Source organism: Hoplias malabaricus, chromosome 13 (genome assembly GCF_029633855.1).
Source record: "Hoplias malabaricus isolate fHopMal1 chromosome 13, fHopMal1.hap1, whole genome shotgun sequence".
Taxonomy (NCBI): Eukaryota; Metazoa; Chordata; class Actinopteri; order Characiformes; family Erythrinidae; genus Hoplias; species Hoplias malabaricus.
The window spans coordinates 6,460,023-6,520,970 of NC_089812.1; the positions used below are offsets into that span (position 1 = coordinate 6,460,023).

At 39.1% G+C, this 60,948-nt stretch overlaps 2 protein-coding genes and 1 pseudogene across 2 annotated transcripts; 1 reads left to right on the forward strand and 2 right to left on the reverse strand.

Moving 5' to 3' along the window:
- Nucleotides 1-10,691: 10,691 nt before the first annotated feature.
- LOC136665200 (apolipoprotein L6-like) lies at nucleotides 10,692-11,594 on the reverse strand. The gene has a single exon (XM_066642791.1). The coding sequence runs from the start codon at nucleotides 11,592-11,594 to the stop codon at nucleotides 10,692-10,694; it is 903 nt and encodes a 300-aa protein (XP_066498888.1).
- Nucleotides 11,595-46,485: 34,891 nt separating this feature from the next.
- On the forward strand, nucleotides 46,486-47,773 carry LOC136665201 (GTPase IMAP family member 4-like; annotated as a pseudogene).
- A 9,278-nt stretch (nucleotides 47,774-57,051) lies between these two features.
- Nucleotides 57,052-60,588, reverse strand: LOC136665214 (apolipoprotein L6-like). Its single transcript, XM_066642803.1, has 5 exons — nucleotides 60,522-60,588; nucleotides 59,356-59,841; nucleotides 59,212-59,247; nucleotides 58,103-58,174; nucleotides 57,052-58,020 (listed from the first exon to the last, which is right to left on the reverse strand). The coding sequence occupies exons 2-5, from the start codon at nucleotides 59,727-59,729 to the stop codon at nucleotides 57,186-57,188; spliced, it is 1,317 nt and encodes a 438-aa protein (XP_066498900.1). The 5' UTR covers nucleotides 59,730-59,841; nucleotides 60,522-60,588; the 3' UTR covers nucleotides 57,052-57,185.
- Nucleotides 60,589-60,948: the final 360 nt, after the last annotated feature.

Sequence of the window (60,948 nt, forward strand, 5' to 3'; positions counted from 1 at the left end):
AACAGTTTCTTACTCTTTTTTGGGAGGCTTTCTATCAGTGGTTTGAAGAAATTTGCAGCCTCACCTTCATAGTTCAGTCTTGAAAGTTGATTGCATTTGTAGCACGAATTTCAACATCAAAAAAATCATTCATACAGCCGGTAGAAGTTGCTGGGGTCCAGTTCAGAATGAATTCCTGCCTTGTTCCCAATAATTTTAAACTGATCAGGATGAAGCACTTACAGAACATGAATGAACGCATGCATGAATAACAAGCTAAAGCGTCAATCTCAATCACAAATCAGGACATCAACCAAACACTTTATGAAAACATCACCACATTAAACTCAGAAAAGGAACTGGTGACTAATAACAGCTCCTGGTGTGTACACTCACTGTCTACGTTGTTCTACAGTTATTCACTATTGTTATTCAGTTACCCCGCCCCCTGTTCAAAATTCAGGACCACCACAGAGCTGGTATTATTTGGGTAGTGGGTATTTAGAGTTGGTAGATTACTCACAGTCCAGCAGAGACACTGAGATGTTTAAAAACTCCAGCAACACTGCTGTGTCTGATCCACTCGTACCAGAACAACACATACCAGCACCATATCAGTGTCACTGCAACGTGGAAAATGAGCCACCACTAACACCATTGAAGAACATGGAGAAATGTTGGCAACAAAGTATGCAGAGCAACAGGTGGACATTCTGCCAGTCTGCCATTGTAGAACTATAACATGCTCTTGTACGGTCAATAGAGCTGATAGAGTGAACAGTGTATGTGGAATCAAGAAGGTGGTCGTAATGTTATGGCTGACCTACACTATGGCTGAGTGTTCGCCAGCAGAAGTAAAAGTCTCTGAGTTATTGATTTTTCTCGTTTTCAGTGTGTGCTTAACCAAATGGTGAATCTATTTGAAAATGTATTCAATTAAACTAGGCATGTCCGTAATTGTGGAGGGGACATCAATAATTATACTAGTACTGGACTAACTATAACTAGTTTCTCCTCAGATATTGGCCAAGGGGAACTCTGGAAATGATGGCATGTGGTGGTGGAGAAAACCCCAGGGATGACAGGTAAGAGATATCTGATAAATAGCTGTGAAGACCTAATAAAAGTGTTGTGATATTTTAATGTCATTCAGCCATAGGAGCATTAGAAAGGTCATGAGCTGCTGTACGGTTAGTTCTGGATCACTCTCACTTCCAGACTTCGACAGGCCAAAGCTGGCATGGAGTGTACTGACACTACAGCATTACATTGTACAATTTGTAATTCATAATTCACATATTCTCCCACTCTTTTGCATGAGTATTATAACTGTTGCATGGTATTATAAATGACTAAATAGTATATAGCAAAAAATAATGTCAAAATTAGACGTTTGAAAATGGCAAGAGAGAAGAATTTATTGGTGACTGCATTCATTATGAGTTCCATCAAGGGAAAAGTGCTGTAAAATCATGTGCATTGATTTATTCCATACTTGGGGATGATAATGTATTCAAAAGTATGTGTGTGTTTTGGTTTAGATGATTTAAGATGGAATTTTGTTCATGAAAGTATTGAATTGATACTTAAACACACAAAAACACGTTGGTCGGTATTCAAAAGTGTCTAGAGATGTGAGTGTGTGGTGCCCTGTGATTGGCTGGCACTCTGTCAGGGTGTGGGGGCGGTGTTCCTGCCTTGCTCCCAGTGATTCTGGGCAGGCTCCAAGGCCACCTTGGACTGTGTTTACAAACAATAAATGAATGAACAAAAATGGTATAAAAGTTAATTGTACACCTAATATATATATATAGTAATAGATTTACAGTTGAGAACAAAATTTGCTACTGGAAAACTTTTAATATCATGGGCTTGTGTTTTATAAGGAAATTTATAACAATCCCTCACATTTCTTTTTTTTTTTTTTTTTTTTTTTTTAAAGACATCAGGAGGAGTACATCTCAGTAACATGCAACTATTTTAATGTAGTAAAAAACTTTTGTGACACAGAACCAGAATGGATCAAAGAGAGAGAGAAGAACTTAGAGGAGATGAGATCCATCAAAAGACGCTCAGAGGAATTTTTTGCTGGTTTCAAACTCCAGGAACTGAAGGATGATCTCACTGATGTCCTGAATGACACTCGGGAAGGACTTAAGACTGTCCAGACCTTTCTGGACACAGTGGAAAAGCTAGCGGTCACTTCGCCCTCCATGTTTACAGATGAGGGCTTCCTCCAGGAAGGTGTCAGTGCTGTGGAGGTCCGATCAGTCATCTCCACGGCCAGAAAGGTTTCTCCATTCCTCGTCTCCTTCAAGAGAGATGTGGAAACGTTTTTCCAGCCCGTAATGAACAACATCGACATTCTGGTCTTTCAGCTGCACAAATACACCTGCATCACAAAATGGCTGTGCAAGCAAATGAGGTGAGAGCTTATTATATTTACATAAGCAGTGCTTGAGGAGCAAACAAAAGACGAGATGAGGTCGTGAAAACCATGAAGGATCAGTCTTTTCTACCAACAGAAATAGGAAAATAGTAGTGGTGAAAATACAGCTCATAAAATGAAGAATAAATCTGCTTTATAGTTTCTGATTATGAATCAGTTTATTACTGCTCTTTCACTGTAGTGTGCTTGGGTCTTCTCTGCTTTGTTCCTTTCCTTTTGGTTTCATTTCCTTTACGTTTGGTAGCTGGAAACTGGGATTTTAGTACCTGCCCACTCATGGGTCTATGTGTAAACCTTGTAGAGCTCTGATTGGCCAGAGAAAGTTTTGTCTTCACAATGAAATGCAGACACCTAGCACAAACTAGCCCCTTGTAAAATGCCCAAACTACAGTAGAGATCACTTTTTTTAACAGACTTACAATGGCAGTTTAAAATGACGCCATATTTTTGTTCTTCAAATTTTCACTGGAGTTGTGGCAGACGAAATAATCCAGCGAAGTCTTGATGGTGCAACAAGAATCAAAAAAATAAAAATAAAATGCTGATCTGTCTAAACTGGTGTGCTGAGTTGTGTTCAGTCCCAAAAAACAACAACACACGAATGCATGATGAGTAAACAATGCTTTACATTATCACAGCCACTGTAGTACTTTCCAAAGATTGCAGATCCCATTAGAGATGGGCTTCTGCAACATCACTGGCTACATTTTGGATTGGGGAGGGTTATTGTTTACAGTAGAGCTGAAAATAGAAAATAGTCAAATAGAATAGATATCATGAAGTTGAAATTGTCATATGCTCTATAGAGAGAATCTCCCATGTGGGGTGGCCATGTTTAAAGAGTAAAGAAATATTCACTGGAAAAAATGGCTGATTTCTGTTCTAAAGAAGAACATGAAACCATGGCAATGATGTTGACATTGTCTTCTCCTTTAATGATTTTGTGATATTTTTTATATTTTTTATTGTTTGGACTCAGTGGGTATGATATCATATGTAATCATGTAATCATCATATGTAATGAGTAATTAGTAAAGATATGTAGTGTAATCTGAATCTATAATGACTTTATAAAAATGATATAATCATTTAAAATATTAAATATATCATCTCTTCCACAGATCCAAAAGCATATCACAAGTTACAGGCACTCAGGAGTAAGTATCATCAACACAGACCTGAGCGTTTGAGAAAATTTACATGAATCTGAAACCGAGCAAATTAAAACTTTGAGAGGCCACATAAAGCTGAGGATTGGAATTTAACAACCTCCATTTCCAGAAAAGTTGGAATGTTCTGCAATGTAATGTAATTATATAATTAAAAATAATACAAATACCACTTTTCAAATGTTGAAGCTTTCATGAAATTAAAATATTTGACCAATTTGAATCTTATGCAAGCAACACTGTCTAAAACAATGAACAAAACATTTTCAAATATATTAAATTAGCCTTCAGAAAAGCTCCAGAGAAATCTCAAGCCCCAAAACCAATATTGTTTGGCTGTGCTCTTCAGGACCTCAGATGGCACTGAATCAAAAACAGATATAATTATGTAGTGAAAATCACTGCCTGGGCTCAGAAACACATCCCAAATCTACTTTGAACACAGTTCATCACTGCATCCAAAATGAAAATGTTAAAAATTACAAATGCAAAGAAGAAACCATATATAAACTCCCCCTGTCCCAGTCCTTTTGGGTGGATGTTGCTGTCACCAAGTAAAATATGGGCAATTTTTTTTTTTAAAACTGTTTCAAGGTGGTGCATCAAGTAATGTCAGAACAGCACTGTCCTCCTCCCTCAATTCATGGCTGAGTGGTGCTTAAGAAAGGTCCCATAAGAACCCATAAAGGTCCCATAAGTGCTCTCCAGGTGCCAGGGATGGCTGCCCCATTCTCTAGGTGTGTGTTCACAGCCCCTAGGTCACTAGTCTGTGTATTTGTTCACTGCCACAATCCACAGTCCACATAACACACGCTGGTAGGTGGATTGGCCACTCAAAAGTCTCCCTGGCTGTGAGTGAATTTGAAGGACTGGCGCCCCCTCCAGGGTGCCTTGTGCCCAGTGACCAGAAAATGAATGAATCAATCAATCAGTCAATCTATGAATTTCAACATTTAAAACATGGTCTTTGTTATGTTTTCAGTCAAAACAGTGTTTAAATGATTACACATCATTGCATTTTATTGACATTTTGCTCTTTTTTGGGAATGGAGTTTGTAGATCAGAGATTAGAAACCACTGCTCGCTGGTTCATCTTGGATAGGCTCGCATAACTAATATCTACAAATTTCTGCTACCAAAGGTGAGACGTTTAATTTTGTTTTGTCTGACAACAGCGTAAATCGGAGAGAATCATGTTGGGAGTGAGTTGAGTAAGAAGCCAGTGAACATGTCTCCATGTCTCGGAAATGTAACTCATCCCCCTCTTTCCAATAGTGTTTGAAATGAAAAGCACCTGCAGAGTAACCACCTACATTTAGAAGGCTGTATAACACTTCTGAGATTTCTGAGAATTATTGTTTTTTTTTTTTGCATGTGAAAACAAGATTCTGTACTACCAGCAGGTCTGAGGAAACAGAGACTGAGCACTGGCGCCAGCTGAGTAAAATCAGGTTTGAATATCTCCTCCACTACCTGTGAAATATTAGCTTTTTAAATTTTATATTTTGTCCCACTCAACACTAGTTCATGTTTCTATTCTTTCAGAACAGACGAGTCTTTCCGGTTGGCGTTTTTATTGAATGGTCAGGAGTTCATGGACATATACGACAAAAGACACAGAGAAATGTCCCAGTTGTTGTCTGGTCTGGAGAAGAAAGCAGATCAGCTGGATGTGATCAAGGCTGTGTACAGAGGCTTCACAATAATAGCCTGTATTTTGGGCATTATTGGGGGTATTTTGTCCATCACAGGTGTGAATCTTTTCCCTGCACAGAGCTCTCTGTTAACGACAAAATTAGGGGGATGCTTTGGTGCTACAAGTGGAATCTTTAGCATTATCTCAGGCATAATAGAATTTTTTGGAAATAAATATTGTTTACTAAAAGCCAACAACCACATCAAGAAATTTATGGAGGAAATGCAGAAGGTTGTAGACTGTCTGGAGCAGGCAGCTAGTGGTCAGCCTCCTGTACCACATCTGGACGAGGGAAGCATGGAACTTGGTGCTATAAAAGGGCTAAAGCATTTTCGAAACATAACTAAAAGTATGGACGTCGTCATGGACACAGCTTCAGCTCTTGATGAACTAAATTTTAAGAAAATTAAATTTTGGATGTTTATTGGAATAAATGTTCTATCCCTTGTTGGAGATGTTGTGATTTTAGGAAAGAATCTAATGAAGAAGCAGTCTCAGACTCAAGGATCTCAGCTCAACCAGCACAGAAATGCTGTCTGTTGCTTCTTGAAGACACTCTGGCAAAAGTTCCGTGCCTTCTTTTGCAAAGGAATAGAGAGTGAAGTGTCTGAGCTCATCCGTGCCAGATCAGCTCTGTGGAGGACAGAGATGGAAACATGGAAAAACATCCATAACTTTCTAAATGAAGAAAAAGAGACATTCCAGGTGAAGATGGACACACTAGAGAGAGAGGGAGAGAGAGACAGAGAGAGAGAGAGAAAGAGAGAGAGAGGGAGAGAGAGAAAGAGAGAGAGAGGGAGAGAGAGAAAGAGAGAGAGAGGGAGAGATAGCTAAACATCAGCCTATACATATATCTAAATAAAGCTGTTGAAGATAGAATATGGAGGTAGTTTATTGTCTTAGCTGTGAGCTGGTGCTGCAATTTTCTCTAATAAAACTTGTATCTGAGCTTCATTATGTTTGATATTAACTCTCTCCTTGAAACGTTTCCTCAGCAAATTATTCATTCATTCATTCATTATCTGTAACCGCTTATCCAATTCAGGGTCGCGGTGGGTCCAGAGCCTACCTGGAATCATTGGGCACAAGGTGGGAACACACCCTGGAGGGGGCCAGTCCTTCACAGGGCGACACAGACACACTCACGGACACTTTTGAGTCGCCAATCCACCTGCAACGTGTGTTTTTGGACTGTGGGAGGAAACCGGAGCACCCGGAGGAAACCCACGCGGACACAGTGAGAACACACCAACTCCTCACAGACAGTCACCCGGAGTGGGAATCGAACCCACAACCTCCAGGCCTGCGACACTACCTGCTGCGCCACCACACCGCCCTCAGCAAATTAAGATATTCTCTTTCAAATATAATAAAAACTACTCTGAAATATTACTATGAATTAAAAAGAACTGTTTCCTCTAATCAGTTTGTCATGTATACCACTCTTCACACATATGTATAAAGCAAAATGCCACTAACATGTGACTAAAATGTCTCTTTAATGTACTGGGCTTAATTTCCCAAAGGCTTCTGAGAACTAAGAACATTGTTAAATGGTGGAGCGAGCATTACATTAAACACACGTTGGTAGGTGGATTGGCAACTCAAAAGTGTCTGTAGGTGTGAATGTCTGTCTGTGTTGCCCTGTGAAGGACTGGCGCCCTCTCCAGGGTGTATTCCCACCTTGCACCCAATGTTTCCAGGTAGGCTCCGGACCCACCGCGACCCTGAACTGGATAAGGGTTACAGATAATGAATGAATGAATGTTAGGGTTTGGCTTTAGGAAATAAATCAATAAATATGTAAATTCTTATTTGATTTTTACTGTGACACTTAAATGGATTAAGCTAAAAAAAAGATGATGACTTTTTTTCTTCATTGTTGTTGAAATTATACTGAAATTAATCCAGTTAGTACAGGGAGCACTTATGAAACTTTTGGTCATTCCTACATACATTTAAAAGTTCAGAGAACACAGATGATGGGTGTAATTAAAATGTTGGACACATTCTTTACTGTAAGTTACCCATTGCAAAGAATCTACTCACTGTATTTCAGCCACCACTGACACAATTCATGGCTCACTCCACGGACAATGATACGGAGAGGTTTCAGGGAAGGTTAATTATGTTTATCATCAAATACTGAGAGCAAAACAGCAGAAAGTGTTTCATCCAGAAAGGGGAGGAGGCCAACAGAGGAATTCTAGTTCCTGTGAGGTCCTCAAGAACTGTCTGGATGCAGTGCAAATGCTCACATGTAGTCACTTCCCCTTTAAGTATCTCTGCTCATCCTCTCCAGATCGATTCTGTGGCGCTCCGAGGTGAATTAATGGAAAAACACACATGAACTTCTCTGTAAAGGAAAAAGTGCATTCAAAACAAATTTGGAATTGCTAAAAAATCAGATATAGGTAAATATCAGGAGATTCCGCATTTCATTTTCAGCTATGCCACAGCCGTCTGTGATCAGGAGTCCAATACTTCTCACCTTAAAACTGATTTTGTACAAAATTATAATCAGGTTTAAATAGTAGAAAGATAAATGTTCATATGATTTTGTGTCTGCTGTTTCCAAAGATGAAAATGGTGGGGGTGGGGGAGTTGAATGGATGGATTTTGTCTTTTGTGAATAAATCAATAAACCATACTTTATTATCTGTTGAACTTTTGTGTTGAAAATGAATTTGAAATAATCTGTAAATACAGGGAGCACTTTTGAAGCTTTATAAATTGCTGTGTACATATAAAAAGTCAGAGTACTCCAGAGAACATTGTTATGCCTATCTTGAGCCCAATTACGGAAGACTTCATACGCCTCTAGCACACATTTGGCAATGAGCATGTCCCAGAGCATCACATTTAATTTAATTCTTTTTTGTGAAGAATGTCCACATTATTTTATTACATATACAACTTATATTCATTATTTGTGATTGCATAAATGAACATCTGTGACCAAAACAGGTGAAGTTTAAAGAAGCTGAATTCACTAATTAAATGTGACGCACACAAACTTGTGGACAGATGGTGTACTGCAGATTTTTGAGATGGGGTTTGCCGTTGTCACAATGCTGCCCTCTTCTGCTCAGCTGGCAACACAGACCCTTTAAAACATTAAAGGATAAAGGAAGCAGACTCAGTTGAAGCACTGATGTCTCTAAGAGCTGTGCTGTAGCTGGTATATTCTCTTGGAGAAGTGCCTATTCTGGAGTGGAGTTCTATTGGTGTTTTGGCCTGTGGTCTGTCCTTTATCTAATCACACAGTGCAGGTGGTCAGGTACACACAATAGTTTACACAAATATAGCGTCCTGCAGCAATGACCAAGTAATCAGAGATAATGTTCTACCGGACATAATAGGCAGCTTCTAACATTCATTCATTATCTGTAACCCTTATCCAGTTCAGGGTGGCGGTGGGTCCAGAGCCTACCTGGAATCATTGCGTGCAAGGCAGGAACACACACTCAAGGGGGCGCCAGTCCTTCACAGGGCAACACACACACACATTCACACTTTTGAGTCACCAATCGACCTACCAACTTGTGTTTTTGGACTGTAGAAGGAAACTGGAGCACCCGAAGGAAACAGGGAGATAGTCACCCAAAGCGGGACTTGAACCCACAACCTCCAGGTCCCTGGAGCTGTGTGACTGCGACACCTACCTGCTGCACCACCATTCCACCCAGATCCTAACATCCTACTAAAAATTTCCATGACCAGAGACAGAGTAAAACAAGAGGAAACACTGGTCATGTGTTTGAAAGATGGAGGCAGCTTATGGAGTTTTGTGCTAGCAGAGGTGTCCACACACGTCCTGCAAGCTGCTTTCCTGTGTGCTAACAGCCTACTGGTTGCTGTTAAAAACAGATGTCTCATCAATTCAGAGACTTTCTTAAAGTACTATTAATCTGGTCCGCTTTGTAGCTGTAAAGTCAATAGCTTATCTGTCGCTGTGTGTGTTGGTCGTCCTTCATCAGTGACACAGAACACGGTCGGCTGGATGTTTTTGGTTGGTGGACTATTCTTAGTCCAGCAGTAACTCTGAGGTGTTTAACAAATGCAACAGCACTGCTGTGTCTGACCCATTCATACTCTCACAACACTGTCCCTGCATCTCTAAGATTTATCCACCACCCAAATCACCACCTGCTCTGTGGTGGTCCTGTTGGGGTCTAGACCATTGAAGAACAGGGTGAAAAGGAGAAAACAAAGTGTGCAGAGCAACAAATGGATTACACTCTGAAACTGCAGTATGATCAGTGGAGCTGAGAGAATGGACAATGAGTGTAGAAACAAAGAGGTGGTCATAATGTAATGGTTGATTGGTGTACTCTGACACTGAAGAGTTACGAGTTTCAAAACTGTGTAAGTAAGATTTCGTCCACTGAATCTGCTGTTCAGAGACACAGATGAATTTGATAGACACACAGACAATAGCTTGACACATAAACAAAACCTCACCTATGAATGGGATTTCAAAATAACAGGTGAAAAACCTTTATATGTTTAAAATATGCTCATTAAAGAAATTGCTTATTGCTTTATGGTTGTTGTTTTTACTTTTACTTTCCAGGTTTGTGCACTTCACTATGAATAGACTGAATTTCCACAGCTGTTCAGTCTCTATGCTGAACAATCAGAATATGTTTTTCTGTGTAGGCCATAAGTATCCAGACAATGATACAAAATTCCTGAAGAAAACAGATTTGCTTTCTGCTTTATTCTCTACAGAATTGCATTAATACATAACCAGTTTAATTGATTTACATGGTTACACTCCAACAGCACAGCATTAGGTACATCAATGCAAAAAGTTAATGTAAAATTTACTAAATTTAATGTCAGTAATTAACAAACATCAATATTAAAATATGTAGAGACAAAGAACAAACCATTATATATTAGAATAACGTTAGCAAAGCGTGAGATTCAACTCAACAGAAAAGCAAGGGTGGGAATTACTTACATTTATTGAAATACAATCACTGTAGACCTAATTTCTTGAGTATAAAAGTGAGTTAAGGAATCAAATTTTTCATTAGTTCCATTTTATCTGTTCATTGTTATCACTAGTCCATGTTCTGTGTTTCAGTGTTTCTCTCTGATTTTACTCTGTACATTAAAAGGTACAGACAATGGTAAACTCTCCTGCTCCATCCTTTTTAAACTGTACATGAATTTAAGTAATCTCATGTACACTGGGGAGACATGGTTGTCCAACCAATCACAAATTACATTAGACTGTTAAGTGTTGCTACATTATACATTTCCAAACAAAATGTAATGTTAAACATACTTCAGCTACTCTAATGAATTAATATAGATTGTTTTAAATAATGATTACTTTAGCTCACTATCACTTCTGCATTTTTGACATTGGCTAAACGTTAAATGGTTACTCAAGAATTTTAAGGCTTTTCTGGTATGAGGCTTCCCCTTTAAGCAGGTAGTCATGAAACTTACCCCACACCTCTATCTCTGAGCGCAATAGAGTGGATCTGGAGTGGATGAGCTCAGATGCCTCACTTTTATCTCCTCTAAACAGGCTAATGCTTTCTTTGTATATGGCATACAAATCCATACCAATGGACAGACTGTTTGTCAAGATTTTCCAAATACTGGCTGTTTTGGAAACCACCAGAGGCGTGTCCTTAGCTAGTGGTCCTAAATCAGGACATTCTGCAGCTAGACTGGGGATACTGCAAGATTTTGTAGCTTTCTGACAATCTGATGCCTTGGTTACCTCCTCACTCTTCAGATTTTCCAAGGCCTCATGTGCACTTTTAATGTCATTAACTGACTTCCATAATTCTTTGCCATATTTTTTTACATTCTTAAGAACGTTAAAATCCAGATGTGGTACTTCACGCTTCCTAGATGATGCCTTCTCTATACAATCTAAAACCTTCTGTACATCTTCCATAAAATCTTTAAATATGTCATTGGTCGTACTGCCTTGTTGATAGTCGATTACCGCCTTAAAGATGCCTGTGACCAGGCTGGTAACCCCACTGGTCACCCCCAGCCAAAGCCCTATTGCGGTTAGACTCAGGGACCATCCTGAAGTGGAAGGAGCAAGAGCAAGACCTGCGAGGGATAACACACTTGCAACAATGCTCAGCGAACTGCCCACCACAGTGGTAATGCTTGAACGAAACTTCATCTTGTCAAACTGGACAGCAGCCTCCTCAAGAGCAGACAAAAACTGGAACATTCTGGAGCGACATCCACTGTACGTCTCAATGAATTCCTGAGCACTCCCATTAAATAGATATGTCAGCCTGAAACACTCATCCATTCTGAAAGAAAGGGTTTAATTTCTGAAAAATCTGTCTAGGACAGTAAGTGAACAAGGACAAACTGATTCAAGAACAGTTTTTTCCCGAAAGCCATCCCCATACTGAACTCACACATGCACTGATATCATAGCTAACCTCCCATCCCCGATAAAATCGACAAAAACACTGATAAATTACTTACTGTGCCTCTTAATCTCATTGTACATGCATATAATGACAATAAAGGCATTCCATTCTATTCTGAAAATAACATTGTTCAACAGGACAAATATTTCACAAATCCACAAAATGTATTATGCATATATTCTTAAAATATATAATAGGGTCTTACCTGATTTTGCTTAGCTGGGACAAGTGATCAGTCATATTTTCCATTGTATTTCTCATATTTTGAGTCGGCTTCATTGGTTTTCTGTTAAATATGAAGATGTAATACATCAGAAATGTAGCTTATTTTTTAAATTTAACAGAACAATATTATATTTTAATTAATAATGAGACTAAATGTAATACTGATCCTCATCTGTCAAAGCTGTATATAAAGCTATGCAAACACATATACAAAGTTATATAAACACATTCTGCACCTCCTCCATGAATCATTTAAAGGGACTTACTAAAACAGTTTACAAAACAAAAAGCTGTGTGTGAGGTTCTGGGCTCTTTCTTAAATTACTGAACTTTGACAGACTATGAGTGAAGTAGCATTGGTCATTTAAATTGTGCAAAAAGAGTGAGTCTTTAGTCTGTGTTTGGAGACTGTGAGAGACTCCATTAAATTGTTTTCCACTATCCCAAGTACAGAACAGAGAGTCTTGATGCTTATCTCCCATGTGTTTTGAAGGATGTGTAGCTCATATCAAGCCATGCATGAGGATCGAAGCACTTGAGGCACAGATTGCATTTGGACTATTGCTATCATGTAAGGAGACTCAAGGTTTTAAAATACTGAAAGCAATTGAATGAAACGCAGCAATGAGATATTGTCAGAGAATGCCTGATGATTGAAGACCAGCCATGCTGTCACATTCTGGATAAGCTGAAGGGGTCTCATGGCCCACAGAGGAAGACCAGTGAGGGCCGAGTTGCAGTGAATAGTTTGTATGTCATTCAGCACTGTAAAGTCTGCAATCATTTTTTGAATGAATAAGGGTCATTGTACATGGGAAAAAAAATAATCAAAACTACTTAAGTCCAGAACTTTGTGCCCTCCCAATTACTCCTTTATGACCCCTGTGTCTACTGAAAAAAAACTAGAGAACAACCACAAATTGTGCAGCAATAGATGAGCTACTGTCTGGCTTTATATCTACAGTGTGGACCAATGAGGTAGGTCTAGCAGAGTGGACAGTGAGTGGATACAGTTTAAAAAGTCCAGCAGCCCTGCTGGGTCTGATCAAAATGTATGGCATAAATAATTGGTATTCAGTTAAATTCAAAATTTCTTAATAGCTGCAGTATAACACATGTGTTTGATATTAATAAATCACTCACATCATTTCCAGGCAGAGATGTTTTGTGACGCTGATGTATTGATGCAGCTGGGATTCCAGAATGTCCACATTTCTCGGAATAGGACGAAAAAAAGTGCTGTTATCTCTCTTGAGCAAGACAAGTAATGGAGAGACAGCTCTAGCTTTGTAAATCATGGATTGTATAAACTCCACGCTCATATATTCTGGCAGGTATCTCTTATCGAACACAAACATTGAGGTAACTGCTAACTTTTCCACTGCATCCAGAAAATTAGTTAGTGCCTCCAGTCCCTCCAGAGTGCCCTTTAGGACTGCATCCAGCTGACCTGCTGATTTCAACTTCTTCATCTCCCTCTCCCTCTGTTGGAGCCATTTTCCTTTGTTCTTACAAAATTCCTCCACTGTCTTAATGTAGTCTGTGGTGTCTTTGATGTACTTTTCTCTATAAAAAAGAAGGAAACATTCCTTTAGAAACCATTTAAACCGATCATTTAGAAGCATGAATATATATTTCAACATTGTGATAATTTATCTAAGAGTTCTAGTGGGTTTTCACAGCTGTGGACAGTTTCACAAACTCATCCATTCACACACATTCAAACGTTGAAAATTTCACACAGTCATTAAACCTAACAGCCTGTGTGTTTGGAGTTTGGGAAGAAACTGAAGAACCTGGAGGAAACCCAAACAGACAAAGGAAGAATACAGCATGCAGTGCCCCAAGGAGAGGATCCCATCCAGAACTCCAAGACCCTGCAGTTATGTGGCAGCATCTCCACTGTAGGACCACCATAAAGCCCTATTTCTGATATAAAACCCAAATTCAAACATTTGGATTTTGTGTAATATATGAATAAAAGTATTAATATTCTCATTAAAGAGGAAAAACACGAAGGTTCGTCCCATATATAAAAATCACATATGAGAATACATGAATTCTCCATATATGAGCATAAATAATGTTTACTGATATAATAAGATTAAGATAATACTTGTTGGACTTCCAGCAGCTCAAGACACAGTATAGCAGCATAGCTACAGCTCCAGTTTGGCCATATAAATCCCTGGATTCAAATCAAGGAAGCTTGCTCTTAAACTTTGAATGATCAGTAAGGAAAATGAGGATGGGTTTAAGTACGTCATAGAGCAAGAAATCAAGAAAGAATTTGACACATTTATGGGAGGAGCCCAGTTAGGGGAAAATGGCAAAACTGGAGATGGAGGGAGCACAGTGATAATGTTATTTGCAAAGTTGTGTGTGAAGCTATAACACATTTGAAGTCGGACAAGATAAAAGCTTGACAAAGTTTTAGGCGTTATATGAAGGTACAGTTGGAGGAGCTCTCTACCAAATTTAACCAGAAAATAACAGATGACATGAGCCAAACTGGCATCATGTATAGTATAGTATAGCATAGTGCCTCTGCAAAATGGAGAGAAATATGGCGGAGGCAAAAGGGAGGGACATTGGAGATTCCCCAGTCCAACTCACTAAAAACAGCTAAAACTGCAAGCTGAACTCTCGGACTTTGAAAGTCTCTCATAACGGAAAAATGTCTGAATATACGGTGTACAAGAAAATGATGGGGGATCTGTTTTGTTGAGGATTTAATCAAAACTGAATGCTACGATACTTTGAGCTTGGCATAGAAAGAGCTCACCAAGCACCGAGTTTACTATTAAAGACAAAATTCTACAAGTCTCCTGGAAGAAGAAGGACATTTTTGTGCAGGATAGGAATTATTTTTTTTTTACCACAACTACGCAGAGTTTGTGCAACAAAGAAGGAAGATGGGTAGGAGTACATCCTGATCAAGGTCTCAAGGAAAATAAAATTTGCTTCCAAAGTCTGTTGACTAAATGCCATCTCAACTCAGGCACAGTCATCTACAACAGTGATTTTGAAGCCGAGGAGGATTTACCCTGGAAAGGAGTTCCACTGAATTCCATTCAGGTTAAAAGAATGAATGACACCATATAGGAATCCTTAGAAATGCTTCTCCCTTCAAATACAGCTGGAAGGAATCAAGCGGGATTAGTTTGGATTAGTGTGCCATTTTTAGCCAGTGGAACAATATATGCCTGCTGATATTCTCAGCACAACGTTCTGAAAAAGTTTTAGGACCTGTAATAACATAACATTTTTGTTTGTTTGTTTGTTTTAATTAAATATTTCTTGTAACATGATATGTTAACAAAGGTAAAACATGTTTTTCTTTCATAGTTCTCAGGATATTTTGGGTAACATCTGACTATAATACAAGTATTGTGAATACATACAGAATACAATAATGAATCATATTTAGTCCAAGTAACATTTTGTAAAGGTATTATAAAGAATTAAGTTATTTTTATATCTTAGAAACATACTTTATATAAAATACCACTGTGTTCCATTTACCTCTTTTTATTTTTCTAACTTTTCTCTCGCACTTTAACTTAAATTATAAATATATAATTTTTGCCAACCTTAATTGGCCAACCTTAAATACCGGTGCAGCAGGTAGTGTCGCAGTCACCCAGCTCCAGCGACCTGAAGGTTGTGGGTTCTAGTCCGTCTCCGGGTGACTGTCTGTGAGGAGTTGTTGTTTTCTCCCTGCGTCTGCGTGGGTTTCTTCCGGGTGACTGTCTGTGAGGAGTGTGGTGTGTTCTCCCTGTGTTTGTGTGGGTTTCCTCCGGGTGCTCCGGTTTCCTCCCACGGTCCAAAAATACACACGTTGGTAGGTGGATTGGTGACTCAAAAAAAGTGTCACCTGGAGCAGGACGTTTTACGTTATATAACAATATATGATCATATTAGACTTAAAAAATTACTGAATAGATTTTTTTAATTATTTAAATTATTTATTTATTTACTTTTTTACACGCAGGTGTCCAGTGGTTGTACCATTTCTTGATGTTGCTGGGAGAAGTTATGTACAAATAACTGTCATTTGTATGTATTTATATTTATTTTTCAACAAAAGGAGAGATATGAGAAACCCACATTTTATTATTATTATTTATTTATAATCAACTATAAAAAAAGAAACAGCAGCATGATAAACAGCATTTCTTTTTTTTTTCTTTTTTCACTCTTCGTCGTCTTTTAGATCAAATAATAGCTCAACCTAGTGAATCCTCAAATCAGCCTATAAGTAGAGTTAAAGAATACAATAATAAATGTAAATGTGGTAGAATGAAAGGAAAGGCCAAAAAATGCCATGTAACACAAAGTTTTATCAGAGTACCAAAAATCAAATATTTCCTCAAGGTGGGACAAAGAAAGAACACATAACTTAAATTACAAGGGGAACCCTTACACCTGTCACAATAGTCACTAACCACATGAGGGTAAAACCTATGCATGCTGTAAAGCACTTTGAACTGAGTCAACTGTAGTCTAGCACAGGACCGTACTGTATTAGTTAATGCCTCACCAGTCAATACTCTATAAAGGTAACTCCTCCCATGCACTTTGAATTCTACTAATGTCATTTACATTGAAATCAATAAGACACATATATATTTTGGAAATAAGCAAGCTTTGGCAAGAATTCAAAGTCAAAATATCCTCCCATGGTTGTACCATAAGGAACTTAATTTAATTTGGGAAAAGGCTGAGATGCAGTACGTAACTTGAAAGTAACAAAACAAATGAGAAGGGGATAAATTGAAGTGTGTAGACAACATTTTGTAAAGATCACTAATTTACTTTATGTCCTGAAAGTGTCTACACGAGTTTAGATAAAACCCTGAATAGATATCCCACCCCACCCCCACCTCAGGAGACAAGGACGAATGTTTAGTAAAAATAATATTCAGAAGTGTGCGCACATTGAAAAAGAATTGACATACTTTAACAAATTTGATTTTAACATTTTGATCCTGTGAAATTATGGAATGCAAAATATTTTCCAGTCACAACACAAAAGATTTAGCCCTAATCGTTGCCACCTGTAAACCTCTGTATAGATACCTGTTTGTTTGCATGAGCTTTGTGAAGTACTGAGTCATTTCTTGTTTTTTTTTTTTTTCCTTGAACCTGTTTTGGCTATTTTTTGTATTTTAACTTTTCATTAAAATCCCTTGTTTGCAGTCTCAGCCACACACATCTGATCAATCCAGATTCTTACACACATCTACATTTAACAAGGAGAGGGGTCGGTAAAGAGCACATCTATCAGGATCTTTTTCTTTCTACAAAAGAATAAATATGTATGCTTGTGACATGGTGGGAGGTAAAACCCCAGTTGGGAACGACTCATCAAAACTGCCAAAAGAAGAGGAGCAAGTTTATTATTAAATTTTTATAAAATTTCACAGGAAATCCACCAGGACCATATGCCTTATTAGGCTGCATAAGGTGGATCTAAGTGGCATTCTCGTAAGCCAGAGGTAGAATTTGCAGCATTAAGCTTATATAAATCTGTGATTTGAGACGTTAAACTATGTAACTTTATTTTCCGCTGAAATAACTGATTAAATAAATGCAATGAATGAATGCGCCCCGTCCAGGGTGTATTCCCGCCTTGTGCCCAATGATTCCAGGAGGGCTCTGGACCCACCGTGACCCTGAACTGGATAAGCAGTTACAGATAATGAATGAATGAATGAATGAATGAATGAATGAATGAATGAATGCTCTTCCAGCAAGAAATAAATTGGATTTGCGACTGATTTAGAAATTTTACATTAATGATAAGAGGGGCATGGTCAGAAATCACAATTGAATGGCAATAAATTAAAGGGATATTTGGAATAAACAGTTTATCTACAAATAATTAATCAATTCGAGAATGTTTGATGTGGGTGTGTATAAAAAGAAAACTCAGAAAACAGCCTTGATGACCCACCCATTCATATTCATATGATAATACCATACAAATCTGACTGCTCTTATTGGAGCATTATGACCATAATACAACATGGGAAAATGTCCATTTTAGTCATATAAACAGAAGCACTTGGCTGTGTTTTCATACTGAGTGCATAGCTTCAAAATGGTACAGTCATGCATTTCAGCTGCTTGAGGAGGAATTGCTTCATTTTGAGCAACATCTTGATCCTAAAGAGGATGTTTGAATCAATTTTCTGCAGCATGTTAAGCACTGATTAGTTTCTACACTAGATAGCTCAGTAGTATATTCCAGCAATGGAATTCTTGAAGTTGACTGTAAATGTTTTGTAAATGCACAGAGTTACAGAGCTCAGCTGAAAAAAACAGCTTGTAGTAAAATTTGGATGCTCTCTGCTGCTTTCAAGCAGTCATCTAAAGCTCATATGTATGGCTTTGTTGCTCTAAAGCAGTCTGTGTCATTGCTAAATAACTAATACCACCAATTACAGCCAAATGATTCAGTCCGAGCTGTTGGTTTCGCTGATGAGATGAGGTGGGGACTAATGAGCCATTATCTTTGACAGTGGGGAGGGGATTCTCACCAGTGGTTTCACACCTATCTCATGAATAGTCAATGGGTCAGCCACAGGTAATGAGAAAAAGTGTCACATCAGATTTATAGCAATATAGAAGTAAAACTGCATAAAAGGTCAGCTAGTTGTAAACACCAGTGTGTAGGCAACACCCATGTCTACACAGTTCAGAACACAAAAGAAAACTCCATTAATGTTCACAATGTGTCATTTCACTATTTATCAGCACCTTTGAAAATAAGTTTTGGGAGGTCCATATTCATATGATAATAACATACTAATCTGGCCACTCTTATTGTGAAAATGGCCATTTTAGTAATATAAACAAACACGTGTCACGCCCTGCCCTTGTCCTGTCGTGTCTGTTTTCCCTTCCACGTGCTCACTTAGCACATGGCTCTGTTTGTTATTGTCCTACGTCCGCCCATGTTCCGCCTTTCTTTCTTCCTTTTGTCAGTCATTCGTTTCTCAGTTGTTAAGTTACTCAGTCTAGTCTGTCTGTCTGTCTGTCTGTCTGTCTCCGCAGTTTTCCATTGCTATTTCACTCCCTAGTCTGTTTGTCTCATCTGTCCCTCGCTTTGGTTTGCTCTCTCTTCTCGTTTTGTGTCCTGTCATCGTGTCGCCTAGTCTGTCTGTTTCTGTTTATCCTCATTTAGGTTTGTTCTCTGTTTAGATTTCTCTGTTTTATACTCTGTTTAGCTCTCTGTCCAGTGTTAATCTGTTTATCTCTCTAGTCTGTCTGTCCCGTTTGCCCTGTTTAGCTCTTCGTATTCTAGTTTAGTCTGTTTAGCTCCCTTTAAGTCTCAGTCAGCTCCTTGTAACTTTCTGTTAAAGTCTCTGTCTGAATCTCTTTGCTTATTTATCTTTTGTTAAAAATAAAGTTTGCTGTGGTTTAGCGAGTGTATCCGCCTCCGTCAGTCTGCCCCCGTAATCCTGACAACATGGCTGTGTTTTCACACTGAACAAACAAAAAACAGATTAATGGTGTACGTACTTCTCTCACATTATTGTTGCTGGGTTTGTGATTAATATTAGCATGTGTAGCTTTATGGGAACAAACTAATTTAGGTAGGTGAAACTTGTAAAAATGTCAAGACATGTCATATTTTCTCAGATGTGGCATTTTCTTCTTCTCCGCTCCTTATCTTTCCTGCTTGGCTTCTCCTGGTCTTGTCTTGTTTACCCTCAGAGACTATCTTAGCACCGCTCTTCGAATAAAAATTAGAAATGGAATTGATCAACTGGTCTCTCAACGCTATTGACACCATCCTCTCAAGGAGAAGCTTGGGCTCGGGGGAGCCTGCCTGCCCTGATGGAACGACGAGGTGGTGCGTGGTATGTCTGGCGCCTCTTTCCATCAAGGACATTGAAGATATATACTTATTTGGACTTACAATCGTGGGCTTTCTGCTGATTGGTTTAGGTGGTGCCCTGGTTTATCGAGAAATTAAAAGAGTTGGGTCAGTTGTAAACAGTCCAAGGAAACTGACCAACATGATTGATGAGATGGGCAGAGGTGTTGGCGCACAGACTGTGACTGTGAGTAGAAGCTTGGATTCCATCATAGAGCAACTAACGGCTTTGAACTCCAAGTTTGAATGTTTGGAAAACCAGAGAAAAAATGAAACTTTGAATCAGACTTAATTTATCTGTTTTGGCTGCCCCAGCTATCAGTGGCCTTGAGCTGCTGATAGTCAAACTCCCCCGGAGGAACGGTTGCTATGGATATATCTGGCTGCACCCTCCCCTGTCTGAACTGCGGACTCAAGGACAAGTGATCGCTAATCCATTCTGTGGACTTTCTCACAGACTGACCCTTGCATTTGTATTTTCACACCCTGGAGGGCCAGTCCTACGCAGGGTGACACACACTCTCACACACCTATGAGACACTTTTGAGTCGCCAATCCACCTACCGTGGGAGGAAACCAGACAGAGTGATAGGTGGATTGGTGACTCAAAAGTGTCATGAATGTTTGAGTGTGTGTCACCCTGTGAAGGATGTGGCGCCCCCTCCAGGGTGTGATTAGTAGTCTCCGGACCCACCGTGACCCTGAATTGGATAAGCAGTTACAGCAAATGAATGAAAAAAAGTGTACTTTTCTTGTGAAGTCTTGATGGTTAGATTAGATTTCTAATTTTGAAATCGGAATTAAATTTTTGAAAGTGGGCGGAATGGTGGCGCAGCAAGTGGCATTGCTGTCACACAGCTCCAGGGTCCTGGGCTTGTGGGTTCGTGCCCCACTCAGGGTGACTGTCTGTGAGGAATTTGGTGTGTTCTCCCCGTGGATGTATTCCCACAGTCTAAAAACAAACATTGGTAAGTGGATTGGCCACTCAAATGTGTCCATAGGTGTGGGTTTGTGTGTCACCCTGTAAAGGACTGTCTCTGATTACATAATTTATCTTTCTTTCATAAATCATCTATATGGTATTACAATAAATCATTTTTGAGTAATTACTCACACTATCTGTTCACACTATAATATTTTATCACAAAACATTTGTGCAATGATTTTAAAGCACATACTACTCTTAAAGTATACAATTCTGGGAACATTTTAAAATGTAAGCAAACACTTTAAGTATGATAGTGCATAATGTTCTGATGGTGTTATCAAAAACACAAACATAAAAAAACTTTTACAATGGTTTTGTATCCTACTCAGAAATAAAATTCTGGGATTCTGAACATTCAAAAATCTTTCAGCTGAGAACTTCCTGATGAAAATGTTTAAATAATGCGTGGGCCTCATGTTCTAACAACATTATTACTAACTAGTTTTAAAATGTTTTTAGAGAATGTTATTCTACCTTTAAGAAGAATGTTCTGCCTATAAAAAAACATCCCTCTAAAAGCATTTATGGAACATTACAGGTAATGTTCTCAGAATGTTTTTAGAAAAAAAATCTAGCTTGGTATCCTCCTCTGCACTGGGGAGCTAATTTAGCTAGCATAGCTGTTGAATAAGCTAGCTACCTAGCTAATGCTCTTAAATTATTTTAACAAATCAGAATATGCAATAATCCATTTAAACTCATTTGTTAAGATTGAGACTCACTTAACTCTGAATTTGAGTCTCCACCGCTGCTCAGTTAATTCCTGTTTGTAATTTTTTAAAAAGCTCCACATGCACGTGTTCTCTCTCTCTCTTTCTCTTTCCCTTTCTGTCACACTCTCTCTCTCTCTCTCTCTCTCTCTCTCTAACTTAATGTATATTTTTGTCAGCTTTTTAAATAATGTGTGAGTGAGTTAAATAGACTATAGTCTGTAATTATAAAGTGCTCTCATCTGTGGAGCTGGTAATTGACAGGGTAGGAACAAAGAAGTGTTCATCATGTTATGGCTGATCTGTGTATCATGACAAATCTCAAGTACTGCACTGAATTCTACATGGCATATAATTATAATCATACATATGATAACATATTATGCTGTTGTTTAAATCCTACACCTAAATCCTAAGGTTGCTGTGGCTGTTTATGGTCTGATCAGCAGCCAGCTACACTTAACACCTACGGTTACTCATTGAGCCCATTACATGAGTACCCAAACCATCCACTGCATCACTAGTTCTTCCTTAAGTCCCTTCCATGGTCCAAAAAACACATATTGGTAGGTGGATTGGCTACTCAAAACTGTCCGTATGTGTGTGTGTGTGTGTGTGTGTGTGTCACCTTGCAGAGTTGTTCTTGTCTTGCCCACCAAGTGAAAACCTGGATTGGGTAAGCGGTTATGGCGATGAATGAGTGAATGGATTAAAAGTAATTCTTATAAGTCATAGAAGAAATTAAAGTTAACTATGAAGGATATTGCTTATTTTATTTCAAAACTTTACTAATTTTGGCTGTTGGGCTCTAGGGATTATAATTGAACAATTACTTACATAAAACTCTATGAACTTACCATTGTCCCATTTTGCCCAGTCTAACTCCAGGTAGAATGAGTGCTGTACTTCTCAAGACGTCTCTTTGTGACTGTAAAGAGGCTTTCTTTTTCAAGAAATCTGATCTCTGGTCTCTGATCTCAACAAACTTAATTTATCTGTTTTGACTGCCCCAGCTATCAGTGGCCTTGAGCTGCTGATAGTCAAACTCCCCTGGAGGAACGGTTGCTATGGATATATCTGGCTGCACCCTCCCCTGTCTGAACTGCGGACTCAAGGACAAGTGATCGCTAATCCATTCTGCGGAATTTTTCACAGACTGAACCTTGCATTTGTATTTTCACACCTTGGAGGGCCAGTCCTTCGCAGGGTGACACACACACTCACACACCTATGAGACACTTTTGAGTCGCCAATCCACCTATCGTGAGAGGAAACCAGACAGAGTGATAGGTGGATTGGTGACTCAAAAGTGTCATGAATGTTTGAGTGTGTGTCACCCTGTGAAGGATGTGGCGCCCCCTCCAGGGTGTGATTAGTAGTCTCCGGACCCACTGCGACCCTGAATTGGATAAGCAGTTACAGCAAATGAATGAAAAAAAGTGTACTTTTCTTGTGAAGTCTTGATGGTTAGATTAGATTTCTAATTTTGAAATCTGAATTAAATTTTTGAAAGTGGGCGGAATGGTGGCGCAGCAAGTGGCATTGCTGTCACACAGCTCCAGGGTCCTGGGCTTGTGGGTTCGTGCCCCACTCAGGGTGACTGTCTGTGAGGAATTTGGTGTGTTCTCCCCGTGGATGTATTCCCACAGTCTAAAAACAAACGTTGGTAAGTGGATTGGCCACTCAAATGTGTCCATAGGTGTGGGTTTGTGCGTCACCCTGTAAAGGACTGTCTCTGATTACATAATTTATCTTTCTTTCATAAATCATCTGTATGGTATTACAATAAATCATTTTTGAGTAATTACTCACACTATCTGTTCACACTATAATATTTTATCACAAAACATTTGTGCAATGATTTTAAAGCACATACTACTCTTAAAGTATACAATTCTGGGAACATTTTAAAATGTAAGCAAACACTTTAAGTATGATAGTGCATAATGTTCTGATGGTGTTATCAAAAACGCAAACATAAAAAACTTTTACAATGGTTTTGTATCCTACTCAGAAATAAAATTCTGGGATTCTGAACATTCAAAAATCTTTCAGCCGAGAACTTCCTGATGAAAATGTTTAAATAATGCGTGGGCATCATGTTCTAACAACATTATTACTAACTATTTTTAAAATGTTTTTAGAGAATGTTATTTTACCTTTAAAAAGAATGTTCTGCCTATAAAAAAAACATCCCTCTAAAACCATTTATGGAACATTACAGGTAATGTTCTCAGAATGTTTTTAGAAAAAAAATCTAGCTTGGTATCCTCCTCTGCACTGGGGAGCTAATTTAGCTAGCATAGCTGTTGAATAAGCTAGCTACCTAGCTAATGCTCTTAAATTATTTTAACAAATCAGAATATGCAATAATCCATTTAAACTCATTTGTTAAGAATGAGACTCACTTAACTCTGAATTTGAGTCTCCACCGCTGCTCAGTTAATTCCTGTTTGTAATTTTTTTTAAAGCTCCACATGCATGTGTTCTCTCTCTCTCTTTCTCTTTCCCTTTCTCTCACACTCTCTCTCTCTCTCTCTCTCTCTCTCTCTCTCTCTCTCTAACTTAATGTATATTTTTGTCAGCTTTTTAAATAATGTGTGAGTGAGTTAAATAGGCTATAGTCTGTAATTATAAAGTGCTCTCATCTGTGGAGCTGGTAATTGACAGGGTAGTAACAAAGAAGTGTTCATCATGTTATGGCTGATCTGTGTATCATGACAAATCTCAAGTACTGCACTGAATTCTACGTAGCATATAATTATAATCATACATAGGATAAAATATTATGCTGTTGTTTAAATCCTACACCTAAATCCTAAGGTTGCTGTGGCTGTTTATGGTCTGATCAGCAGCCAGCTACACTTAACACCTACGGTTACTCATTGAGCCCATTACATGAGTACCCAAACCATCCACTGCATCACTAGTTCTTCCTTAAGTCCCTTCCATGGTCCAAAAAACACATATTGGTAAGTGGATTGGCTACTCAAAACTGTCCATAGGTATATGTGTGTCACCTTGCGGAGTTGTTCTTGTCTTGCCCACCGAGTGAAAACCTGGATTGGATAAGCGGTTATGGCGATGAATGGGTGAATGGATTAAAAGTAATTCTTAAGTAGGTCATAGAAGAAATTAAAGTTAACTATGAAGGATATTGCTTATTTTATTTCAAAACTTTATTAATTTCGGCTGTTGGACTCTAAGGATTATAATTGAACAATTACTTACATAAAAATCTTACCATTGTCCCATTTTGCCCAGTCTAACTCCAGGTTGAATGAGTGCTGTACTTCTCAAGATGTCTGTTTGTGACTGTAAAGAGGCTTTCTTGATCAAGAAATGGGGCAACACCTTAACCCACCAAGATCAAACTACTTTTTTGTCTTCCCCTGTCAAATGCTTCCTGTCAACTGCAACTTCTTCTCATTCTGTTGTTATAATGGTACACATTAGCCTGTTAATGTTACATCTGATTTTCATTTCATTACATATCTGTAGCCAAGTCTGTTGTTGATAGATTATACAGACGCAATCAAAATTATTCAACTCCCATTGCAAATTAAGTTAATTTGCTACATTTACAAATTTTCTGATGTTTGCAATAAACCACTGCAACAAGAATTCATTTAAATAGCTTATTACACATAATATAACAAGTGGTCTCTCCAAATTCAACACAAAATGTAACTTTAATGACTACTGCCACAGAATTATTCAACGCCCTGAACAGAAGCCCTCATAAAAGAGCTCATTTACACTCAAGCACACCTAATGCAACAAATCAACTAATCATTTTATTAACCGATAAACAGCTGTGGCTCATTGGCCATGAGATTTAACATATTAGAACAAACATTTCTGTACTCATCTGCACCGCCCCTGATACCCTGGATTAAAATACATTATTTGTTGATAGTAATAATGAATGAATATTGAATAACTTTATATTTATTAAATTATAAGAATCATGTGAAGAATGGTCAGTGGACTTACTGTTGTCCCATTTTGTGGACTTTCTTTAGTAACAACAGTAACAGACTGTTTTCCTTGTCAAGAAATTAAACTATGTCAATTTCATTTTCCTTTCCAAGTTTTTATTTGTCAGGGCTTTAGCTCCACCTTTATCCTCAACTCAGCTACTGACAATAAGTTTCAACTTGGACCTGTCCACCACTATTTACACCTGTTTTACAGTTGCATGCTGTAGTCTGTGTCTTTGTCATTGCTACTCTGGGCTCAGAACTAGAGAACTTGCACTATGTAACTATTTGACAAAGATAGGAATAAAGTTGTCATGTATATAGTGATACATTTAGGGGAAAGCTCTGTCCTTCTCAGAAAATGGAGGGGGCTCAGGAGCCGGGAAATTCTTAATTTGTTTCAAAGTTAAGGAATGAAAAACCTTCTGCATTATGTTCTGAAGGACATTCTGTGGGGTCTAAAGAACATCCAGAACTGCCTGGATACAATATAAATGCTAGCATTCACTTCACCTAGTTTTACAAGACTAAGTTTCAGTCATCTCTAAGGCCAGAAATATCTCTCCATCCCTTAATAGTTTCAGGATAGCTCTTGTGGCTGCCATTAAATACAGCAGTCCATCATCTAGTGTAAAGTCTTCTATGAAGAATAGAGGTAGATGTAGAATCAGGGAAACAAACTCCCTGATGGTACGCTTCGTCTCAAATGAAATGTAATATCAGCAGGTGTCCACATAGCCTGTATGGACTGTGTGGACTGTAGTGTGTTAACGAGTGATGTTCATAAATGCATTGTGTTCTGATTAGTTATGATTTATGAGATACTCTCAGGTCAGCTGCAGATTATAAGAGAGTGCTTTTGTGATGAAGGTATAGTGTATGATTTTGCAGTGTGAGCTCATAGAGACGGTTTCCTATGTCTCATGCCTCAGGTGCTAACTGACAGGTTTCTCATGGGTACAAACTGGTTTTAGCAGGAGTGAAAACAAGCAGATGAAAATTAAGTGTGAGATGATCAAACGTGCTCAGTCATTAACACCTTCTTCACCAACACTGGACTTGTCAGTGTACAATATATTTATTTTAACACAAACGTTAACATTGTGCAATATTTTATTATGAAGGCAAGAGTATCTGTAATAATGTAGCAGATTATTATTGGTGTGAGTAGGCAACAGAGGGTTTAAAACCTATATTCCTTTGTAAAACTTTAAAGTTGTGTTGTGAAAATGCAAATCTCTGTATTTATATTTTGCTTTATCCACACTTTTTTGCCATTATCATGGTTTCACACTCTTCTTTTTTGGGAGGCTTTCTATCAGTGTTTTGAAGAAATATGCAGCCATGAATTTGATGTCCAGTCTTAGAAAATTGGGTGCATTTTCAGCAAGGATTTCTACATAGAAAAGATTAGTTTATACAGTCAGTTGCTTCTGGTGTCTAGTCCAGGGTGAATTCCTGCCTTGTTCCCGTAATTACCAACTGATCAGAAGAATAAATAAATAAATAAAATCAAATAAAAGCTTAAGCTTCAGACTCAGTGGATCAGTCATAAATCAACACAACAACAAAGCACCATTAAAAACATCACCACATTAAACACAGAAAAGGAATTAGTGGCTAATATTACTTCCATATTTCTGCACTCACTGTCTACATTGTTCTATAATTACACACTGTACATCTGTTGCCTCACCCCCGATCTTCAAAGTAAGGACCAGCACAAGACTAAAAGAGTGCAGTTATTATTTGGACAGTGGGTGTTTTAGCTGTTGGATTGTTCTCAGTCCAGCAGAGACACTGAGTTGTTCACTCGTACCAGCACAACACACACTAGCACACAACCACCAGGTCAATGTGGTCACTGCAGCACTGAGAAAGACCCACCACCCCTATCATACCTGCTCTGTGGTGGTTCTTTGGGCCATAGAAGGATTGTGGGAATACAAAGGGCACCTTTATGGTGAGTGGTTGACTGGTGTACACCAGTAGAATAAAATATTTCAATTGTAGATATTTCCAGTGTTTTCAATGTGACATTAAACTCATCCACCAAATGGTGAAATTCTTTAAAGTTTTTTACTCATATTTTCCAGGTGTGCCAGTACTTGTGGAGGGGTGTGTACATGTTGAAACCACACATCAGTTGTTTACTTTAGAGCCAGTACCTGAATAAACATAACAAGTTGCTCCTCAGATCTTCTTCTCCTGGACAAGAAGAACTTGAGACATGATGGCATGCGAGGACCCTAAACCAAGTCATGGTGGTGGAGAAAACAGGTAAGGTAAGGTAAAACAGGTAAGACAGGTAAAACATATCTGATATTAATCTGTGAAGAACTAATAAAAGTGCTGTTATGTTTAATGTCATTCAGAAATGAGAACATTAGTGAGGTCAGGAGCAGCTCTTGGATTAGTTCTGGATGCAAAACACTGTTCCATCTCATCCCAGAGGTCTTTGAATGACACTTGGTCACTTCCACGGCCAATGCTGGGGAAATTTATACTTCTCTTGCTGAGGCTTGGCATTGAGCATAATGATCCTACAGCACTACATTTTGTTTCATGCTTTTTGTGGTAATAATTTACAACAAACAATCTGAATATATTAGGTGTATAACTATTTAGACGATGTATAACTGTTACTCAACATACTCCTGATCTTTTTTAATTTTATGGTAATTGTGTTATAAATTGCAATAGCAATCTCACTGAACAAAATATGGCATTCAGTAGATTAAAAATGGCAAGCGAGAAGAATTTATCCATCACTACAAACTTTAAGAGTCCTATCAGCAAAAAGCACTGCAGAAGTATGTGCATCAAATAGTTATGTTCTTGGGGATAATATTTTATCCAATATTACATGTGAGTTTTAGTTTAGACAATTTAAAGATGGGGATTTCAATGTTAGCAATTGTGAACACAGCAAAGTCATGAGTCAAAAGTCAAACTTTTCATATTTTTTTTTCTTTTTTTTTAATATAATACAAATTGTCCTTTTAATACTATGCTTTTAACTTTTTTTTTCCTGTAGACCTCAGGAGGAGTACATCTCAGAAACATTTGACTACATCATAAAAGTGAAGACATTTTGTGACACTGAACCATTATGGATCATTCAGAGGGAGAGGGAGATAACGAATTTGAGATCCATCAAATTACGCTCAGAGGAATTTTTGGCTGGTATAAAAATCCAGGAACTGAAGGATGATCTGAGTACAGTCCTGAACAACATTCGGGAGGGACTTAAGACTCTCCAGACCTTTCTGGATGCAGTGGAAAAGTTAGCGGTCACTTCGCCCTCCATGTTTCCAGATGAGGTCTTCCTCCAGGAAGGTGTCAGTGCTGTGGAGGTCCGATCAGTCATCTCCACGGCCAGAAAGGTCTCTCCATTCCTCATATCCTTCAAGAGAGATGTGGAAACGTTTTTCCAGCCCTATATCCACAACATCGATATTCTGGTCTTTCAGCTGCACAAATACACCTGCATCACAAAATGGCTGTGCAAGGAAATGAGGTGAGAGCTTAATTATATTTACATAACCAGTGCTTTAGGAGCAAACAAAAGACGAGATGAGGTCGTGAAAACCATGAAGGATCCGTCTTTTCTACCAACAGAAATAGGCAAATAGTAGTGATGAAGGGGCAGCTCATAAAATGAAGAATAAATTTGCTTTATAGATTCTGAATGAATCAGTTTATTAGTGCTCTTTCACTGTAGTGGGCTTGGCTCTTCTCTGCTTTGTTCCTTTCCCTTTGGCAAGTTTGGTACCTGGAAACTGGGTTTTTAGTACCTGCCCACTCATGGGTCTATGTGTAAACCTTGTAAAGCTCTGATTGGCCAGAGAAAGTTTTGTTTTCACAATGAAATGCAGACACTTAGCACAAACTAGCCCCTTGTAAAATGCCCAAACTACAGTAGAGATCACTTTTTTTAACAGACTTACAATGGCAGTTTAAAATGACGCCATATTTTTGTTCTTCAAATTTTCACTGGAGTTGTGACAAATGAAAAAATCCAGCGAACGCTTAACGGTGCAACAAGGAACAATAAAAAACTGCTGATCTGTCTAAACTGGTGTGCTAAGTTGTGTTCAGTCCCAAAAAAATAACAACACACGAATGCATGATGAGTAAACAATGATTTACATTACCGCAGCCACTGTAGAACTTTCCAAAGACCGCAGTTCCCATTAGAGATGGGCTTCTGCAACATCACTGGCTACATTTTGGATTGGGGAGGGTTATTGTTTATAGTAGAGCTGAATACAGTCAAATAGAATAGGTACCATGAAGTTGACATTGTCATATGCTCTATAGAGAGGGACTCCCATGTGGGGTGGCCATGTTTAAAGAGTAAAGACATTTTCACTGGAAAAAAATGGCTGATTTCTGTTCTAAAGAAGAACATGAAACCATGGCAATGATGTTGGCATTGTCTTCTCCTTTAATGATTTTGTGATTTTTTTTTTTTTTTTTCATTGTTTGGACTCACTGGGTCCTTATATGTAATGAGTAATTAGTAAAGATATGTAGTGTAATCTGAATCTATAATGACTTTATAAAAATATATAATCATTTAAAATATTAAATATATCATCTCTTCCACAGATCCAAAAGCATATCACAAGTTACAGGCACTCAGGAGTAAGTATCATCAACACAGACCTTAGAGTTTGAGAAAATTTACATGAATCTGAAACCGAGCAAATAAAACCTCATAAAACTGAGGATTGGAATTTAACAACCTCCATTTCCAGAAAAGTTGGAATGTTCTGCAATGTAATGTAATTATATAATTAAAAATAATACAAATACCACTTTTCAAATGTTGAAGCTTTGACCAATATGAATCTTATGCAAGCAACACTGTCTAAAACCTATTAGACAATGAACAAAACATTTTAAAATATACTAAATTAGCCTTCAGAAAAGCTCCAGAGAAATCTCAAGCCCCAAAACCAATATTGGCTGGCTGTGATCTTCAGGATCTCAGATGGCACTAAATCAAACACAGAAATAATTCTGTTGTGAAAATCAATCAGTCAATCTGTCAATTTCGACATTTAAAACATGGTCTTTGTTTTGTTTTCAGTCAAAATAGTGTTTGAATGATTACACATCATTGCATTTTATTGACATTTTGCTCTTTTTTGGGAATGGAGTTTGTAGATCAGAAATTAGAAACCACTGCTCGCTGGTTCATCTTTGATAGGCTCGCATAACTGATATCTACAAATTTCTGCTACCAAAGGTGAGACGTTTCATTTTGTTTTGTCTGACAACAGTGTAAATTGGAGAGAATCATGTTGGGAGTGAGTTGAGTAAGAAGCCAGTGAACATGTCTCCATGTCTCGGAAATGGAACTCATCCCCCTCTTTCCATTAGTGTTTGAAATGAAAAGCACCTGCAGAGTAACCACCTACATTTAGAAGGCTGTATAACACTTCTGAGATTTCTGAGAATTATTGTTTTTTTTTTTTTGCATGTGAAAACAAGATTCTGTACTACCAGCAGGTCCGAGGAAACAGAGACTGAGCACTGGCGCCAACTGAGCAAAATCAGGTTTGAATATCTCCTCCACTACCTGTGAAATTTTAGCTTTTTAAATTTTATATTCTGTCCCACTCAACACTAGTTTATGTTTCTATTCTTTCAGAGCAGACGAGTCTTTCCGGTTGGCATTTTTATTGAATGGTCAGGAGTTCATGGACATATACGACAAAAGACACAGAGAAATGTCTCAGCTGTTGTCTGGTATGGAGAAGAAAGCAGATCAGCTGGATGTGATCAAGGCTGTGTGCAGAGTCATCACAATAATAGCCTGTATTTTTGGCATTATTGGGGGTATTTTGTCCATCACAGGTGTGAATCTCTTCCCTGCACAGAGCTCCCATAAACCAACAGAAGTAGGGGGATGGTTTGGTGCTACAAGTGGAATCTTTAGCTTTACCACAGGCATAATAGAAATTTTAGGAAATAAATATTGTATACTAAAAGCCAACAACCACATCAAGAAATGTATGGAGGAAATGCAGAAGGTTGTAGACTGTCTGGAGCAGGCAGCTAGACAGAAATGCTGTCTGTTGCTTCTTGAAGACACTCTGGCAAAAGTTCTGTGCCTTCTTTTGCGAAGGAATAGAGAGTGAAGTGTCTGAGCTCATCCATGCCAGATCAGCTCTGTGGAGGTCAGAGATGGAAACATGGGAAAACATCCTTAACTTTCTAGATGAAGAAAAAGAGACATTCCAGGTGAAGATGGACACACTAGAGAGAACGAGAAAGAGATTAAGAGAGAGAGAGGGAGAGAGAGAAAGAGAGAGAGGGAGAGAGAGAAAGAGAGAGAGGGAGAGATAGCTAAACATCAGCCTATACATATATCTAAATAAAGCTGTTGAAGATAGAATATGGAGGTGGTTTATTGTCTTAGCTGTGAGCTGGTCCTGCAATTTTCTCTAATAAAACTTGTATCTGAGCTTCATTATGTTTGATATGAACTCTCTCCTTGAAATGTTTCCTCAGCAAATTAAGATATTCTATTTCAAATATAATAAAAACTACTCTGAAATATTACTATGAATTAAAAAGAACTGTTTCCTCTCTCTGAGCTAAGATTATCTTAATGCTACCAAGATTTTGGGAATGTGGGCCCTGATAAGACAGAGGGGGAGTGGGAGAAAACCAGACTAAATTGTATGCTTTCATTTTCAATGTTACAAAGTAAAAAAATAAACATATATCATATTTTTATGTACATATTTGTTTATGTTCCCAACCAAGAAAATGAACAATAAAATATTTTGTTTGGGTTTGTTAGGGTGTTGGCTTTAGTAAATAAATTTCTTATTTGATTTTTATCTGTAGCGTGGTAACAGCATTTGAATTATTTCTGCTTAATTGTGATTATCAATTATAAATTATTATTATTATAACTAAATTTTAGATAATAAAAATATTAATAATTTCTCAGAAATTGGGATATGAAGATTAAAATGTTATTTTGGACCGTTCTCAAAGTAATTAAAATTTAAAAATATCCAAAAGGTCCAAAGTACACCCCCCACACACGTGCTCGTTCCGGGAGCTTTGCCAAAACCACTCGAGTGAAGTTCAAAGCAAATCAAAGTATTTATTTAACAATATTGGATCCAAGAGAACTAATACATGTAAAGAGTCTAATGGCCTCCCCAGTAGAGTTCTGAGGTCTTCTCCCATCTGACTCCACAGTTATACCCCAGATGACGTATAGCCTGGTGGTGAGGCGTTTCTAGCTGATTAACATATATTAATATGCATAATAAGACATGTTAGTACTCAACTTTCTCGCGTGCAAGTTTCCCATGCACCTGTGACCCCAAAACACTCATTATGCCCTTCTGACAAGTACCTTTCTTTTGCCATACTCCTTTTCTTTCACCAAAATTTAGAGGAGTCACTAATGCACTTCAGGTCAAAATGGCCCTAAAATTCAGCTGTCCTGGCTAACACTTGTAATTTATATCAGCATGCTAAAAGCCTAAGTGCAGATCTGTTCAATGTTAGAAGTCTAAGAATTTAGAAAGGTGTAAATACTGAGTCAACATGCCAGTTAGTGTGCAGATTCTAAACTGTTTAAATGCATGGTTAAATACTGGTTAATCATTCATATGAGTACATATAAGATACAAGATTTCACACAATTATAAATGCTTAATTTTAACTAATCATTTAAAGATATTTGTCCACTAACACAAAGTAATAAAATTATTTTCTACAACAGATACTATTCACGCTAGGGTGTGAGCACAGCAGGTAGTGTCACAGTCACACAGCTCCAGGGACATGGTGTTTGTTGGTTCGATTCTCGCTCCGGGTGACTGTCTGTGAGGAGTTGATGTGTTCTCCCTGTGTGTGTGTGGGTTTCCTCCGGGTGTTCCGGTTTCCTCCCACGGTCCAAAAACACACGTTGTTAGGTGGATTGGTGACTCAAATGTGTCCGTATGTGTGAGTGAATGTGTGTGTTTGTCTGTGTTGCCCTGTGAAGGACTGGTGCCCCCTCCAGGGTGTATTCCCACCTTGCGCCCAATGATTCCAGGTAGGCTCTGGACTCACCGTGACCCTGAATTGGATAAGGGTTACAGATAATGAATGAATGAATGAATGAATAATACTTTATTGAGAAGGAATAATAATTATTTGATACATAGCATGATTATCAAATCTTAACAGCAGGATCAACGCAAGTGAAGCCCTTATTATGATTTGATAAATGGCTAGACCATATGACTGGTGATTAATATGTGGTGCTAAATGAAGTTAATTAATATGTAAATTTATCAAGAGACTTAGTTAGACATCATCTTCTGAAAATTGTATTATATTAGCTTTCTCTGAACACAAGTCAACCGCAGGGAGTCCCAGCCTGGCTCTTCCGGTTCTCCCCGTGGGAGCTGCTGAGGCTGGGCTCGCTAAGGGGTCATCACTTACAGGGCAGGCCGCTTCAGGCGCCCTCAGAGCGTTGTGATGTCAGGTGAAGAATTTCCTCTTGCTCGCTGTCCTGGTTGGGATTCCCTGAAATGAGGGTGTGTAGAAAGGAAAGCTCTCTGTTTTTTCTAATTTTCAGAAGTGACGTCTTGAAGTCTGCATATAACGTTAATATACTAACTATCAAGTAATGTCAGAGGTGTCACCTTATTCTGGCCAAAAATAAGTTTCACCTGCTTTGATCAGCCGTAAAACGAGGCTTTGACTGGGCAACAAAAAAAATGACAAACAACAAAATAAATTGAGACTAGCTGATGGAGTTATTTCTACAGGTTTCTATCTGACTCAGTCACTGAATTAAGCAATGCTAACTGACCCAAGGCATCCCTTGTTTGGTTGCATAAAAATTGGTCCATTATCAGAGTCTTTCAGAAGGTGGGGAGTCGGCTGTCAGGCTTGGTAAACAACAGAGACGCTCGCGGGTGTTTAACGAAAAGAGATTTACTTTAGGGATGTGCAAAGCACACCGTAAAGAGAAAGCAATTACAACAAAAGGGGCAATCTAAAGAATAGTGAGGGACAGGCTAGGGTCAGAAACACAACGTAGTAAATAGTAGCAGTCCGTAATCAAAAACACAGAGTCAAGTGAAACGTAAGCAAGGGTCATACACGGGTAGGCTCTCAGAGATAAGGTTCGCTCGGTAAGTAACATGGGTTAGCAATACTTCGCAAAGGGTGAAGGTAAGAGTCCGGGTTTATATGGTGAGTGAGTGATTAAGCTAAAACCGAAACAGCTGTGAATTAGAACTCAGGTGACTTGGAAAGTGTGAGAGGAGTTCTATTGGTTGGTGATGTCAGGTGACCATCAGCTGAATCATGGGAGTTGAAGTTCTCTGAGTCTTTCCCAGACTCAAGTATTGAAGTGTCCTGAACTGAGGGAGGAAGCGAGACGTCCGCCGCTACAGGCGTGACATCGGCTCCGTTCAGCTGTTACAGATCTTGTGACTTCTCTATGACTCCTCGACTCTTACACACGCCCTTTTGGCCATGTTACTGTTTTCTATGTGACGCTGTTACACCCACTTGGGAGGAAGACATTCTCTGATTGACTACTGGGTTTGGGAAGTTCACGTGACCACCAAAGAAACTAAATGTTTAATGCTGCTTAGGCAAATAGAACATCCTTAAATTAATACCTTGTATATACTTGAATATTAACATATTGTGTATAATGATGCAATTACACCAATTATTATCAAGTTATTAGAAATTAATTAACATTCTTTTGACTTGAAAAAGAAATTGGTCTTCGTGATTTCGAAATGCATATTAATTCACGTCAAATCAATTGATGACAGTATATATATTCACCTGAGAATAATATACAATAGATAATAATAAAACATTACATAATGCATAACTGGATTTCAGAAAAGAATAAATGTCCAAGATAACTACTTTTGGGACAGAGATAATAAGAGAGAGAGAGAGAGAGAGAGAGAGAGAGAGAGAGAGAGAGAGAGGCATGGAACAAAGGAGTGCTTTTGTTGACATATGTTTTCGCAAATGTCCATTTGGAGGCACTGTTGGTCCATGGTGTTCTGGCTGGGTTGAACTCTGATGTTTTAAGAACAAAATTTAGCTGCATTCCCTTGGGACCATATAGCGATTTTGCGATAAGATTGAGTCCGAAGCTGAGGGTGATAAATGCTCCGGGGGGTCTTAGGTCTCCTCACGTGGTGAGTTTATGACTCAGTTCCCATGCTCTGTTTGAGTTATCTTTGATTTAATGGTGTTTTCTGGTCATCATAAAGTTTGAAGAAAACCACTCAGTGTCATTATGAACCCTTCTGTGTTAATCTCAGGGTCACTGGAAAAGGGGTTTTTATGGCCTTCCAATCTCCAACAGACTATGTGTGTGTGTATGTATTTCATAGGTCCCCACAGCTCACTTCTATGGAATGTAAGGTTTTGAAGAAAGGCTGAAATTTAAAATTTCTCCATTTCTTGATTTAGATCCAGAGTCTGAAAAAGGTACAGCATACCTGGGCCTTCCTCCACTATACATCACCCTGAAATGGATTAAGCTAAAAATAGTTGATGACTTTTTTTCTTCATTGTTGTTGAAATTATAATGGAATTAATCAATTTAGTACAGGGAGCACTTATGAAACTTTTGTTCATTCCTACATACATTTAACAATTCAGAGAATACAGATGATGGGGTACTTCATATATCTTTAGCCCCCATTTTTCATTGATCACATTTCAATTTCACATTTCTCTGTGTATGCATAATTGAACAAGTTCACAATAGTTGAAGTTTAAAGAATCTGAATTCATTAATTTAAGTAGAGACCCACAAACCTGTGGACATTTGGAATACTATGGAATTTTCGGATTGTGTTTTGTTGTCACAGTGGAGACCTTTTCTGCTCATCTGACAAAAAGCTCTCTTAGACACTGCATCAGACATCACTCTGATGTCATCCACCCTCTTTGATGAAGTGTGGGCTGCAGCACAACATGCCCCATGGAGATTACAGTTACAAAACTGTTCCCTCCAAATTGTGACTTACACTGGTATCGAAATAAAATCTGTGGCAAGAGTGCTCATAACAATAGGACCCATAAGTCTAGTTCACCCTGTATATCTGGCTCTAATTGAAAACATTCCTTTCCTTATTGGCAAGGACCTGCTCAACAGGCTTGAGCCACTGATTGACTTCAAGTGTTTTAAGATCTGCGCCCAGGCTCACAAACCCCTGCCCATCTCGCACTCACATAACCTTGAAGCTCAGTCCTGTCATCTAAACTCCAGGTCTACAGAGAATATCAACACCTTTCACACTCCAACAGTGAGCCAGAGAATCTCAGCTCATGATGAACAAATGACTGTCCAAACAGTAACAGTTCCTTTTCCTAACACCCATTCAGATCCAAAATGGCCTCCAGAAAGAAAATTAAAAGACCTGACAAGCCAGGGTAACCACAAAAATATACAATGTGATTTTGATCCCATTCAATTCCCAAGGGCAGAACAAAAAGGGACTAAAGCAAAACATCACATAGTCCAGCAAAATACATACAACACACAGCAGTATAGGGACAGTTGGCAAAACTCCTCAGAGCCGTATTTGCAGTCAGCCAACAAAGACTGGAAAAGAGCAAATTAGGGATGCAAAAATGGTTATGACCAAAATGTGTTCCATGAAAGGCTAAAAAGGGGGGACAGGTTGCAAAAGTACAGCTCTGTTAAACTGGCCCAAAGGTCCATGAAACGTGAGAAACAAGCTCATAAGCTCCTGTCACATGGGTCAGACCCACACAGGGTCCTAAATCTTTCCCCCACACTTCATCCTTTATCCAGGAATGTGAATAAAGATCAGCAAAACACTGTCTTCAAACGGGTTCCTCACAACCAGATGGAACATCACCAAATCACCATGGGACTTGTAGGGAACAACAACACCCTTGTTAAGTCATAAAGAGTAGCAGACACCCAGAATACCTTTAATGGTATTAATTGTCAGCTTCCACAACCGAGTATATATAAAAAAAATACACAAACAAACTTCCATCTGTACTTACGATGCGTCCGCCTGATAAAGTAACCCGTGGTATATCAATCTAAAAGTAAAAATTCTAATTTATACTTTAAGCATTGTATTCCATTCTAACTTGTGTATCGCCGCCCATTGCTAGGCACAGCTAATTCATTAAGCCATGAAAAACTATTCAAAAGAGGGGTGATGCAGTCAGCACATCATACTGTTTTTAAAATTTATTTTTACTGGAAAATTTTATTCTTTGTTTCTTCAGTAATCTAAGGTGACAATGCTCACATTCAATGCCTAACAGGCTTATGCCCACTAGTTATGTTAAATCAGTGTTTTTAGTAGTTAGCTCAACTATTGAGGAACTCCCTGCTTATCCAGTAATTATCACTAAGGCAAAGATTTTTTAAGTATTTGCATGGGTAACTAACCCTGAAAATTTCCTTTGATAACAATAATATTTCCTAGCTAACAGAAACTTTTAAAGTAAGGTGAACACTAATACCCTCTTACATATTATACCAAGTCCAATGAAGGATTACTCCCGTATTAAATGATCCCAGAAAGGTGTCAACCCTGAGTGTATGAATGAATGTCTCCACTGACCTTACCATCTCCATTCCTCTCCAGATTTTTGGTCCGATGTTTTCTGAGGGAAAATATCACACCAAAAGGGGGGATGTGTAGTGTGATGTGATAAATGTGTATAAAATTCTAATAAGAAATTGGACTTTCTGAGATTTGATGTTAAAGAACCAAACCCAAGCCACACCAAGCCGAGATTGGAATCCGAGATGAGCTTTTCAGTAAAAACTGGCTCCCAATTGGTGCCTGGAGGTCTGTGTCAGAGAGTCATAAAATTGACACTATTAAGAACAGTTTACAACACAGGGTCTTGGAGGGTCATGCAACTCTCCTCAAAATGCAGAATGCAGAGAGTTACACAGACTCAACCTTGATTATAACTGTCTTCTCATACATTTTGAAAGATTGTTAAACAAATTAATTACATTCCTTAATTGCTTGGTTTACCTGATGAACAAGTTGCCTATGAGCACAACTGTTTGAAATTAATTCCGTTTGGACAATCAAAATGGGTGGGATTAATTTACATGTGTTTAAATTCTTTTTTATATGAACTTATGTATGAAGGTAGCCACATACTGTGCATGTTATTTGGTTAAGAATTATGTAAAACATTTTTGTCTGAATGGTATTACTTTGTGTTAACATATAATCTTTTATATTGCAAAAGTATGATTCTGGGATGGTCAGGAATCGTCTTCAAGTCTTTGTCTTGTCAAGTTTCATACATTTTATTTGATGTCACTACCAAGGTACAGGAAACAGCCAATCAGAAGCAAGAGAGGCTCCAATCCTCAACCCTGAGGATCAATCAGGTATTAAAGGTGGGTTTTCTAAATTCTGGTAAAAGGCCCAGTGGCACGAAATAGAGAGAGAGAGAGAGAGAGAGAGAGAGAGAGAGAGAGAGAGAGAGAGAAGCCATTCACTTCACACTTTTTCACTTTACAAGGCTAAAAGAGAGAAATGACCCAAGTCTTGGGTCCCTCAAGCGTGGTCCAGATAGAAGTTCTATTTTAATTTTATCTCTTGTAGAAAACTGTAGTTTAAGAAAGGCTATGGTTTAACTCCCACAAAATGCAACGCCACAGCCAGAGCACTGGAAGAGACCTCAGACTTCTGACCATCAAAGTGATGACAAAGAATCTGGACCAGTGACGGAGAAGTCGGCCACACGCAGCCTCAGAATGACCTTCTGAGATGAGGCCCAGGAGAGACCTGCATGGACGTTTCTCTCACAAGGCAGCAAATCAGCGATGATGGGGAATCCCCATAGAGAACTTCAGAACGCCACCAGCTCAGATGGAGGGGTTGCCGTGTCTGAAAAGGTGGAGAAAAGGAACGCCCGCGGTTGCAGCCTACAAGGCACGCATCTGCAGTTCTCCAGGAAGACGCGCCTGTAAGCACTGTGCGTAAGTGACATGCTCCCAGTCTCCCAGGATACGTAAGGTCACATGATTTCATTTCTTTCATTGCTCAGGAGGTTGGTGCTGAATGCTTGCTGGGATAAACAATAGCCTTTCTAGAATTTAGGGTAATTATCATAGAGAAATTTCCTCATATATTAATCTACCTGTTACCTCATGTATTGCTGTAATCCATTTCATTATATGATTGTATAATCAATATTCATCAATATATATTATTATTAATAAACCAGTTGTGTGATAAAACCAATTCTTGGTTATTTGTGTGTGCACTTTTCTTGTACAGAATTATTCCTTCTAGTTCAGATTCAATTTCAGAGCCTAGAACCTACAGCGGGTTAATGAGCATAATTCATTAATAATAATTAATTCTAGCTAATCCTGCTATATAATATGTAAAGTCATCTAACATGATGACCTAATTCTCCAAGCTAAAATTGGACAGGTAAAGACACTACATATTATTTAATGACTCCCAAACATGGAGCCAAGCAAAATGAATTAAATAATTTATTATTAATCAAATAAAAATTAATTATCATTGAATCTGCTATGTAGTGCTTATGCCACCGCAACGTGTGTATACTATGTAGTGGAGTATGGACCGGACAACGAGATAACGAGATCAAAATGAAGAAATGAAAAGTTTTGAATTAAAACTTTTCCATTCTGAAGAGGACCTTCCGTCTGCGACCAAGTCACATTCCACAAACCGCGGGGTGCAAAGACCCTGCAGCCCCCCACACACACGCACACACCTAATCTACATCAAGGACACTTTCCAGCGACACCTGGCCCCCGGCCCCCTCCTCTCCTCAGGAACTAAAGATAACAAGTTTTTATGAAACAGAGACTTCAAACAGAGTGGGGAGTTTTACTGCCCCCTCTTTATGACATGGCGCCTAAGGGTCTCGTCATTATCGCTTGCAGGGATCAACAAATGGTTGGCAGGGGTGAACTCGGTTTGACCTCTCCTTAACCATCCGCACCAGACCAATGGCATGGACCAACAGCGACCCCAAATGGACACTGGTGAAACTACACCTCGCTCTGGGTCGCCCAAACAATAACGGAAATGAAATCAAAGTCTGATTAATGTGCATAAACAATATGTATTAATGTCACTCTCTGTTGTCCTCGGATGAACGTCCACCCTCTAATGAAATGATGTGTGTTGCTGTTTCTATCATGAAAAGAATTTCTGTCTCTGATTAAAAAAAAACGAATTAACACTTCTAAAATATTATATATATATTGTGGATATTGTGAATGGAACGTAAACACAACGTACCCAAGATGAAATCTTATGTAAATGTTTGATATTAATAATCCAGGACGCTCATTGTTGTATATTACTAACATGTATAAGAAATTTCGATACGGGGAATTATTACTTATTGCTTAAATCTCTGATTCAGCCTTCCCTCTTTCCTGTCTCATGAAGTCGATCACGTGAGCCTCGAACTCGCAACCAATCGGAAAAAGGACACATCCTATTAGGGCGTGACCGCGCTGGCTTTGAAAAACAATTCAGCTCGGCACACAGTTCAGTTAACTTCGAAACATCTCAGAGAGAAGAACAGAGAGAAGAGAGAGAGAAGAGAAGAAAAACAGAAGTTAACTTCGACACAAGGAGAGAGAACAACATAGTTCGCAACAGAAAGAAGTTTGCCCGTTCAGCCAAGAAGATCAGAAGCTCAACTCTTAATTTCGCTCTGAACGCCTGCATGCGTTCCCTTTGTTCATCTCTTCAAGCTCCAAACCTCTCCAAAGCGAGACGCTTTCTTCTTCACGTCGACGAATGAACAAAGAAGAAACTTAAAGGCTTTATCAAAGCTCACAAGAGACGTCTTGAATTAGCTAAGAGTATAAAGCCTTAATAATGCGTCGAGTGATTTGAATATCTTCTTTTCTTTTAATCGTGTTTATGTTTTATCGCCCAATCAAAGTTTAATCTCACGACTGATCAAAGCAGATGAACTTATTCGTGGCCAGAGTGAGAAACACCGCCGAGATAAAGAAAGTCGTAGAATAAGTAAGTTTATTGAATCGATTTTCAGTTCTGGATCTGCAGTAACTAGCGAAACTTCTCGTCCAAAACGTCCATATGGTTGGACACTCCTGCTCAAGACAGTAAGCCAAAGAGAGGATCCTGCCGCCTGCGTCATCACGCTCCGAGTACGCCCGAGGCGACTCAACCTACGAAGAAAGACCTCCACGCTAACTCAGCCTGGAAACTTCCGCGGGAGAACCGCGAAACTAAGTGAGACGCCTTCACTCCCAGGACCTCAGAGAGCCTCGGTGTTCAACGAGTAGTGAGAATCGACGAAAAAGTAAGCTAAACTTACGCATCTCCAGAGCTGAAAATTGAATCAAGTCTCTTGATACATTTTTATATTAATTAAACCTCAGTTAGCAACACTTTAGTCACAAGCCAGAAGTGCCTAGCTCACCTTTAAGGTCAAATCAGTTTCCCCTGCGGTGATGCCGTGAGATTACAAGGTTATGCTATGTTAATTACATATCTTTCCTCTTATTAATAAAACTTTCATTATTTGAAATTACAGTGTGTACAGTTTGTTCATTAAAATTCCTGAAAATCCTGGAGAACTCACTTAGCTTGAATATTATTCATTCTCAAACTAATTAGTAATGTTTTAATTGTTTAAGCCAATTATAAACTTTAATTGCTATCATTAGTCAAATAATCAGTAATAATAAGAGTTTGAATAAGGTCAACGCTATAAATACAAATATAAATATATATATTAAATATATATTCACAGAGGTATCACGGTGTATGACCAACATACGCTACAACTATTTCCACTACAATTCTTAAGAACCTTAACATCCAGATGTGGTACTTCACACTTACTAGATGATGCCTTCTCTACACAATCTAAAATCTTCAGTACATCTGAGATAAAATCTTTAAATACGACATTGGCCTTATTGCCTTGTTGATAGTTCATTACTGCCTCAATGATGCATGTGACCAGGCTGTTAACCCCACGGGTCATCCCCAGCCAAAGCCCTACTGCGGTTAGACTCAGGGACAGTCCTGAAGTGGAAGGAGCAAGAGCAAGACCTGTGATGGATAACACACGTCCAACAGTGCTCAGCGAACAGCCCGAAACAGTGGTAATGCTTGAACGAAACTTCATCTTGTCCAACTGGACGGCAGCCTTCTTAAGAGCAGACAAAAACTGGAACATTCTGGAGCAACATCGACTGTACGTCTCAATTAATTCCTGAGCACTCCCGATAAATACATATGTCAGGCTGAAACACTCATCCATTCTGAAAGAAAGGGTTTAATTTCTGAAAAATCTGTCTAGGACAGTAACTGAACAAGGACAAACCAATTCAAGAACAGTTTTTTTCCCGAAAGCCATCCCCATACTGAACTCACACATGCACTGATGTCATAATCTAATCTCCCATCCTTGATACAATCGACAAAAACACTGATAAATTGCTTACTGTGCAATACTCTTAAATACCATTATGCCCACTAAATAACTTCTATAATGTGCAATATTCAGTTTATGTGCAATAACTATGTATATATTACACTATATGCATTTTTTATATTCTTTGTAATTGTATATAGAATCTGCTTCTGCACTATTTTGCACCATTTTATTTCATTTATTTTACTTATTTTATTGTTTAGTGTTAGTGTTATATTTTATATTTTATGTATGTTTGCACTGAAAAAGGAGTGGCTCTTAATCTCATTGTACATGCATATAATGACAATAAAGGCATTCCATTCTATTCTGAAAATAACATAGTCCAACAGGAGAAATATTTCACAAATCTACAAAATTTATTATATATATTTTCTTAAAATACAAACTGGATTCCAAAGAATTTGGGACACTAAACATTCATTATCTGTAACCGCTTATCCAGTTCAGGGTCACGGTGGGTCCAGAGCCTACCTGGAATCATTGGGCGCAAGGCAGGAATACATCCTGGAGGGGGCGCCAGTCATTCACAAGGCAACACAGACACATTCACTGGAGCACCCGGAGGAAACCCACGCGAACACGGGGAGAACACATCAACTCCTCACAGACAGTCACCCGGAGCGGGAATCGAACCCACAACCTCCAGGCCCCTGGAGCTGTGTGACTGCGACACTACCTGCTGCACCACCGTGCCGCCCGGGACACTAAAAAAATTGTGAATAAAAACTGAATGCAATGATGTGGAAATGGCAAATGTCAATATTTTATTCATAATAGAACATGGATGATAAATCAAAAGTTTAATCTGAGTAAATGTAACATTTTAAAGGAAAAATATTTTGATTCAAAATTTCATGCTGTCAACACATCCCAAAAAAGCTGGGACAAGGCCATTTTTTACCAGTGTGTGGCTTCCCCCCTTCTTCTTACAACACTCACCAGATGTCTGGGGACAGAGGAGACCAGTTTCTCAAGTTTAGAAATAGGAATGCTCTCCCATTCATGTCTAATACCGGCCTCTAACTGTTCAATCGTCTTGGGCCTTCTTTGTCGCACCTTCCTCTTTATGATGCGCCAAATGTTCTCTATAGGGGAAAGATCTGGACTGCAGGCTGGCCATTTCAGTACCTGGATCCTTCTCCTACGTAGCCATGATGTTGTGCTTGCTGCAGAATGTGGTATGGCATTATCTTGTTGAAAAATGCAGGGTCTTCCCTGAAAGAGATGACGTCTAGATGGAAGCATATGTTGTTCTAGAACCTGAACATAGTTCTCTGCATTAATGGTGCCTTTCCAGACATGCAAGCTGCCCATGCCACAAGCACTCATGCAACCCCATACCATCACTGATGCAGGCTTCTGAACGGAGCGTTGATAACAACTTGGGTTATCCTTGTCCTCTCTGGTCCGATGACATGGTGTCCCAGTGTTCCATAAAGAACTTCAAATTGTGACTCATCTGACCACAAAACAGTCTTCCTTTTTGCCACACTCCATTTTAAAAGTCCCCTGGCCCAGTGCAAACGTCTGAGCTTGTGGGGCTTGCTTAGAAATGGCTTCCTCTTTGCAATGTACAGTTTCAGCTGGCAACGGCGGATGGCACAGTGGATTGTGTTCACTGACAATGCTTTCTGGAAGTATTCCTGAGCCCATTCTGTTATTTCCTTGACAGTGGCATTCCTGTTTGAGGTGCAGTGACGTTTAAGGGCCCGGAGATCACGAGCATCCAGTAGAGTTTTACGGCCTTGACCCTTACGCACAGCAATTGTCCCAGATTCTCTGAATCTTTTGATGATGTTATGCACGGTTGATGATGATAACTTAAAAGTCTTTGCTATTTTACGCTGGGTAACACCATTCTGGTATCGCTGCACTATCTTTCTGCGCAACAATTGTGGAATTGGTGATACTCTTACCATCTTGGCTTCTGAGAGACACTGACACTCTGAGAAGTTCTTTTTATACCCAATCATGTTGTCAATTGACCTAATTAGTGTTAATTGGTCTTCCTGCTGTTCGTTATGTGCTCAATTTCCTTTTTCCAGCCACTTATTGCTACTTGTCCCAACTTTTTTGGGATTTGCTGACACTGTGAAATTTTGAATCAACATATTTTTCCTTTAAAATGTTACATTTACTCAGATTAAACTTTTGATCTGTCATCTGTGTTCTATTACAAATAAAATATTGACATTTGCCATCTCCACATCATTGCATTCAGTTTTTATTCACAATTTGTTTAGTGTCCCAACTCTTTTGGAATCCGGTTTGTACTTGTTGGAACAGCAGCTCAAGACACAGTATAGCAGCATAACTACAGCTCCAGTTTGGCCATATAAATCCCTGGATTCAAATCAAGGAACCTTGCTCTTTAACTTTGAATGATCAGTAAGGAAAATGAGGATGGGTTTAAGAAGCATCACAGAGTTTCTTAGAAAGAAAATCAAGAAGAAAGAAGATTAATCAAAAAAGAATTTGACACCTTAATGGGAGGAGCCCAGTTAGGGGAAAATGGCAAAACTGGAGATGGAGGGAGCACAGTGATAATGTTAGATTCCATTCGCAAAGTTGAGTGGGAAGCTATAACTGATCTGAAGTTGGCCAAGATAAAAACATGAGAAAGTTTTAGGCATTATATGAATGTATAGTTGGAGGAGCTCGCTACCAAATTTTATCAAAAAATAGCAGATGCCATGAACCAAATTGCGGAGGCAGCATAGTGGGAGGGAACAATGGAGATTCCCTAGTCCATCTCACTAAAAACAGCAAAAACTACAAGCTGAACTCTTGGACTTGGAAAGTCTCTCACAACAACATAATATTTGAATATACAGTGTGTGATGGAAAAATGCAGATTAACACTAATGAGTAATGGTTAATAATAACTAATGATTTATATTAATTCATCTTGACTCTGTTCTAATTGCATTATGCAGGCCTTAGTGAGCTTGTGTGAGCTGAAGGGACATTGTGTTGTGTTACTGTGACCCAAGAGATAGTGGAGACAGTGGGAAAGTGCTGAAAGAGCAATTTTGAGGGAGTAGGGGAGACTAAATAGAGTGTTTTTTTTTCCTGACAGTAATAAACTAGGATCCATCAATAAGGGAATGTTTGGGTTGATGTAATAACGCATGATGGTGTACGTGTCTGGGGTCATATATATACTGTATGTTTTTGTTCAATAAATGGAATATAAGAATCCCCAAAGAATTCTTTGAGCATCAATCTTCCTTCCTGGTGATATTTAGAGATTAATTTTAGATGTAAAGAAAAGGATGGGGACAAATCCAACATTTTGTTGAGTATTTAATCAAAACTGAACTCTACTATACTTCTGGTTTGAAGCTTGTCATTGAAAGAGCTCACTAAGCACTGAGTTTATTATCAAGGAGAAAATTCTGCATGCCACATGGAAGAAGAAGGGAATTTTTGTGCAGGACAGGAAGGACTTTTTTGACCATGACTACGCAGAGTATGTGCAACAAAGGAGGAGGGAGGAGTTTTTTATGCAATTACAAACCGTAGTCCACCTGTTGCTCTGCATACTTTGTTAGCCCATATTTCACACTATTTTTCAAACCACAGTGCAGGTAGGTTATTATTTGGACGGTGGCTGATTTTGAGCGCTGCAGTGACATGTTGGTGGTGATGTGTTAGTGTATGTTGCACTGGTTCAAGTGGATCAGACACAGGAGTGCTGCTCGAAATTTTACACCCCATGCCCTCTTACTATCTATTCTAATAGAGAGAGCAGCAAGGACACTTCCGTCAAATCTTCACAGCAATGTTCCAACATTAAGTGCAATGTCTTAAAAATACAAATAAAATATATGGAATCAAATGCCTGGTTTATTTTTCATTTTTTACCATTTTTAATCATAAAAATAATGGAATATGTATTCTCTCTCTCTCTCTCTCTCTCTGACACACACACACACACACACACACACACACTTTTTCCACAGGCCCATTACTGCCTCTCTTGCCCACACCCAACTACACACACATAGTCTTAATTGGTGAGAGAGAGGCTGGTAAGAGTGCGGTGGGGAATGCCATCCTGGGGGTGAGGGTGTTTGATTATGTGGGGGTGAAGACGAGGGTGAGTGTGGCACAAAAGGGTGTGGTCAAGGGGCGTGGCCTGGTGGTGGTGGACACTGCTGGTTGGGAGTGGTTCAATCTGGGTGGCAGCAGGTTATCTCCTGGGCAAGTGAGGAAAGAGATGGTGGGCAGTTTAGAGCTGTGCCACCCCGGTGCCCATGCCTTGCTCCTGGTTGTGCCACTGTCCTTCTCCTTTTCCAGCCGGGAACGCAGTGTTGCAGAGGAACTCTTCGGTCCGGAGGCCTGGAACCACACTCTGGTCCTCTTCACGGTGAAGAACGTCAAGCAGCTTCGCTCCTCCACCCTCCAGGATGAAGTGGAGGCTAACTCCGAGTTGCAGAGGCTGGTTGAAAACTGTAGGGGGCGCTACCATGCCCTCCACACCCAAACAAGAGAAGGTGAAGACCTGGTGGCAGAACTCCTGGACAATATCCATAAGATGGTGTCCAATAACGGAGGAGCTATGCTCCGCAGTGAAGAGGTAATGGCAAGTGCCCAAATCAGAGAGGAGGAAGAGGAGAAACGAGAGGAAAAAGAGAGGAAGGAGAGAGAGCAGGAGATGTGAAGGTCCAGGGTGGCACTGAGGAAGAAGAATATGGAGGAGAGGGAGGATGAAGAAATGGGGGAGACAGAGGGGAAGAGTTGAGAGAGCCAGGAGTGAGTATAATTGGCTTTCAGAATAAATAATCATTTTACTCTATGTTTTACAATATATACAGTAGTGTGTATTGATGTGTTAGTGTGTATTGCACTGGTACAAGTGGATCAGACACAGCATTGCTACTGGAGCGCCCTGTGTCCACTGATGAGAGGATGACACACACTGTTCTACAATAGTTGAATTACTGTCTCTGACTTTACACCTACAGGGTGGACCAACAAAATGGGTGGTTCAACAGAGTGGACACAGGGTTTAAAACTCCAGCTGCACTGCTGTGTCTGAACTTTTCCTATCAGTGCAACACACACAAACACACCACCAACACGTCAGTGTCACTGCAGAACTGAGAATGATCCACCACCCAAGTCATATTTGCTCTGTGTTGGTTTTGACCTCCAAAAATGGGGCTAACAAAGTATGCAGGGCAACCATGCCACAGATGTTGGGTAAATAATATATATTTCCATTACATGTTTTGTGATAGCTGCTACTATGATTTCAAAGTGTTATACTCTGTATTTTGTTATGTAATCTCATATTCCACGTGTCTCTACTGTACACCTTAAACAGGTTTTGAAGCTGAGGTATATTTAAACATAAGGCCTTAAGCGCAGTATTAAGGAATGTTCACCGTTTAGACATATGCTCTGTGTCTGTGCCCCACAGAGAGAAATGTTTAGGATAAGCTGTCAGTGAGGGTAGGAGACTATAAATTTTATCCCTCCCTTAAACATGCAAATGTAAACCAACCTCTACGTTCACCATATTTGGAAAGGAGAAAGAACCATATAGATCGGGGTCCTAGCCAAGAGGGGGGAGAGAGAAAATAGACATGAGAGAGAGATTTTGAGCGCTAAATTGAACACTCCTCTCACGGGATCCTTAAGAACCCGTAAGACACTGTTTCTGTAAATAAAGATGTGTTTACACCTTTAACCGTGTCTGCGGAGATTCTTTTCCATCACCTGTCTTCACAACACAGCAAATTTAACAACAAAGCTCAGATGTCGAGCAGAATGTCACAACTTCAGATTTGTTGTAAGACACAGTAAAGGAGAGAAAAAAAGCTACAAGGAAGAAATGGAGATGAAAAATTGAGAATTTCCTTCTCTGATGTTGTCTCCTGTGTATAGCTGTCTTAAAAAAAATCGTTCCAGGAAATGCATAACCTTTGTATATAATAATTAATGACATATATAAATATATTTGCATATTCATATTTTAACACCTTTATGTAAATGACACTGTATGGTTTATGGCAAAGTATGGCAAGTTGTAAATGTAGTCACATGACAAATGTTGTACACCACTCGATCCTGAGCAATTAAGAACATGGTGGAAGGTGGCTAAATATATGCAAAGCAGTTAATAATTAGTCTTTTATATTATGGAAATGCTACATGAGTAGACAAATGTTTGGAAACCATATGAATGATTTTTGGTATTGTTTACATTGTGGAAATTACTGTAAGATTTACATTTTAATAAATGCACAAGAGTGAAAGAGTGGGGTTAAATCATCCAGCGTCAGCACCTGACCTCAATAATGCTGAGAGAGAAAAAGTCTATATTCATAACGTGTATTTCCCAATAAACCCATTAACAAAGCTGCAGCAAGACTCTTATTGTGGAGAAAAAGAGATGACAAAAAGTTCTTAAAAGAAGTTCATTTATTGTAAAAATGTTTAAATTGTATGAGCACAAATCATTTGTATCAGCGCAAATTCTGATGCAGTTTTCATGAAGAAACAAGTTTCAGTTTAATGTATTTTTTTGAAAAGGTAAAAATAAATGTGCAGTAGGTTTTACAGGAAAACCCAGGAAATCCAAATCAGTTCTTCAGATCTCAGATGACAGTAAACTGAAACCACCATCGCAGCAAAAACCTTTCTCACGCTTTAGTGCTAACATCTTTTAGGATTTCTTATTCTCAAGACCATCAAGAACACAATATAATTTGATGAATGCATGAAACATCTGGAAGAAAATTAATGAAATAAAGGAAGTCACTAAAAATTGAATTGGAAAAATAAATAAGCATAGCCTATGTTAGCTTAATTTAGAATGAATTAGCTCAACAAAGTCTGCATTGAAGTGTTGGAGCTATCGTTTTCAACTTGTTTTAAAAATGCATGTGTTATGGAGTACTGAATGGCCAAAGGTAGTGTTTTTGTCGTATTCATTCATCTTCTGTAACTGTTTCTTCTTCTGTTTCATCCTGTTCATGGTTGTGGTGAGTCTTGAGCGTTGTGGTGGGTCTTGAGTGTAGGATCAAGGTAAAGAAAGAAAAATACTAAGAATTTGAATATATACATAATAATAACCACATCTGAAAAAGTAACAATAAAGAGTGATTTGATCTGGTCCTGGTTAGTTGAATATAATTATTCCAATCCATGGGTTGCATTTATCTCATACACAGCTCCTCTTCCTGTGCTGGAGATTGCCTCTTTGTATCAGGGCAGTAAATGACCTTGCTTAGTTGCATAAAGAGGAGAAAAAGACTGTTATCCACTGTTAGCTGTATTAGCATTTTCGTCATAGAGTCTAATGGAAAACTGTGAACATATTAGACTCTAATGAATTACTCTGCTCTTGTGATTGAATCTGAGTTATACTTTTACATCATATACAAGCTTTAGTAATCATGTTATATCACTCATGTTTTATTTTAATGTATAATAGACTAAAGTCATAAGCCACAAATTCTTTTCCTTCACTTTGCAGGGTAAATAATCTGAATAGATACTTGGAGGTTAATATTTTATTGGGACTATCAGCCTATAACTTATTTTTTATTTCTTAATGTTGAATAAAGTGAGTGACAAGTGAGAGATGGTTCCTGCAACCCATGAATAGAAATGGGATGTGATTTTGGGAATGAGATTGGTCCTTAAAATATGGAATCAAGTTCACTTCTACCGAAGCAGTTCTGGTGGATAGGATTCTTTTCTAAGGACGAAAAGGTCATGGTAGGTCCAGTTCCTGTAGAATCATAAGGCACATTACAAGATCACACCTTGGACAGAGCTTGGGTCAATCACATGGCATCACACATTCACCCTGTCACAAGTGGGGACAATTTCACACAGCCAATGCACCTACCAACTTTTGTTTTTGCACTGTGGGAGGAAAGTGGAGCACCTGAACCAAAATATTGTCTACACATTTACCATAACTATGTGAAAATATACAACATATTATCTAGGGCTCATCAGGTCTAGTTGTGTAGGGCCAGTGTCCAGCACTGTTTGGTCATTTTCACACTCAAGCTATGTACAAAGCTGGTTATTATCTGAAGTTATGAAGCAGATACATTCGATCAGAATGCTCCCCAAACTGTGCAGGACAAAATCACCAAGGCCTTGAACTGATTACCCCTGGTCTTTGATACTGAGCAGATCAAGAACTAACTTTTCCTCCAATCTTTCGTAGAGTTGCTGTGTGATGCGGATATATTTGTCCAACTGGAAGGCCAGGACCTCCATGTTGTCCAGGTTGGGCAGAAAGAAAGCGCCACCATCTCTCTTAAAGTGGACAAGGAGTGGTGACACGATTCTGGCCGTGGTGATGACAGATCGTACGGTTGCCGCTCTCACCCTCTTTGGCAGGAAGCTCTCCCCCACAAACACAAACAGCGAAGTGACCGCTAGCCTTTCTGTTGCGTCCAGAAAGTACTGAAGTTTCTCCAGACCTGCCAGAGTGCCCTTCACAACTGCCCCCAGCTCCATCTCCAGCTCGTCCCTTTTACAGTCTGCCGTTACTTGGGTCAGGCCACTCCAGACATACTCCCCAAAAGCCTTGGCCTTGTTCTCTGCGTTCTTCACGTGGTCAAACTGTAGAGAGATCTGATCTGCCAGGTCTTTGATGTCTCACATCATCTCCAGCTCCGTCTCCCTCTGGAGGGTCCATTTTACTTACACTACCGGCAGATGCAGAAATTACATGGGTATCAATCTTAAATTTGTGTCACTAGAACCTCAACTTGAAATCATGATTCTTGAAAATAAGTATGTGAAATTTTGTATTATTGAGATTTTTTGTATAAAAAATTCATTCATTCATTGTCTGTAACTGCTTATCCAATTCATGGTCGTGGTGGGTCCAGAGCCTACCTGGAATCATTGGCTGCAAGGCGGGGAATACACCCTGGAGGGGGCGCCAGTCCTTCACACGGCAACGCAGACACACACACACACACATTCACTCACACCTACGAGTCACCAATCCACCTACCAATGTGTGTTTTTGGACCGTGGGAGGAAACCAGAGCACCCGGAGGAAACCCACGCGGACACGGGGAGAATACACCAACTCCTCACAGACAGTCACCCGGAGCGTGAATTGAACCCACAACTTCCAGGCTCCTGGAGCTGTGTGACTGCGACACAACCTACTGTGCCACCGTGCCACCTACAGCTGTTTATTCCTTATCTATTCAAAAAGAAAAAAAGGGATTTTTATTTCCTCCATCCAGATGTGTGTGTATATACATTGTGCAATGGGTAGTGTGGGGTGTGTTGGGTTGTTAGTATGTTATGTTTTCTGTAAACTGTAAAATGTTCTCTGGAAAAAAAAAAAAAAAAAAAAAAAAAACTTAAAAAATCCAGCAAAAAATTTCCAGCACAAATTGTACATAAATTATTATTCTTTTTTATTGACAAAAAAGTTATAACTTTTATACAAATTTTATGTTTTTCTTCCTAATATATCTAAATGTATATCTAACATCTAACCTTGCAATAAATGGTAGACATTGGGTATGGGGGATTTGGATATTGGATTAAAATATTTATATAAGAATTATGGCAAATACAAATATATTTCTGCAAATTATTAACAATTTATTTGCTTTTAACTACATTCAGAAAAGAAGAACAGATGTTCTGACTTCAGCTGTTAAAATGTGTCTCAGTGATTCATGTATTAAAAAAATGCAAATTATTTTATAATGCAAATGTTACATTACATGATCAACAAATCGTACACTATCAGAAATAAATCATGTAGAGAATAATAGACAGAACATTATATTCATAGATATATTTCATAATAAGATCACATTAGAAGAAGACAACTTAAAAGGAAAGACTGTTTCAGCCTAAGAAGTTATACAGTATTAATGATATCTGTTATTTTCTGAGAATATTTAGTGATTTAACTGTATGACAGTGCTTTCCCCTACTTTTTGAACAGTATTGAAGTGTCATATACTGCCACATAGACTAGTGTATCAAATTTTTGGCCAGTAAGCACTTACAAAAGACCATCTCCAAAAATTTGTATTGGGTTTGAAAGCAAGTTGTCACGCCCTCGTCTTGTCATGTCTGTTTTTCCGGCCATGTGCTCGCTCTCAGCTTTGTTTGTTGTTTCCCTAGTCCCGCCATTGTTCCGCTTCCTCGTCTGTCTCATCTGTTACCCTGCCCCCTCGTTACCTGTCCAGGTGTAGCTTGTCTGTGTCTTGTATTTAAGTTCCCTTGTGTCTCTCCTGTTTGTTGGACATTTCACCTTTGTTTTGTACTCTCTGGTCTGTCTGTCTTGCTTATTTCTTATACCCTCCAAGTCAGTCTTTGTATCTCTTTTGTCTCTTTGTCTGTTTGTGTGTTTACTCGGTTTATGTCTATGTTCAAGTTTAGTCTGTTTAGCTTTCTGTGTCTGTTTAGTTCTAGCTGTTCAAGTGTCTATTTAGTTCTGTCTAAGATTAGTCTGTTTCTCTCTTTATGTTTAGCTCTCTCTTCCTAGGTTTCTATGTCCAGTTCCCTTTCTCTGTCCAAGTCATTGTTTCCAAGTTTCTCTGTCTCAGTCTTTCTTTAAGTTTTCTCGCTAGTTATCTTAGTCTGTCTTTGTATGGTTGTCTTGTAAATAAAAGTTGCTGTGTTTTAGCAAGTGTGTCCGCTTCCATCAGTCCGCTCCGTGATCCCTGACAGAATGTCCGACCAATTTAAGGACGCAGCTAACACAGCCGTAATATTGGACAAAACTCTTAAACAAGGGGAGAAATTACTGGCCAGAATGGTGGGTGATCAACCTGCTGTTTTACAATCTTTCATGGGAGTCCCTACAGGATTTGAAGGTGGTCAAAAGTGTTAAGATTTTTTTGTTTTGCAGTGCAAACTTTATTTTCAGTTTTTAACCTGTCCTGTTCCTCCTGACCTGATCCAGGTCATGTTTGTTATATCCCTCCTCAGAGAAGCATTGAAATGAAATCCTGTCCCCGCGAAGGCGGCGTCCCCCGCCGCTTCTGTACCCGTGACTGTGGCCCTGGCCGCTTCTGTCCCTGTGACTGTGGCCCTGGCCGCTTCTGGTCGTGTCCATAGGTTGGCCCCAAGGACTTCGAGGCCGACCCCCAGAACTGTGCCCAGGCTGGTTCCTCAGACTTCCCCACAGACATTTGCCAGTCCTGGGCACCCACCAGTTGTTTTGGTTCCCCTGTCTGTCCCTGTCCTGGTCCCTGTCTCTGTCCTCGTCCCTGTCCTGGTCCCTGTCTCTGTCCTCGTCCCTGTACCTGTGTCTGCCTTTGTCTCTGTCCCAGTCCCGGTCACTGTGTTTGTGTCTGTCCCTGTAAACGTCTTGGTCCCTGTTCCCCTGCCAAGTCCTGTCCAGTCCCCTGATAGTCCTGTCCAGGACCCATTTCAACTCTCTTTCCTGTCTCATGTCCAGTCCCCTGTTAATCCAGTTCAGTCCCCGTTGCAGTCTAGTGTCATGTCACCTGTCTCTTCTCCCCTTTTCAACCCAATCTTGTGTCTCTGGTTCTGTCCTACCCTCAGTTATGTCCCCTGTTTCATCACCAATCTCTGCTCCTGTACAGTCCCAGTACCCAGTTCTGCCACATGTTCTGTCTTCATTCCAGTCCCCTGTCCTGTCACCTGCCCATGTCCAGTCTTCTGTCCCCAAAACTGTTCAGTCCCCAGTCTTGTCACAGTTCCTGTCTAATATACAACCCCAGTCTCCTGTCAAGTCTCGTGTCCACTCCCGTCCTTTCCAGTCCCAAGTCCTGTCTCCTTTTCCCTTTTTTCAGTCACCTGTCCAGTCTCCTGTTGCCCCCCTTTGTCAGCCTCCTGTCATGTCCCGTCTCATATCTGGTCCTGTCGTGTCCCAGTTCCTATGTCTGTTCCTGTCTTGTCCTGAGTCCTGTCTCCTAATGGTTCCTTGTCTTGTCCTAGTTTGTCTTGTTTTTCCTGCCCTCTCCGGTGCCAGCTCCTGGGGGTTTTAGGTGTACACACCCCGGGAGTTGCGCATTCAGGGGGGGCATCTGTCACGCCCTCATCTTGTCATGTCTGTTTTTCCGGCCATGTGCTCGCTCTCAGCTTTGTTTGTTGTTTCCCTAGTCCCGCCATTGTTCTGCCTCCTCGTCTGTCTCATCTGTTACCCTGCCCCCTCGTTACCTGTCCAGGTGTAGCTTGTCTGTGTCTTGTATTTAAGTTCCCTTGTTTCTCTCCTGTTTGTCGGACATTTCACCTTTGTTTTGTACTATCTGGTCTGTCTGTCTTGCTTATTTCTTATACCCTCCAAGTCAGTCTTTGTATCTCTTTTGTCTCTTTGTCTGTTTGTGTGCTTACTCGGTTTATGTCTATGTTCAAGTTTAGTCTGTTTAGCTTTGTGTCTGTTTAGTTCTAGCTGTTCAAGTGTCTATTTATTTCTGTCTAAGATTAGTCTGTTTCTCTCTTTATGTTTAGCTCTCTCTTCCTAGGTTTCTATGTCCAGTTCCCTTTCTCTGTCTCAGTCTTTCTTTAAGTTTTCTCGTTAGTTATCTTAGTCTGTCTTTGTATGGTTGTCTTGTCTTGTAAATAAGTTACTGTGTTTTAGCAAGTGTGTCCGCTTCCGTCAGTCCGCTCCGTGATCCCTGACAAGTATCTATGATTTAATTTTCATTCTACTGAATATTGATTTCACTGAAAGACAGTACAAAAGAAAATATCTGTACAATTAACATTGAAATTGATTGTTTTTGTGAATATAAACACATTAAAATATTATGCATACGACACATTCCAAAAATGCTGGGACAGAGGAATATGGCTGTTACATTTTCTTTCCTTTAAATGAGACTTTTTACACCTTGAAATAATTGCAGTTTTACAAGTGGAATTTTTGCCAGCTCTCACTTCATACAAGAATTCAGCTGCTCAGAAAGTCCATGGCCACCATGTCTGACTCTCCTCTTGGAAACAGGAAGGAAACAGATCTGGACTGTAGGCAGGGCAGTCAAACAAATGCACACAGTGTCTACAAAGACATGTTGTAGCACATGCAGAATTAGGCCTGGAATTGGCTTGCTAAAATAAACATGGGCATTCCAGAACAAGACGGTGCATTGATAGCAGCACATGTCTCTCTAAAATTGTATTACAATACAAATCAGTGATACCAACACCGTGGTCACTGTGGCCATCATCTCCATGACAGATGCTGTTTTTTCATCTGTTTCTGATCATAATCTTGATGGATCATTTTAGCACAGACATCTCACCTTCCATATCTATGTTATGAAAAAAATATGGACTTATCAGAATAGAGCAAATGTTTCCAGTGGTTTTGGATAATCAGAGGTGACCTTGGGCCCAGAGGACTTCTGTGCATTTCTGCACAAATATAAAATTCCGCTTTTTCCTAGTGTAACAGAGTTTCAAGTTGCATTAATTAATACAGCGGTGGACTTTTAAGTGATTGTGGTTTTCTGAAGTTTCTCATTTAACAGTGGTTTCCATTATATATGGCTGATAATAAGAGACCTAAGTGCATTGCAATCTTGTACTAATAAGTAATCTTTTTGAACTCTTTGTCTTTGATTGTGTGAATTCTGGGACAAACAAAGTTCATCCACAACCCACCATTGCCTCCAAAGACTGAGACTTTGGTGAATGCTCATTTTATACCTTTTATATTCACAATTACAATATAATGCTTTAAAAGCGTGTGACATGTTTTCTATAAACATTCTTTTTCATGGTGTGTTGCAGGTGTCAAATTCTAAATGTGTTTATTTTTTCAATACACAATATAATGTGTTCAGTGAAAACACTGTCTGTTTGTCTGTTAAATGAAAGGTTCAGTACAAAACAAACCAAAGGAACAGGTATTTTTGAATATTACCAAGTTTCCACGCATGTCTAAAAGGGGTTTGTAATCTTCTCTGCTAACCTTTTTTGTATTATCAAACTTTAGTTATTTAACATGCTTTAGCTACTCTGCCATTTTAATTCAAATCTTCAATTAATGCATTCCAGTTTAAATCATTTATAACATTGCATGCAATCCTTTTAATGCACTTCATCCACTTCTGCATTTTTGATTTTATCATTTCCAAAACTGTAAAAGGATTGGTTGAGTATTTCAAGGTTTTCCTGGAAGGTAGCTTCCCCTTCACACAGACATTTATACATCTTATCCCACGCCTCTATCTCTGAGCCGATCTGGAGCGGATTGCCTGAGATTTTTTGCTTTTCTCTCCTTTGGCCAAACTCACACTTTCCTTACAAATTAACAGAACATCGAGGCCAATGAAGAGAGCATTGAGGGTAATAAACCCAGCCCTGGCTGATTTGGAAAGGGCCAGAGGGGTGCCCCTAGCCAATTTCCGAATGTCAGGAAGGTCTGAAGCGAGACTGGGGAAACTTCGTGCTGCTTTGGCCTCTTGAAGATGCCTCTTGACTGCAGCCATATCTACTTCTTCACTCTGGAGAGCCTTCAAAGCTGCTGCTCCATCCACAATGGTGTCTATACCTTTGCCTACTGTTCGAGCTCCAGAGATCACTTTCCCAGCCTCAGGGAAAATATTACTATAATTCACACTTAATTCAAGATACTGATTACTTCCCTGTTCTAGACAGTCCTGGACATTTTGCACATGCTCCATGAAATTTTGGAAGATGTTTTTAGCTTTATTCCGATGATGTCTATTGACAGCTATCTCAGTGATGCCTGTCACCAAGCTGTTGACCCCACTGGTGACCCCCAACCCAACTCCGGTGAGTGTGAGAGCCAGGGATACTCCTGCAGTTACAGGAGCAAGAGCTATGCCCACAATGGACAAGACACCCCCAGCAATGCCCACTGAACTGCCCGCTACAGTGGAGATCCTGGAGCCCTTCTTCATCTTGTCCAACTCAACAGCAGGCTCCTCAAGGTCTGACAAGAACTGGAACATCTTAGAGTGGCACCTCCTATATGTCTTAATGAAGTCCTGAGGTCTTCCGTTAAATAAGAACATCAGCCTAAAACCCTTGTCCATTCTGGTAGAGGGAAGTTAAGGTTAGGAAATTGTTCTAATGCCACAAATTCTTCTGAGTTAAACATGGGGTGAAACTGTCTTACCTGATCTTGCTCAGTTGCTCTATTGAAGCTGTGATGTGCCGATGTCTGAAACTCAACCTCGATGGAGGCAGGCTGTTTTACCATGAGTAAAAACATGGACAGAAAGCAATTGTGTAGACATGTGAAAATTGAGACACCTCTAGCCAAATGATATGGGTATTTTTGTGTGCTTGTTTGGGCTTTCTTTTATTTTTTTTTATTTATTTATTTTTTTAAACATAGAAGTAGTAAACATCCTCTGTATCTTATCAAACAGAATACTAGACAATATATTCAGCAAACCTCAATGCACTGTTATACTGTCTTTCATAACATAAACATAAGAAAAATCAATATAATCAAATTGGCTCATGCAAAATTTGAGCACCTCCCAGCATCAGTAATTACCACAAATCAGAGATTTCTAACACATTTGGAAGCAACTACAAACATTATAGTTGGGATCCCACCCAACTATATGATTAGTTGGGTTTATGATTAGATTTGTTTACAGTTAGGGTTAGGGAAGGTTTTAAGGGGGTTTTTCAATTGGGTTGTCAGATATTGATTGTACACAATTTAGGATTCCTGGGAATGTATTTAACAGCTTATTTCATATTACACATTACAATTATAAGTGAGATATTATATATCTATAAATATAATTGTGTACTATATTAATTGTTGTACAAATTGTCATACAAACTTAGATGTAAACTTGTAATGTAATAATCTTACACTTATAACACACTGAAGGTATTTAAAATATATTTATGAACTAAAATGTGGGCAATTTGGATCCAAGATGTGTTTAATAGTAAATTACTATCACAGTGTTTAACACGTCTAAGAAGTATAAAGTTTGCAAATTCCACTCTGTTCTTCAATGGTCAGGACCCCCACAGGACCACCACAGAACAGGTTTGATTTGGGTGGTGGATCATTCTCAGTGCTGCAGTGATATTGACATGGTGGTGGAAGGTTAGTGTGTGGTGCGATAGCTTACTAGGGCATTGTTATCACTGGACACTGATATGTGGACCATGGTGCAGTGCTGGGAACGATCCAGTAGTTAAATCATACCTGCTTTTAGGTGGTCTTGCAAGGGTTAATGATTTATATACACTTACCTCTGAATGCCTATAACATCCAGCATGTTCTTAGATCTGTGCATAAGGAATTGACTTTAGATTAATCACAACACTCTGAAGGATTCCCACACTGTGATTAGTGTGTTTATATACATTAGTGTATATTATAACAGAATTACTCACATTCTCTCGCAGAGAAGCTGGGTGATGGAGATGTATTTTTCCAGATAGAAGGCGTGGACGTCCACATTGGCCATGCTTGGCGAGAAGAAGTGTCCTGCATCTCTCTTGAAGAGGATGAGGAGTGGTGACATAGTTTTGGCTGTCAAAATGAACGTTTTGACCTCCACTGTGTCCACCTTCTGCATCAAGATGCCCTCCTCCATGAAGACAAACAGTGAAGTAACAGCTAGTTCTTCCACTGCATCCAAAAAGTGTTGAAGTACACCTAGTCCTTTCAGAATTTTCTTAAGCACCATCTCCAGCTCCCTTTTCAGCGCCTGCTTGTTGAAAATAGCTGAGAATTTCTCTGAGCGGCTCTTGATGTCTCTCATCATTTTCACTTCTGTCTCTATCTGAAGAATCCATTCCTGTTTTCTGTCACAAAAGTCCTTCACAGTTCTTATGTACGCGAGGGTGGCTAAGACGTACTCTTGCAATTCTTCCTCTCTGTGGCAAAAGATGGGTAATTCCTTTAGAAATCATTTTAAAAAGATTTAAAACATTATATAGAGCAGGGGTAATAAATTAAAATTCATTAAGGTCCAGTTAGAGAAAAGGTCCAGAACATAATGTACAACCTGCATATGATCAGTGCCATATCCTGGTCTCTTGTAGTTATAGCAACATTCTATGTAGTTAACAATGGAATTTCAAATCAATTTACACTTTCAATTACATCTCAATATATTTCAACAAGATTTATAAATATTATAAATAGCAAATGCTCTAAATAAAATGTCCTTTCAAGTAAAAATTACAAAAAGAACAATGTTTTGTGTCTAATTAAGTGTCAGGAATCACAGAGCGTACTGACGGAAGCGGACACACTCGCTAAAACACAGATTAATTTATTTCAAAACAAAGAAACTTTAACAGAAAGCTACCACACAGGGTGCTAACAGAGACAGACACAGTGAGGTAGGCTGACTAAACTAAAATACAAAGAGCTAGACAGACTAAACCTAAAACAGAGAACTAAAGCAAACAGGAAATACAGACAGACTAAAGACCTTGAGTAAGCTAAGTAAACACAGAGAGCTAAAGCTAAACCTAAACACAGAGGGCTAGAGAAAACACAACAGACAGCCTTAATAACATGACACAGAAAACGACTGAGAAAGACAGACCTGACTGGGTAACATCACACTGCAACAATGGAAAAGAGACCAACATGACTTGGTTAGTGAAACAAATGACCGACAAACAGGAACTAGACAAGTGAACTTAAATACATGACACAGACAAGACACACCTGAGACAGATAACGAGGAGGATGTACATGGAGGCGGAACAAAGGCGGGACAAGGGCGGAGACATGGACAACAAACAAACAGAGCCATGTGCTAAATGAGCACATGGCAGGGACAACAGACAAGACAGAACAAGGGCATGACATTAAGTTAGTTATTGTTACACTTATATAGCGCCTTTCTAGATACCCAAGGACGCTTTACAATCCACACTGCTGAGAACGCTCAGAACACTCAATCCACACACACACTGGCGAGAAGCGGCAGCCAAACTCACACAGCGTACTCTCAACCAGAAACGACT

What these genes read in the sequence shown, in the direction of transcription:
- LOC136665200 (XM_066642791.1), bottom strand. Translation starts at nt 11,594, where the DNA reads ATGGATGAGTGTTTCAGGCTGACATATCTATTTAATGGGAGTGCTCAG.
- LOC136665214 (XM_066642803.1), bottom strand. Translation starts at nt 59,729, where the DNA reads ATGATGAGAGACATCAAGAGCCGCTCAGAGAAATTCTCAGCTATTTTC. An exon ending in GATGTTATAGGCATTCAGAG is followed by an intron (nt 58,175 to 59,211) that starts GTAAGTGTATAT and finishes ATGGTAAAACAG; the next exon opens with CCTGCCTCCATCGAGGTTGA. An exon ending in GAGCAACTGAGCAAGATCAG is followed by an intron (nt 58,021 to 58,102) that starts GTAAGACAGTTT and finishes TCCCTCTACCAG; the next exon opens with AATGGACAAGGGTTTTAGGC.